The sequence below is a fragment of the Crocodylus siamensis genome, chromosome 3 (assembly GCF_052110815.1).
Source record: "Crocodylus siamensis isolate JL-2025a chromosome 3, ASM5211081v1, whole genome shotgun sequence".
NCBI classification, from domain to species: Eukaryota; Metazoa; Chordata; order Crocodylia; family Crocodylidae; genus Crocodylus; species Crocodylus siamensis.
In genome coordinates, this window is record NC_143397.1 from 220,195,585 (window position 1) to 220,267,673 (window position 72,089).

General features: G+C 43.0%; 1 protein-coding gene across 2 annotated transcripts; it reads left to right on the top strand.

Moving 5' to 3' along the window:
- Positions 1–17,591: 17,591 nt before the first annotated feature.
- On the top strand, positions 17,592–51,948 carry MTDH (metadherin). Of its 2 annotated transcripts, none has more exons than XM_090040399.1 (13): positions 17,592–18,310; positions 28,586–28,690; positions 33,221–33,302; positions 33,972–34,148; positions 35,651–35,719; positions 37,026–37,265; positions 38,276–38,362; positions 39,377–39,475; positions 45,229–45,356; positions 46,379–46,498; positions 47,526–47,645; positions 48,545–48,701; positions 49,033–51,948. In XM_090040399.1, exons 1-13 carry the CDS (start codon positions 17,933–17,935, stop codon positions 49,101–49,103), a joined length of 1,833 nt encoding a protein of 610 aa, XP_089896525.1. In that variant the 5' UTR covers positions 17,592–17,932; the 3' UTR covers positions 49,104–51,948. The 2 variants fall into 2 exon arrangements, with proteins under 2 accessions (XP_089896525.1, XP_089896524.1); XM_090040398.1 differs by having other exon boundaries at positions 17,600–18,310; positions 37,017–37,265.
- The last annotated feature ends 20,141 nt before the right edge of the window (positions 51,949–72,089 follow it).

The window sequence follows — 72,089 nt, forward strand, 5'->3', positions numbered from 1 at the left end:
TTGTAAATTCCCTAAGAGGATTAAAACAGGTTGGAGAGAGAGTGGTTTTCTTGTGATAAATGTGCTTGGTTTTCTTGTGAGAAGTCAGGTAATTGGGTCTTTTTGTCTTTTATAGATTTCCGGTGTGTGTTCATTCTGGTATCCTGTTGTTGTTTAGTTTCTCCTACATATTTTCCATCAGGGCATTTGGTGCACTTGATGAGATATATTACATTTCTGGAGGGGCAGCCATAATATCCAGAAATGTTGACAGTTTCTGTTGTGGGGTGTAGTAATTGTGGGGGTGGTGGAGATATATTGATAGGTTTTTCATTTCTTTTCATGACATGGTCTGGATCGATTCAGTGTACTTTGGGCTGTAGGAAGTTTGCTTTTCGTGATGAGGATAGCGAGGTTCTGGGAAGATCTCTTCAAGAATGGCGTCTCCTTCTGTCTTAGAAAAACATGTGTGCTGCCAACACAGGAGTGGAGAATTCTGCAAGCTAATAAAAGCATGTGCTGTGGAGACAGGCCTGGCAGGTCCCCTTTTCATGACCTGAAGGCCTGTCAGTCAAGTGTGACCTACTTTTAGAGAAGCGCAGGCTCAGTTGTAACAGAGAGCTTGTTGCTATGCATGCCCAGCATATGAGAAAAATGAGGTAATCTCTCTGGAAACTTCGGTCTTCCTAGCAATTTAATTGGCTATGAGAGTTGCTATAAAAGGTCTGACGACCCCTCCCTCGGGGGGAGAGACCCGTGGGACTGGAGAGGGAGCCAGGTCTTTTCAAGGACTGTCTTCCAGCTAGGCCCTTAGGCTTTTCAGTCTCCTCCTTCGTCTCGTGTTCCATATACAAAGCTTAGTATATTATATTTCATAGACATCATAGACATCAGGGCTGGAAGGGACCTCGGGAGATCATCGAGTCCAGCCCCCTGCCCAAAGGGGTTATAGGATCCCAGCTGGGGTTATAGAATCCCAGCAAGATAAGCATCCAATTTACTATTGAAGGTGTTCAATGTAGGTGCTTGAACCACCTCCGATGGCAGGCTGTTCCAGACCTTGGGGGCTCAGACAGTAAAGAAATTCTTCCTTATGTTCAGCCTGAAATGGTCTTGCAGGAGTTGTGACCATTTGACCTAGTCATCCCTTGGGGCGCTCTGGTGAACAAATGTTCCCCCAGATCCTGGTGGTCACCCTTGATAAACTTATAGGTGGCCATTAGATCACCCCTGAGCCTGCGCTTTTCCAGGCTAAAGAGTCCCATGGCTCTCAGCCTGTCATCGTAAGATCTGTTTTCCTGACCTCTGATCATGCGCGTGGCTCTCCTCTGGACTCTCTCAAGCTTCTCCACATCCTTTTTGAATTGTGGAGCCCAAAACTGGACGCAGTACTCCAGCTGCGGCCTCACCAAGGTCGAGTACAAGGGGAGAATGACATCCCGGGATTTGCTCGAGAAACATCTATGGATGCAAGCCAGCGTTTTGGTCCCTTTACTAGCCGCAGCATCGCATTGCAGGCTCATGTTCATCTTGTGGTCAATCATGACCCCCAAGTCTCTTTCTTCTGTAGTGCTATCCAACGTAGCACTGCCGAGCCTATAAGGATGCTGCAGGTTTTTCCTCCCAAGGTGGAGAACCTTGCATTTTTCGGCGTTAAACACCACCAGGTTCTCGTCTGCCCGTTTGCTGAGCTTGTCCAGGTCAGCCTGGATCACCCGCCTATCTTCTGGCGTGGATGCTTTGCCCCAAAGTTTGGCGAAATTGGCCAGTCCACTCCTGACTCCAATGTCCAATATTGATCTATCGGCTTACGACCTACCTGGCATCGATCTCTAACCACGACTTCGGATCACCCCTTGGACTCTGACTACGGTTTCGACTACTTACCTGGTTCTGGACCTCGGCAATCATCTCGACCACCCAACCGTTCAGCTGTCAGTGGACACCAGCGAGTTACGGTTTTGTGTTGTCAGTGGTTCCTCCTTTATAAACTGTTGACCATCCCTGGGACTTATCCGACAGGCTTGTCTTGTTGGTGAACCCTGTGGGACAACAGGTCCCTCTGTTGTGAGTTAATAACTGTAACTGAAGACTCCGTACCTGCGCTCTTCCAAGCGTAAGTCAATAAATCCATTCTGTTAAAAGAACTCCCAGCTTCCGTGTCGCTCAGAACTCCACCGCTGCTAGACCCAGCCTGTTCGTTCGGTCCCACCGTGACACTTGGGACCCTTCCCTGGGGAAGGATTACCCAGCACCTTCTAGTATGGGTTGCAATTGTTTGAGGATTTTCTATGTAGGTTCCAGGTAGGGATATGTCATAACCAGTGGTGTGCAATTTCATGTGGTTTTTTCTTCTGTACTGCAGCAATTCTTCATGTGGTACCTGGGTGGCTCTTTCAAAAGTGCGATCTATCTCTCTGGAGGAGTATCCTTGTTGAGTGAAGGCCCTTTTGAGATTTGTGAGGTAACAATCACAGGTGTTCTCCTCAATGCACTACCAAGGTTTATATGCAACTATTATATTTACTCTAATCTAAGATAAGGTATTTTCTCCCCAGTCTGAATGGGGGAAAAAAAACCCTTGTGTTTGATTCACATACAAAGTGGAGGGGAACCAGGTGGCTGCTGTGGCTCTGACTGGCCCTAAGCCCAGGATGGAGCCAGTCAGACCCACAGCAGCCTCTCACCCCCTCTCCACTTGCCTTCTGTAGCAAGAGGAAAAGTGGAGGGCAGAGGGCAATCCCCCCCAGCCACCTGACCCCTCTTTCACCCACGACTTCTTTCCCTGCTGTAGCAGTGGGGGTTGGGGATGAATTTAAGACTTTAACCCTCCAATAATTAGATTAAATACCTGGAAAATTATAACAAGTGTATACATTTTCCATATATGGAATCTAATTATTAGGGGGTCATCTTAAATTCAGGATCAACTTAGAGTCATGTAAATACAATGGTTCTTGAGGAGCTTCAGGAGAAAACATTTTACATAAATAAAAACAAGTTAAATGATTACTCAGATTTCAGAGCCAAAGAGTATGCCTTGCTGCCAGTAGAACTTTGGCATATCAGATAATTGTAATCTTTATTTTACCACATTCCCTGGTCTTGTAAGGAACTTCTAATTGTCAGTTGCCTCCCAGTCTTCACACCCACAGCACCTATCCTATAATAGTGTGTATATATTGTGACAGAAGGCCACCTCTGTTTCTCCCCAAAAACTCTGCTCTGTGACAATTTAGTTAAGACAGGCCCCACAGAGGGTCCTCATCTTACCCTATCTCTTTAGGTAACCTGAGCTAGATACATTCCTGAGGGAAGGGAGAAACCTGTTCTCTCTGCCTATGTGACTGGCATCACATACCTGGGTGAGGGGCTTGGACTCCCTGGAGAGCTAGAAACTGACAGTCTGCCCAGCAACTAGTGAGGTATTTCAAATTAGTTGGCTGACAGCCAACAAGTGCTGGCCTCCATTGGACCAGGTAAATGAGGTCATAAGGGCTATATAAGTTAAGGACTGCCCAGGAGGAGGTGGCAGCAGCCATGAGGAAGACTCGGAGAGAGAGAAGAGCTGAACCATCTGAAACTTACTGTCTCTCAAAACTCGTGATCAAGGAACTGCCTGCTTCCAGAGGGAATCTCCACCTGCCTCTGGATGATACTTGTGAGTAAGCTACCTGAGATCTAATTAGATATATAGCTTGCAGTAACTCAGATGCATGGTCAAAGGCTACACAGCCATGCCAGTTTGCTCTATGAAATTACTTTGATATTGCTCTACCCTGTACCCTATTCCAACCCTACCTCTTGTAACCAATAAAGTTCTCCTTTGTACCTAGCGTGGGAGATTTATTGGGTGTAGGTCTAGATTATGCCTTGGGGTCCCCTTGGTTCAGCTAAGGGAGACCACTACTTGTGCTTCCGACTGAGAGAAGTGCTTGAAGTGAGTCAAGTACCCTCAAGGGCCACTAGGCCTGTGTTTCCCAGGATGCACACAGCCAGAATAAAGCCCAGCCCTGGGTGGTGGCAGTTTTTACACCAGGCTAGCGAGTGTATTCCAGGAAGGGGGTCAGCCAGATGTGAGGCACCCCCAGGGAGGCACTTGGAGCCTGGAAGGTGGTTGAATGCAGTGAGGTGAGTGGCTCAACAAAGGAGCACCCCCTACTGCCCGCCACATATATTATGGATGTTATCCTATAATAGTGTATATACACTATAATACAGTTCTTACAATCTGGTCATGATTCCCCAAATGCTATCTCCATCCATTTTGATGGAATTTAGAAAGGAAAATTTTAAACAGAAAACAGTGTGTGCATCTTGTAGATTTAGGTTGACTATTTTGTTCAGAAATGCCAAAATACTGCCAAACAAAAAATAAAAATGGCAGTTTGTATTTAAAGAGTAAACTAAATTTAAAAGAAAAAAAAGTTATATAAAAGAATTGACCCCAAAATGAAACAAAATATTTTGGACTGACCTGAAGTGAAATGTCTTGATTTTTCTGAACCACCAAAATAGTATATGATTATATAAAATTAAAAGCTCCATCATTCTACAATACACAGAAAGGAATAGGACCTTGAAATGAATAACTGTAGATCATCTGACTCTACAGTTTTAACCTAGATTTTTGTTATTAAATATATTAAAGTAAATGGTGTTAAAATGACATTAAGGTAGGAAGTCAATGAAGAAAATTTATTTCTAGTGTTACAACCTTAATTCAGCCCCCTTTTTATATGCATTTATAGTATAACTTAAATTATGTGAATACATATTATGTTTTTCTACAGGACTCCTGCCTCATTAGAGCACAGAAGGAATAGTGCACACTGAATGGGTGGCCAGCTGTTATTTATTATGATCCTCATCAACCATTATGTGGTTCCACATTTTATTTGCTGCATACTTCAAACACTGCAATGAATGCAGTATTACTAATTTCCTCCTGGACTTTTTATGGTTCTCCAACCGAAGTGTCTCACTGCTTTACACAAATGAATGAACTAATCTTCAGAACAACCATGTGAAATGAAGTGGTGCTATTGGTTCCAATGTTGCAGATTGGGACCAGAGGCGCAGAGACTGAGGCTAAATTTTCAAGTATTGGATAACTGTTGGTGTCAAATTCCATATGTGCCACGGTCTTTTCTTTTTCAGAACATTTAACACTTTATACCATTTATCTAGTCAGAAAGTGGCCCTCCTCCATCCAGGCTCTCAGATACCTCTCTTCCTCTGTACAAACCCACAAATCCTAGTGGTATGACAACCTTTCTGAGCTAATGGGCTAATTCTTTCTTTATATTCTAGCTTCTGCTTCTGACACAGACCTTAAGATCCCTCCTTTCCTTCTTGTCACTATTTAGGATTGTGTAGCCTATATCTGGCCCAGCTTGTCAGAAGCTGTGAAACAGTTTCACTCAAATGTCCAAATTGGCGATATCAGAATCCTACATAGAGTTGCTTCTTTTACCAAAGTTCTGGCTGAACAAAGGTAGGTTTTGATCAGAAGTCTATACAATTTCTGTTAAGTTGCTTATCCAGGTTTTCAGCCTCTCATCTTCCAAGGGCTACAAGCTGCCTTGAAGCCAAGATTCTTATTCTTGAGCAGATTTTCAAAATTTATGTTCCTAATCAAAACATAACCAGTTCTGAATTATCAAAATTGTGGAAAGGAATTATCTGTCTCTTCCCAGCTCTACCTTTGAGGACTTTCCTCCGCTCAATCATTTATGGATCCTCAAGCTAACAAGGTCCCTCAAGCTCCCTCCTCCATGCAAGTTTTTGGGTTTTTTTAAATCTTCATTGGCCTCTGGGGCCTTGTATCACAGCTAGAAGAGCTGGGTCCTGCAGCTGGTTCCTGAAACCCAAAGGGCTGCCGAAGGAAGAGGAGGCAGTGGCAGTTTCCAGAATGATAGCAGTCAGGGAAGAAGCCAATACACCCCAAAGGGTGCCACCGTTGGTGACATGTATGGGGTGCACACAGGTACACCCCTTGCAAAATCACACTGCCGGCACTGCCAGCAGCACCTGTGCGCGGTTGCCACTTGCCACACCTCCCCACCCCCACCAACACCACTGGCGACGTCTGTGGGCACTCCCCGATCGCCACTGGCTGCTGCCAATGCTGCTGGTGGCATCTGTGAATGGTTGACGACTGCTGGTCAGTGCTCACCACACTTTTCCACCCACTGCCAACAGCACTGTGGGATCTCACCGCTTGCCACCACCACGCTCCTGCTGCCAACAGCACTCCCACCACCTGCAGGAGCTCGCCGTGTCCCACCAGCCTCTGAGGGCACATGGTGCTCATGGGTACCAGGACACCTAAATAAAGCCCCAGAGAAAGCTGAACAGTAGGGCTATGCAAATTTTTGGCAGCTGTTCCATTTTGGAGATGTTTTGGCCTGTTTTGGCACCTGAAACACAGAATTCAAAATGAAACTATCTGAAATGTTTTGGAATGTTTTGGAGGCACCCCCAGAAAGAGTCCAGCACAGCCCTGCAGCCCTCCTTTTAAAGTGTTGGGAGGCTAGGGCTGTGTGGGAGATGGGGCGGAGTAGGGCAGCCACAGAAAAAAAAAAGCTCTGTGTTCACCAGCTGCAGCAGCAACGATCAGGGCCTCTGAGGGCTCATGGCAGAGCCCTCCTACACAGCACAGGGCAGCAGGGATCACCCCCCCACCTGCCCAAGAGAACCCAGGGATGCTAGACTAACTGCACTGCTGCCTCTTGGAACAGCAAGGCTGGGGGAGCATACAAGAAGCCCAGGCTGGGAGGTATGCCAGTACAAGGGGTAAAGGAAGGTTTTCCCTCTTAAAGGGGCAGAGGGCTTCTTTCTCTTTTGGTGTTTATGTTCAAATCCAGGGGCTTATGGTTTTAGTTAGTTTTACACCAGCGATTTGGGTTGAGATTGTAGGGGCAGTATATGGAGTCCCCATTAGTATCTGAGGGGCACATGATCACCTTGAGCCCTGTGGAGGCCAAGGAAGCCAAAGCCCAACAGAAGATCAGCGTTACAGTAAAATCCATGAGGGTTGGGGTGTGGTCAGGGCTGGATTAATGGATAGACAAACTAGGCACATGCCTAGGGCCCCCAGTCCTTCCCTTTGCAGTGGCATGAATGGCCCCGTCCACCTCTGCTTCCCTTCTCTTCCCCTTCCCTCTGCTGGCCTCGCTGCTATGGCAGCTGCTTCATAGAAGCAGCTCTGAGCCCCACTCCCCACAGGTAGCAGTGCTGGAGTGAAGAGGTGGGTCTTGACCAGCCCGGGTCCCATGAATTTGTTTGCCTAGGGTCCTAGGCAAAGGGTTAATCTGGCCCTGTATGTGGTGTAAGGGAGGCCTGGAGCCATGCAATTATCCCCTAAGGCTTTAGGTGCCCTGCAGGGCATAGTCAGCCACAGAGGCCCAGCAAGAGGCCTGGGGAACCTTAGTAGAAGTCCTAAAATTGATTTGTTATGTATGACTATGTAAGGAAACAGCAAAGGAAAAATAACAGAAGTTTTTAAATGTTTTGCTAACATTGAGTGCAAGCTCAAGTCAAAGGTCCTCCAGAGCCATCAGGTTAGTGTGGATAAGGGACACCATTTCCTGTAGTCAACAGCACACCAGACAGCAACGTAGTAGGCTGCATCATGTCAGGCTGCTTTTGACCCTCCAGCCCAAATGATTCCAGCTGGGTTAACTGGGGGTCATTTTTGGCATGAATCCAGAGTAGAGCTTGAAATCCCATATCTGATGCAAGACACCCTAATCACCTTGTTATCACACTGTCTCTTGAAAACTAACAGCAGCTGTTAAGAGGCAGCAGGGAGGTGGCTGATGCTGGGGCTGGGAGGCAGCTGGGGCTGGGGCCGGGAGGCAGCCTGCGCTGTGGCCAGGGCTGGGGCCGGGAGGCGGGAGGTGGCCGGGAGGTGGGAGGCAGCCAGGAAGAGGCTGGGAAGCGGCCGGGGCCGGGGCTGGGGCTGGGGCTGGGAGGCAGCTGGGGCTGGAGCCGGGAGGCAGCCTGCGCTGTGGCCAGGGCTGGAGGTGGGAGGCAGCCAGGAGGAGGCTGGGAGGCGGCCGGGGCGGGGCTGGGACCAGGAGGGGGCTGGGGCTGGGAGGCGGGCGGGAGGTGTCTGGGGCCAGGAGTCAGGCGGGAGGCAGCTGGGAGGTGGCCGGGGCTGGGACTGGGAGGCCCTTTCCCCTCAGACTTTTCAATGTTGGCGGTATGTGTGCATCCAGCTGCTCACCACAGCTGGCTTCTTTGGGGCAGGGGGCCCCAAAACCATTTCTTGCAGGGAACTCAAAAAATGGTGGTTCAGCCCTGTCTAAAAGTTAGGCACAGCAGCACCTAACTTACAGGCAGCTGGCTCTTACAGTGGAATCCAGAAGCCCATGTGAGGTACCTACACTCCCTATACAGTGCAGCAGGAAAATGAGGTGTCATAGAATGGCATCCTAAACACCCTGTGTGCAGAGCTGGGGGGGGAGGGGGAGGAGACAATGTCAAATGGACACAGTTCTGCCCCAAACAAGTCTAGAGAAGAATGCTGAGGATAAGGTGTGACTGAAATCCCACTCTTCCCTTGGTCTTAAGCATCTTACTCATGTCTGCAGGAAGATGCCTTGGGATCCATAGTCCAAAATCCTGTCATGAGGATTCCTTAAGAGAACTCACACAGGATCAAGCTTTTCTTTTAAAAAATGTGGTAACTGTGGGCCAAAGTTTTAAGTAAAAGCCGCGTAATTAGAGCATTTTTTGGGGAAGAGCTGTTCCTGTCAGTGTGTGTAAGGTCTGTTCTGAGAATGCTTACTGGATTAGGCCTCTGAGGAGACTTAGGCAGAGGACTGTTTAGCTTCTAGATCCTAATTAAACTTAATTATAAGATTGAGCAATTTAGCACCTGACTGGGGTCATGCTGAAATACAATTCTAGCTGCTTAGGAAATTTTATGGTCAAAATGTGAGATGTCTATACGGTTTGGCTGCATCCAGAATTAGGAGCTTTGTGGGGTTGGGTTCATGCCTTCACTTTGTAAAACACAAATGCAGATGTGACGCTACCATTAATTAACAACAAATGCGTTATAAGCCTTGTCTCCATTCTACAGCTAGAATCATTTATGTACTTTTAAAACAGAAGAATTAGGTTCAAGTCTCCGATTAGAGGTAATATTTTTGTGGTGCAGCAGATCTTCTCAGATCTTCACACAGATGAGTACATGGATTATGAGGTAACGTAGATCCTTGCAGCCCTCAAACTCTGGTGCTGTCTCTGCAAAACCAATCCTCTTGTATCAAGTTAGAGCAACTACCTGACTGGTGTTATTTATGTTGGTTACAGAAAGCATCAAAGGGTGAAAATTACAACAAAGTGTATGTGTAGATGTTCAGAAAGCAAGAAGACCCCATCTACATTATGTGGTTTACTTTGAGTGACCTAAGTTTAGGTTGGGAGCACACAATACACATAGTTACCCTTGCATGCAACCTGAGCTTAGTGGAGGTCCACAGGCAGGGGGTGCTGATGCACACATCCCAGCATGCCCTGCGGGCTTCTAGACAGCCGGTGGAAGTGGATCACCTTGGATACTTGAGATGCTGAACGGTGGATCCAGAGCTAGATGTGCTGGGCCACTTTCATGGACATAATTGCCCAGCTGACCCACAGGCAGCAGCAGCAGCAACCAACCCCTTCCCTCTGGTGAAACAAGTGGCCATTGCCATCTGGGAGCTGGCTACCCCCAACACCTACTGCTCTGCCACTGACCATTTTGATATGGGCAAGTCCATAGCTGGAACAGCTGCTGGGGGGTGGCCAACATTTCATCTGCCTCTGAACTTCCTGGCCAACTATTTCATCCCCTTCATCAACCTACAGGAGATGGCTGCTGACGTTTGCCACATGGGCTTTATTAAACTGCATTAGGGCCATGGACAGTATATACATCCTCTTCCTCTGCCCACCCCAAGACACCAAGAAATTCATCAGCTGGAAGAGCTTCTTCTATATCATCCTGCAGAACGTCGTTGACCACTAGGACCACTTCACCCCCAACTTTGCCAGCTGGGTGAATAGCACCCACATGCCTAGTCTTCTATAACTTGCCCCTTCCTCCCAACAGTGAACAGATGCTACAGTCACAGGATCTCCAGTATCTATGTCAATGATATCCTCATCCCACCCCTCATTATCGCAGACCTGGCCTAATCACTACTTCCCTGGCTTTTGAAGACCTACATGGGGCAGTTGGACCTTGGGAAGAAGCAATCAACTACTGCCTGAGCAAATATGTACTTTTGGCTGTCTCAAGGCATGTTAGTGGGCTCTGAGTAGACCCCTCGAGGTGGACATAGAGTACCTGCTGCATCTCATTGCACCTGCCTGTGTCCTCCATAACATCTGAGAGAACAAGGAGGAGGACTGGGTTCCTCTGGTCTGTATTCAAGGAGGGGAGGGGAAAAGGGAGTCTCCTGCCCGATGACGAATGAAAACTTTTGCCCAATTAGTAGCCTGGGCCCTGTGCTTTGAGCACTTGGGGTGGCAGTGTTTCATCATCCCCTACCTCCTTCTGTCCCTACACTGGGACTCCCCTTCTGGGTTGTTCCACCATGATGGCTTAGTAGCAGTCCCCGAGTGGAAGGGAATGGTATTAGGTCTGATTGGGTGCCTTCTGGAGACAGGCTTGCACAGGGGGCTTAGGGCTAGCAGGGCATCATCAGCCTGCTATCTCTCCACCCAGCTGGCCATAGCCATGGCCCACTTATGGCCCAGTTCATCACTGCTTCCCTCCAGGTGCTTTGCACTTCCCCTAGTGGCCGGGTCATGTTCACAGCCATGAGGTGTTGAGTAGAACTGTTCCTGCTAGGCATTGGGCTCTGGTCACTCGGTGACTCACTGCCACAATCATTGCCAGAACCATAACAGGACTGGATGCAGGTGCTGTGGGGCCTACTGTGCTGGAACCAGAGGAACTGACAGGCACTCTGGACATCTGTGAGGGGGCCACTAAAGAGGTGTCTGAGAAGCAGGTGTGGAATACTCCTGGTATGTGGCACACGTCATCAATGCAGGAAACATTGTCCCTGGTGCCATGTGTTCACCTGCAGCTAGTGAAGTTGAGTACCCAGGTGGGGAGTGATACTTATGGTGAGGGTGCCCACAAGGTGGAGGACATGGTGTCAGGGTCCTGGATTGTGATGAACATGCTATCAGAGCTGGCCCTGGGTCCCTCCGCAGTAGAATCCATGGATTCAATGACACCTGGGAAAAGGTTGAAGGACCTGAAGTCCAGTTCCAAGTACACCTTCAGCTCTGTTTCCTCCAATGTGCTGGAGACTTGCACCAGCACACCTTTTGCCCCAGCGTCCCTGGTCCTGGGTACCCAGCCCTCTATCTCTCCAGGGGCCTCCTGTACCACCATCTGTGGTGGGGCCCTGCCAGCGACTGCTCTTGTACCTCCCCAGTGGTGCCATAAGTGTGTGGGCTGGAGATAGTCTTATTGATGATGAAGAAGCAAGACAGCTCCTCATAGAAGGGCATGGTGTGGTTTTTGGCACTATATGTTTTGCTGACACATGTTTTTACTGCATCATTCACTTGGTCTTCACCCAGCACTGCACCTAGTCCCTGTTGTGGTCCTGCGCTTGTATCTGTTCAGCAAGCCACTCAAATGCTTCCCTGCTGAGGTACCCACTGCATAGCCGCTCCCAGATCTCCTGCTTGCCCTAGATGGAAAGGAAATCCTGCATCTTTGTCTGGGCCCAGTTGTGTGCCCAGGGCTGGACATTGGAGGAGGACAAGCTAGGCTTTGCCATGGTATATGACAGTGCTCATGGGGCCAATGAGTGAGGGTTAGGCTGCAAAGAGATAGATGTGTGCATATACATGGCTCTCCATATCATTCCAGTTTGAAATGGCCCCTGCTTCAGAGTAGCCAGTGGCCATGGCTCCTGCTTCACTGGGTCAGAGTGGCCTGCTTCACAGTGGCCCTTGACCTCAAATTTTCCAGGGGCTCCCACCTGATGGACCCAAGATGTGGAAATGCACGGGGGTTTCTGCTTGTTAAACCCAAGGTGGATTGACATGTCCTGTCTGCTCCTGAAGTTTCTAGAGACATTCACTTATCTATCTTGGCTTGGATACTTGCAGCTCCCCCCACAGGCATGAGTACTCCAGGAACATGCAGCTGCAGCCAAAACCACTGCTAGCACCCCAGATCAACACATGAATTCTGGCAGTGGCTGAGCCATGGAGATGACAGGGTTGCCTCCATGCCAGGCCAGGCCCAAGGTTCTGCCCCCACTACCCTAACCACGTATACCAGCTCCTGCTCAGGTAGGTGGGGCTTTGCTGTGGTCTGGGTCATGGTGTGCTTGGATCCATAGGGCTGTGCCCAAGTCCAGGGGTCCCTGGCTCAATGTGCAAGTGCCAGGGGTCTAGGGTATGCCAGTCTTGGGGTTCTCCTATCCTCAGTGTTCTCCTGGCCTCAGCAGACAGAATATGGTGATTACAGTAGGAAAACTGTTGATAAATAAGGATTCAGACTGAAACAACAGTATACCAAACTAATATCTGTCACAATGCCATTGACTTTAGGTGTGGGTTATAGCTGTGTTGGGTCACAGAAATAGGCAGAAAAGGTTCTTTGGGTAAATGTGCTATCTTATATTAGACCAATTAAATAGTTGGAAAAATTATTCTTTGCAAGCTTTCAGGCACAAACACTTCAGGCATAGGGAAAGTCTGCTGGTATTTGTATATTGTCCTAGGTAGAATACCAGGAATACCACCCGAGAGAGCACTCAAACATCAACAGATTCTCCCTATGTCTAAAGGCAGGTGTTTGTGTCTGAAAGCTTGCAAATAACAATTTTTCCAACCATTTAGTTGGTCTAATAAAAGATATCACATCTACCCAAAGAATCGTGGAAATGCCTGAAACTTTGTAATTTCTTGTCTGAAACAGATAAAAATTACAGGAAAGGTAGCCCCTTCTGAGGGCATGAAGCCTGCCAAGTTTCAAGCAGATAGGTGCAGAGGTTTCTGGGAAACCATGCATCAAACTGTTTAAAGCAAAACTCATGACATTCGTCACAGTGGCAGCCTCCTGTTTTCCAGCACACAGATCCAGGGGGCCACACCCCAGGAGGAGTCTAGCCGCACTGGGAGGGCAGGTTGATTTCTGTGGGGCTGGTGGAGCCGGTTGGAGCGCAGCCCTGGCCCTCCCCACCGCCAGGCTGCACTCCAACCAGCTCCACAGGTCCATGGAGCTCAGCCTGGCAGCAGGTGACAGAGCACAGCCCTGGTTCTCCCTGCTTTTCACCACTGGGGGGCACTCTGAGCAGCTCCCCAGCCCCATGGAGCACAGCTCGGCGGTGGGAGGTGGGGAGAGCCAGGGCTCTGCTCTTCCTCCCGCTGCCAGGCTGCTTCGAAACTTGAAACATTCCAAAACTTTCAAAACGTTTTGAGTGACCTCATTTTGTTTCAAAGCTGTTTCAAATCTTTTTGTTTCATTTCGATTTTGCTGTTTCAAGTTCAAAACACTTTGAAACAGCTTTGAAATGAAACACTTGGCAAAATTTCGGACAGCCCTATTAGTTACCTGAGGCAGCTAACATGATTTTAAAACCTCCCCTTTTTCCTACACAACACCTATATCCTTGAATTGTGCTGAAATCAATGATGCTACCACTTGGTGGTGCCACAGAGCTGCTTTTAGAGTGTTTAAGCTGCTCTTAAATTTAATAGATCCTTTTTTGGAATTCAGTCTTCACTAGGATTCTTGCAGCAATGCCTTCAATATGCTAGTTTATAATGCATAATAACAACTAGCTTGTAAATATCTTATGTTTTTAAAAACAATCCTAGTTGTTGCCAGAATGATATCCTCTGATGCAAGCAAAACATTTTGCTCTGATAATGTATTTTAATTAAAAATGTTATTGATTATGTTGGTTAATATTTGCTCATAAATTCCACCATTATTGATTGACTACTATAAAAAGCCCAGTTCTGCCACTGCTATAGAAAAAAACAGGATTTAAGCAACAGAACTACACACAGAGTCATGTGATATTCAGCATGTAAGGATGGCTGAATTAGATCCACAACTAACATTATGGTAAACAGTAAATTACACAGTAAGTTTTCAGTAAGTTTGTCTCAAGCATCAAAGGGTTATAGAACAGTAAGAATTGTCACTGTTTCAGCAATACCAGTATTACTTTTTAAAGCTCACTGAAATTAAAAAACCTTATTATTCTTCCTGAGATATCTCTCTCTGCAAGCTGCATTGTTTCAGTGGAAATCAATTACAGATAATGAAGCAGAATTTGGCTGCTAGTCAAGAGTTAGTAGCATGAAAAATTAAGGTTTGGATGTTGCCAAAAATTACTGCTAGAATTTTTACAGCAAATAAATACTTGCAAATGAAAGAGCTATTGTGTTTACAATAGAAAAGCAAATACACTGGTATTTGATAGTGGCTGAGATTATAGTTATGTTGTTAAAACAAATGAAAAGTTGATTTGTATTACAATATACCTTAAATTCATGACAAAAATATCCAATGCATTTTTAACAAAAACACTGTACATGAAAATAGATATTTTGTTAATAAATTAAGGAAGAGGACTGCAGAATATGGTGATTGCAGTAGGAAAATTGTTGACGAATAAGGATTCAAACTGAAATAATAATATACTAAATTAATATCTGGCACAATGTTGTTGACTTTAGAAGAATTTCACTCAAAATATGTCCCTTAAAAGCACTGGAAAGTAGGTGGCTTTGGATGGACAGCAAAATCAGTACTTAGGAATCCAAAGATTAAAATTTTGAAAGGACTCATAACGCTTTGGTAACCAGATATTTTAAGAGGCCAGCCCCATCAAATTTGGGACCAAGTTAGAGACAACTTCTGCTAAAGCACACAAATAAGGGAAATACTTCCCAAAGTGTTCAGTAACATGAAACTCCCACTGTGATACTTAACAGCTACATTTTTAAAAAACCTCATCATCTTCAACAAAAAACCCAGCACACTGAGCTCATTTAAAAATTTGGTCCTGACTGTGAATGCTAAGCCTTGCAGCTAAATTTAGCCTTTACTTCAGTGAGTCTCAAAATTTTTAGAATTAAGGCACCCCATCCACATTAGATTCAAAACACCCTTGAAAAATGCAGGTCTTAGCGTCTGGTTTTTTACTACAGAATAATAAAATGACAATTTTTCCAAAGAACTTAGACCACAAAATGTCAGGATGGTTTTGACACTATGGATTCCTGTTTGAAATCTCTGGGTTTATTTTGTGAATCATGTGTAGGTGTCTGCACACCTTATTTGCAACTCAGTGCTAAGTTTGAACAGTACCCTGCACCAGCCTTAAAATAATCTTCCAGCACCCCAGGGTACCTTGGCATCCTGGTTAAAAATCAGTGTTTTACTAACTGGTTTACCCAGTCACTAATTTCTTTTAGAAGACACTTACTGAAAGTACATAGTGTTGCTACACTTACACCATGAAATAACAAATACCACACAGGCCATATGCAGCAGAGAGAGTCCTCAGGCGATGCTGGTGGCAGCAGCATGTGGCCCCCTGGAATTCTGCCCCCCATACTACGCAGAAAGCACCGGCAGTGCACAACTCCTTCCTGGGTCCTCTGCAGCCATGGTTGCAGGTGCCTGAGGGCACATACCCTTCCCCCCCCCAATTTCTGTATGATGGTGGGTGCAGGGTTGCAGCCCAGCCAGAGCCTGGGCCCAACTAGTAGGTATTCTCGCAGCATGCCTAATAGATCAGGCTTGGCACAAAGTCGGCCAAGAGCTGATGATGATGACAGCTGTGCCACTGCTTTTACCCAATGGCTCAATGATTAGACTTCCTAACCAAAAAAATTAGATTAGAATTCCTGTGTTAAGTTTCTTCCTCTGTTGGAAGGGATACTAGCCTACATCTCCAATCTTTTAGGAATGCACCATATTCTTACTCCCTCCTTCCCTTCACATGGAATAATCAAAGTTGTATCAGGCAAGGATGACTTTGATTCTCTAGCTTACTAAACAGCTAACAAACAAAATAGCTGGAGCAGGGACTGAAACTGGGGTTACCCCTCTCCCAGATGAGAGCCCTAATCACTGCTTTCCCTCTCCAGCTCAATGATACAGAATGGAACAGGTTCAATAGGAGCAAGAGGGAGGTACCACCAACCACAGAAGGCTTGATGGCTTAATGAGGAGCCGTGCTGCACGCGAGGCCAAGGCGGTGTCCAGGGTCAAGCCTCCTTCCAAGGAGGTGGAAGAATCCTTTCCATGTCTTGCAGTTGATTAGAATCTCCTCAGGCCAAAGACGGGTTTGAACAGGCTGAATCCACATGTTAGGTGAGTGAATTGATGGTTCAACTATTGGACAAAGGGCAGATGCAAAAGCACTGCTGCTGCTGGTGTTTCAGAAGAAAGGACACGGACCTGCTCTTCTGGGGGCGGAAAGACCTTATGGACCCATACTCGGAAGACAAGCCAGTACTGTAAATCTGAAGAGGGAATTGTATCCCTGCAACCCAGAGTAAGACAGGATGCCAGAAGCATTCATCTTAGTAGCTTTCAATTGGGACTAGCTGGGGGGGGGGCTTCCTACTTATCAGGATATTGTGAATCCCCTATTCCAAAATGGCCTCGTTCTTCGTATATGTTATGTAGCAAGCTGGGCATTTGCAGCATCCACCTCTTCTGTGGATCAGTCCCACAGTTAATTTACACAGGGGCAAACTATGACAGAAGAGGCAGGAAAACATTAAGCCCCAAGTACAGAGCTTGCTTGGCCTGAGCTACAGGCTCGTGCATGAAGCAGGACTTGGCTGACTCATCTGTGAGCAGCAGACGGGGCAGAGAAGGCATATCTGAGGTGGCCACAGAGCACTGCCACCCCGGCGCAGCGCCGCCTCCACCCACAGGGACAAGAGCCCTGCTGCCCCCTCCCCCAGGATTGCCAGGTCTTAAATATGAAATAATCATATTGGATGCTCAAAATTATCATATTTGCTGAAAACCTATGGTACATGCACTGAAAAAATATGCAAGTGGGTATGCAAGTAAGTCTTATTTACTATATATTGTTGGCTGTGACTGAGAACTGGGTCAAAGCTGAAGCACTTATCTGGAGGCAAGCAGTCATCATCCTCAGAAAGTGCTGACAGCAAACCCAACCCTGGCTTAAGACTCCCTGAGAGGGACTTGGCTTTTACACAAGCCATCGTCAATGAGCTGCCTCAAAAACGATCCTACATTTTGTCAGGTATCCAGGTTGTAGCCCTATTGGTCTAGAGGAAAAAGCAATCACGACTCATAGTAGAGATGATCTCTTTTATTAGACCAACATGATTTTTGCAAAAAACAAAAATATTTTTTTCCAAAAGGAAAGGCTGACATTACAAATATTCTCATTATCGTGCACCTGGCAGTACCCTCCCGTCTCCCCACCCCACCCCACCCCCCTCGCGCAGGCGCAGAGGGAAGGAGGGGATAGCAACGTCACACGCGACCCTGGCCCAACACAACGGCCCGCCCCCCGAGCCGGGCTTCGCAGTGCCACGTCGAGGTTACTCGCCCCGCCCCCGGGCGGCTCGCAGGGTGGGGCTCCCCACGGTGTCACGTGACAGGGGTGGGGGAGGAGAGTGGCTGCTCACGCGCCCACCACCCGCCTCCTGCCGCGACACCCCCACGTCACCTCCCGCCCCGCGTGCGCCGCGACGCCGACGTGCGGGAGCGGTGACGTTGCGCTCGGCCCGGAGGAGGGGGTGCGCGGCGGAGCGGGCAGCGGCCCAGTGAGTCCTCCCCTCGGCGGCGGCGGCGGGGCCCGCCCGGCCCGGCTCAGCGGTAGCGGCGCGCGAGGGAGATGCGCTCGGCCTGAGCTCCCGCTCCGCGCGGCCTCTGTCCCGGTGCCGGTGCCGGCGGGGGAGCACGGCCATGGCGGCGAGCGCCTGGCAAGAGGCACTGGCCCAGCAGGCCGAGGCGGCGTCGGCCCGGGTGCGGGACGCGCTGTCGCTGGGCCTGGGCCTGCTGCGCACCGAGCTGGGCCTGGAGCTGGGCCTGGAGCCGCAGCGCCTGCCCACCTGGCTCGCCCTGCTCGTGCCGGCCGCGCTGGGACTGCTGCTGCTGACCGCGCTGCTCCGGGCTGCGGCCTCCCGCCGGAAGCAGCCGCGGGACCCGGCCGACAGGGACGAGGCGGCGGCGCTGGGCCCCGGCAAGGAGGCGCTGGCGGTGGCCGGAGGGGGCGCGGCGTTGCTCAAGGGCGACGAGCAGAAGAAGCGGAGCAAGAAGCGACCGGCGGAGAAGGCGGCGCGGGTGAGCGGGGCCGGGTGGGGGGACGCGCTGACAGGGCCGGGCACGGGCTTCACGTGGTGCCGAGAGGCGCTGCCAACGCCCCGGGCGGAGCTGTCTGGACTGGCCTCGGCGCGGCACAGCGGCCCTTGTTGGCTTGGGGAAGCCCTGAGGTCTCCAGGTTGAGGGGCTGCGGAGCAAAAGCCCCGGTGGGGCTGAGGTGGGTGGCTCTGGGGTCCACGGGCCGGTTGTAGTGTTGCCTGGGGTGGGGTAATGCAGCCAGCTCCTGCCAGGCACTGCAACAGGTTCCCAGTTGCACCTCCCTTGGAGGTGTTTCCTGTCATTGGAAAGATGCAGTGAAGTCCTTAATCATTAGAGGGACACTCCTCCTCAGGGCTGCTGCCATCTGATGGGCGTGGAGTCCAGTGAGGACCCCTCTGTCTGAAGCAGCCACTTATTATAAAGGTTTCTTTGCTTCCCCCCCCCCCCAAGAAAAATCTTTAGAAATTGCTTGTAGGGAACTATCTGTGTTGATAGTGCTTAGCCTGTTGTATGTGGGGCTAGAGAGCAAAATTTTAGCAGTCAAAGTACTGATACCTGAAAAACCAGAGCTGGTGAAATTACTGCATTGTAAAGAACTAAGAGCATGAAAGCTGAGCTCCTGGGAGGAAGGGGGATGGCTTTTAGTTTGACTTTCAAATTTTGTTTCATAACCTTTTTTAGAGAGCAGATATTTCGATTTAAACCTGCAGCATCTTGTTCCTTTATAAAGCAGCACACCGTAAACATCTGGGTACCTGGCAGTCCAAAAAAAGTCTGAAGATTATTATTCAGAAGAAAAATGAAAACATCAAAATAATAATAAAACTTTTTTTTAAGGCTTTTTCCATGAAAAGGCAAAAAGGGTATATGTGGGAGAGTAGTATATGCACATACAGAAGGCACAAAGTTTGCAGGTCACCTTTGTGGCATTCTTAAAACTACTTCAAAGGAGAGAGTAAAAATGATACTTTCAGGTTGACGTGGCCCCAAAATTGTGGAAAAAACCAAAAAGTTTACCAGTGGTTTCCTTCTACGTGTGGACTAAATGGTAACTTGCAGTGAAGTTTCTTGATTCATTAAATACTATACAACATTGTAAAATATACTAGAAAAAATGAAATGTACTATACAGAAAGTTTGTTAGCCAAGATGAGTAAAATCCAAAACCATGAACACTGAGCCTCTTTAGTGGATGTTTTGAAAAAATATTATTTTTACACCTGTTATGAACAAACATTCTTAAAATCAAAAAAGTACTGTATCCATATGTACATTTATTGATTTAAATCCAGTGGGCCTTTTTCTTTAGTCATCCAGTTAAGTGCCAGGGGACTCATTTCATTAAGGAAATGTCCCTGTAGCTTGTTCAGCTGTCCTTGTAATTTGGTTAAACAACTTTGTATTTTAGTGTTAGTTTTCAAATAGATCAAAGTGGTGATATAAGATGATACGGTGTAGTCAAGGTGATGTATTCTAATAAGGAACGAATTGACAGTGTGCATTTGAAAAATGAATATTAAAATTTTATTTTATTACTGAGCCTGCTGTGTAGCAGAAAATCTCAGCTTGTGCTACCATCGGCTAGCTTGAAAAGTTTCAATGATATTTTTACTGCTGCTGCTATGCCTGTTGCATTTAATGGAATTAAACAGTTGTGTGTTACTTAATCTAATGTTTTAATATACTTCCATGTTAGATTTATTCAAATAGTCATAAGTATTTACTGAACATATTGAACACACTTATGTCATTAATCTCTACAATACTTCTGCCAAAAGATGGAGGATTAAATTTACTAGCTCTAGCTGAATTTGTAAAATGTGGTACCAGGGTGTCTTACTTCCCAGAAATGCCCAGTTGAAGAGTGAATGCCTGCATTTTCTAGCTGCTTGGAATGGAGTGTACAGTGGGATCTTGTCCCTAGACCCTGACTGAAGGCTGGATAATTCTTATTTTCTTAGCTAGTTAGAGGTGCTTCCTGTCAGCGGCCGGAAAGTTTATTACACAAGTATTCTTTCTTCTTTTCTCTCCCATCTCAGCCTGAATTCAGAATAATATGGCTGAATGCTTTTTCTCTACAGTGATGGAGCTCTTTTCTCTGCAACACCTCTCAGCTTTATTGGTGCTGTGAAGGGAATGTTTGTATTGGTTTGCTGCAGTATTCGTTTTTTTAATCCTTTCCCCTGTGCCTGCCTCTGTTGCAGATCAGAGACTTTCTAAACTTGCAGCAAAACAAAATTGAAGATCCTTGCCAGTTTCCTAGGGAATGAGGAGGGGAAAAAGTACAAACAAGCTTTGGCCAGTTTTTTGGCCTACAGAAGGTTTGGAAGGCTCAGAGCAGCAGTGGCTCTAGAACCATCTGTTTGTGGACTTAAGATGATAACAGAACATTGGTTTAATCTCAGTCTTCTAAATACAGGTTTTTTTCAACCATGGGAACTAGGGAGAAACTTTTATATAAAAAGTAAGTTTACATTTTGTGCCAACATTTTCTACACATTTGGGAAAGTTTCCTATGTGGTCTAGGTGAATAGGTTTTTCAAGCCAAAACTTTACATATGTAGTGTGCTTGCTGAACTTTATGCTGTATATTTTTTTCTAACTTTGAAACTGGTGCCTACATACTTATGAACTGTTAAGTGAACATCATCTCACAATAGAGAGAGAGAAATTGGTGTGTGTTCTACAGATTAAAGTTCATCTCATTTTTTTAGAGCAGATCCTGCATAGGATGAATCAGTTTTGCCTTACCTGTACCTTGTATATATTATCCTCCCTCTCTTCCTCCAAAAAATAAAAATAAAATAGAGATTACTCTGGCAGCATTATTCCTGAGAAATAATGAAATGAAATGAAAATAAAAATGAAATGTGTCATATTTGTGCCATTTATTAAATTAACATTTTCAGAGTAAATTGAATATGTTTACATTGAGTTTCAGGCTGTAGCCATTTTGCCTGTAGTTGCATATTAAATGTAGAAGAATTTTTAAAATAATGGATAAGTTTTTTGTGCATCTCTTACATGAGGGAATTTTGACTGAATTTTTATAATTTCTTTGGGGGGAAAAATCAAAAATAACATTTACATCCTGTGCTGAAATTTTTGTGCAGTTGTGTGACCTAACTGCAACACATGCTGTGCTTCTTACTGTAATTACACATTTTGACCTGCATCGCTATTTCTTTATTTGTCTTGTATTCATATTTCTACATCTATATAATTTAGTCACTGTATATGCTGGGATATTTACATCTGGTAAAGTAAGAAATAGCTATGTAGATATGTATTGGCAGTTCTACAGCTCTGAATTTAGATTTATCCCTCTTTGGTGCACTGGGTTTTACAACACACTAGGTAGGTATGATTATTTGCACTATCATTTTTTTTTCTTTACGTAGCTAAGCTCCCTTACTCCTTTTTAAACCCCTTATGTGAATGCATGTTAAGGTGGATAAAAATTTAAAAAATTAAATGGATTTTTATTTAAATCAGATTTTTAAATGTATTTGATTCATATATGATTTTTTTTTAAAGATTTTTTTTTTTTTTTAAAATAGACCTATATAAAGATAGTTTTAATTTAAGTTATGTTGGAGCTCAAAGATACCATCATGGAATAGGGATTATAACTTCTAATTTTACTATTTGAAACAATATATTCATGTAACTTTTTTTTAGAAATGTTTTATAAATAGGTCACAACAGCTGATATTAGGGCCCCAGTCTTATGGGGGTCCCAGAGGCTCCTCTATAGATTGGTAAAGATTAAAGAAAATCACTCTACCCAATGAGACTGTACTCAGTCTAGAACAGGGGTGGGCAAAATACAGCCCATGGGCCAGATCTGGCTCACCAGGCACTTTCATCCAACTTGCCAACTTGCGCAGCCTCCCAGGAAATTGTGCCCTGCACAGCCTTTCTGCCCATGAAGGTGGGAGGCACCTCCACCTGCCTGTTATGCTTTGCCCCCTCCCTCATGGGCAGAAGAGCAGGTGTAGCTAGAATGGGGAGTGGCTGCTACTGCAGGCTTCCCTGGTATTTGGCTCCCTTCAGGCAGCAGGTTGGAAAGTGAGGGCTGGGGCTGGGGCTGGCTGCAGCACAGAGCCCTCACCCAGAGGGGTGGCAGCAGCGCAGAGCTTTTGGTGGGTGGAAGGGGGCATGGGGACTCCCCCACACTTCTGTCTCCCCCAGTGCAGCCCTGGCAGGCAGCAGGGGCTTGTACTCTGCTCTGTTCAGTGCTGGTGTCTGGCTCTGGCCAGCGTTGCAAGGAGCACAGCCCCCACTGGGCCAGTTGTTTCCCCAGGATTCCCACACACAGGGCACAGGAGCCAAGCATTAGTGCCCCCACCTGTTTTTGTACCATGGGGCGAGTGTGAGGGGGTGGGCCACACCCCTCCCACCCTTCCTCACACTGAACAAATCACATGCACAGACACGCACGCCGCTCCCCCAGTTGCCTGCATTGACTGCAGTAGAGTCCAGTGTGTTTCAGAGACCTGAAAGTTCCAAAGCCACATACCTACCCACCCACCCACCACAAATTCCACAACCCCCTGACATATCCTAAGTCCTCCCACATACACACAGCCATACACACACACACAATACACAAGACAAATGATTTCTTTTTTAGTTGTTGTGTGCTTACCCCTATAGACAGTACACCAACACAAATCATAACAAAAAAACAAGTATGTTAGAGTAGGTGTTTGACTTCTAGAAGGCTTTGTGTTTTTCTGGTTCTAAGATGGCAACCCCCTCACCCCTTCATGAAGGAGTATTTCCAGGGGGCAAGGAGAAGGACTTCTGGCGGCAAAGGTCAGGGCTTAGGTGTGGGACTTCTGGTTCCAAGTTGGCAGCCAGGGGGCAGGGCTACCCATGTGGCCCCTCAACAGCTCACCAAACCTCATTAAGCAGCCCACTGCCCAAAATAATTGCCTGCCCCTGGTCTAGAAGGTCCCATTAAGAGTCTCTGATGCTTAGTTTCAGTTTTCAAACTGGATTTGTGTCTGCAGACATAACATCCTTGTTAACATAAGTATATGGAGATGAGAAATAACAGACCTGATCACCTACCCATCAGCCCTCTTGTCTCTGCAAGTTTTTGTACACAGTCCGGCCCTTACTTAGGGGTGCACCAATCAAGATTTTTGAGGCCAATGCAGATAGCCGATTCTGAAGGAGGCATAGCGGCAGATACCAATCCAATTTCTGATGCACGGCCCAGTGGCTTGAAGAGCAGTGTCCAGCTGGTACATCTGTTGTGGTGGGAAGGGGGAAAGAAGAAGTATAGAGGGGGCGGGGAGCAGATTGAAGCCCCTGTGGTGAAGGAGGGAGAGGAGGCTGGGGCTGGCAAGGTGGGGTGCAGGATGGAGCCATGGCTCATGCGGGGGGGTGGGCGGCTCCCATCCTGCACGCACCCTAGGAGTGCAAGGGCGGGGTATGCCCCCAGATCTGTGCAAGGTGGGGTGGGTTGCCCCTGCAGGCTGGGGCCGGGGCTGTGCTGGGCTCTTCCTGGGGCACGGGCTGGGCCGGGCTGCACTCGAGGTGGGGCGGGCGGAGGTGTTTGGGGAGAGTGGTGGGGAAGCCTACAGCCACCCCAAAATTCACAGCTTCCTGCTACCAGTACTGCTGCCTGCCCTGCCCACAACACAGCCTGCAACAGCCCAAGTCCCAGCCTGCAGCAGCACCTCCCTCCCCACCCCCATGCCCTTCCAGGGTGTATGCAGGGTGGGAGCCACCCCCACCTCCCTCTGCCTGGGCAGCGCCTGCCCCAGCCCCTGCCCCAGTGTCTCCCTCACCACTGGGGCCTTGATCTGCTCCCCCATGCCCCTCCCCTCCCCTCCCCCCTTCCATCACAACAGACTTACCAGCTGGATGTAGCTCTCTACCCTGCTTGGCTGTGTTCCTCCTTGCCTATATGCTGTGTTGCAGCTGTACGCATGTATGGGACATTTATTGGCTGTGGCAGGCAAAAAAAAAAAAAAGCCAATTTCAGAAAGGCAATTTTCTTTCTATCAGTGCCGATCTGATATCACACTGGCATATTGGTGCATCTGTAGCCCTTAACTCTCTCTAAAAATGCAAAGTTTCTGGAATTTAATAGGGGATTGTTGGGGGTGGAATAGATCTGGACAAGGAGGAGGATTCTGGACATAAATGCAAAGAGGGAGGGGGAATAGAAACGGAAAAGAAATATTTTGAGCAGACTGTTCCAGAAGTCTTGAGGAATAAGATTCTGAGTATAGCCTGTCCATTCATTTGAGATGTAGTGAGAAAATAGTATGGTAGAAGGGAAAACCTGTCATGGCAGCTGGCTTGTCAGGCTGTAAAAGAGACCTTGTTTAGAAATATTTTAATGAAGGTTATATCAAACAACAAGAATGCACTTTTTGTAGAAAACAATGATTAAATTGAGGCTTTCTGACCAGTGATTTTAAATCATGACTTGGATCATGATTTGAATTGATTTGATTTAAATCAAATCCACCCTGGTATTGCATGTGTTCTGTTGCTTGTGTTTGATTTTAAATTGGTCTGACATACATTTTCTGATTTCCCTGCCTCCCCACCCCGCTTAAACAACAACTTTTTAAGATAAATCAAATTTCAATTTGAAATGATTTTTAATTAGCATTTTGAAGGACTTCTGGGAACTGGATGGTTAAGTTTAAATGAGGCAAAGTCAGCTTGTATTATAGTCAAGGCTCTATCTACAAATATGCGGTTGGGCTAGAGTAACGTTTAAAAGGATGAAAGTGAGCATTTGAAGTAAAATGAGTGTGTATCAGAATAGTTTTTTCCAAAACCTTAAATTAAGAAACCGACCCTTATTGTTGAACATTTTAGGTTAAGAATGACACAAATAGGACCAATTCTTTTCTACAACCTGATAATCTTAAACTGTAGATATTCGCCTGCGTTAGATGCTGGTTGATGTTCCCTCTGAGTGTGGGGGACTTCTGTTAGGAGATAGCTCAAAGAATATTATGGGGAATATTATTTACAAGAAATTTACTAACATCTTTAATGTTGCAGTTGGATTGTGGTTCTGGCAGATATCTGTGAGCAGGTTTTAAAGGGATGTAAAACAGTAATAATATTATAAGAAGGAAGAAAAATAGTCTTTCAGTCTGGTTTTGGCAAGGAGAGTAGGGAAGTGGTAACAATATATCTTGGGTGTAAAGTAATTTAGGTCTTACTGCTGAAGTCTTTTGGAAAGATATTCTGACTTTATCATTTTCTGACAGAAAATTTAGTTGCTTCAATACTAAGCTGTCATTTTAAGCTACGTGTTGACTGCTGCAGAGGATAGACTAGATGTTCTAATAGACAATGATTCTGTTTCTATTAATAGTTTTAGAAATTGCCGCGGTAGCTAAGGTAACTAAGGTAACACAAAGTAATGCCGAGTGTTCTGTAGTTAGGAAAATCATATCAGTGGTACACTATATCAAAATAAGCATAATGTAACATAGCAAGGTTTGCTCCTTGTACCATTAAATGAAGGATTGAGTGTAGGAGTTTATGGAAATCTTTAATAATTGAGCTCTGACATGGTCTTGTTTTAAGATAAATGGCTAATGAGGCTTGGAAAAAGTACAGGTTGGATTATTTTTGTGACCTAGGGCTTAGTTCAGAAGTTTGCTAAATAGGCTCTAACCAAAAAGAAAATAAAAATCTACTTGATTTATTCAGATGTCATGCAGAACTATAATTCTTTTTTTTAAGGTGACTTGAAGCTAAAATTGTACCTTTCAATTTGCTGTTAAGGTTCTAATCTCTAATCAAACTTCTTAATAAGGCTTTCTTAATCCTGGTTTTTCCTAAAATTGTTTTCTTGCTCTTCATCTATCTCCTGAAGGCAAGGTAGCATAGAACCTCATTCAGTGACAGTTGTGCAGCTTAACAGCCTTCCCTTAGTTCACTTCAGGGCCCACCTAAAAGATGCACTTCACCATGTCCTTGGTTGTACACTCTGTAAAGTTTAAAGTAATTCTAAGAGAGATTACTTGTATATTTTTAGTTTTGAAAAGTCTAAATACATCCAGAGGTTACACAGTGTTCAGATTTTATCCATTGTCAAGTAATTTGGAATAGTTACAGAGGCGCTAGCTAAGCTCCATCCCCTCCCCAAGTGCAATTCTGATCCGCTTCTCCTCCTCCCTGATCTGCTGTACTTTCTGCCCCCTCCCCAGTCTGCTGCTGTGCTAAATACAACAGCTGCCTGTGCCACTCTTTGGCACGCGTGTCACAGGTTGGCCACCCCTGATGTAGGTTATTGACTGTAATATGCCTATAGGTTTAAAAAAGTAAGAGAGTAGGAATGGCCTGTTGCTGCTCTGTATTAGTACAGCATTTAGGAGTTGAACAAACCAGAACACTTAAGAATGGAGCAGAGTGTTTGAAGTAGAAGTGTAGAGACTTTTCTTGAGGGGTTGCTTTTAAAAATCGTTCTTTTAATAGCTTGGATCCAAGTATATTTGTATGAAATCAGTAACCCAACAGCTGATAGTTTTAAAGACTTCGTATCTGATGGGATGATCTGAAAAGTCATTCCTAAATTTGGATGGGGGATGTTCAGTTTTTAATCCCTCATTCCATATGCTTGGCAAAAAATTGTGACTGGTCTTCCAGGACTTCAACAGAGATGGAGTTTGTACTCATACAATCAGTAATACTGTAAGAATTCTATATAAAATGGTTGTGTTACAATAATATGTTGTAGAGCAGGGACTCTCCATTCTTTTTATCCTACAGCCCACCTCTCCCAAGCCCATGTACATCACCACAGCTTGCATCCCTTGTGGTCCTTTAACTAGCATGCTAGAGGGATGCCCACATGGTGCTGCATCCCCTTAGCCTAGATCTGTTTTGTGACACTTGAGAAATGTTGCTATAGAACAGTGGCTCTCAACCTTTTTTGTACCAGAACCCATTTATAAACATTGGCCGGTCCTGACCCAATGCCCCTCACTCCTGACCCATTGCCCACAGGCCCCAGCCCCTCCCCCCCTCCCCCAGTGTGTGGGGCAGGAGGTATGTGTGGGGTATGGAGGGGCCCCAGACAGCCCCTTGCAGGCTGGAGCTCTGCCAACCTGGCAGGGAAAAGCCAAGGTTCCTTACCTTTTTCTCCTTTAAAGGATAATCCATTTTTAAAGTTTGTTCATGACTTTCACATATTCTTGTGACCCAGTTTTGGGTTGTGACCCACAGGTTGAGAAACAGTGCTATAGAAGACTGGGCGCTAAAGTTCTTTCATATTTGTACAGTTTTTAATGTAGGTTATATAATACATGCTTGCTTTCATGTGCATGCCTGTAAAGAAATAACATGCATAATCCTATTTATATGTAAGTTCAGTGGCAGTTTCATATGTTCATTTGTAAAACCCAACTAGCAAAGTTCTTAAATATTGTTACATTTAGCAAAACCTAGCTGGAATCCAAGATGCATGTAATTAAATTACAGCACACTAAGATTCCTGGAAGTTTGGCAGGTTCAAATTTTGTTAGTAAGAAATTAAACACATAAGACTTTTAGGCAGAAGATTGTTCAAATGCTACCAGTGCCGTTCATCTTATGTAAAAATAGTCAAGTTGTATAGGATGCCATGGAGTACTTGGTTATTACAAGGAAAAGATTGCTCTCAATCTTGGTTTTCCTTCCTTTGGATGCCTTTCTTAATATGCTTGTGTATGGCATGCAAGACGGTGGCTATTCAGGGTATTGCCTATATAGACTACTAGTCTGTTGTCAAATTGCTCTTAGAATGATATTTACTTCTTGGTATACTTGTTTCTAGACTACATACAGTAAACAAAGCCAACTGATTCTCTCCTGAAAGCATGCATTTAATTTTTGCAAATGTTTTATGTCAAAAATTTAATTTGGTTTTATGTTAGAAGATGATTAATCAGCTGGCACTTGGGTTTTTTCCCCACATAATATACAAGACCAGTAGCTGGCAACATTTTAAGGCTGTGGGCTGGATCTCATTTGTGTCAGGGTGGGCACTAGGACCCAGCCACAACTACTGCTTTTCCCTGTGATGGCATGGGGAAATTTCCTGCCACTTGAATCCCTTTGTCTACAGGCTAGATCTAATGGCTCCATGGGTTGTAGGTTGCCAGCCCCTTTCCAGAGAACAGTTGGCCTTCAACTCGCTTGCTGTACTTATGATTATAACTTAAGCTTTTCTTCATCTGACTTTTTCCAGATTTAATCTGACTCTAATTTTTGTTACATATATAGCCTAATGGACGGTCTCTCCTTGAAGTGTCTGAGGATGAAATAACTCAGAGTGCTCGTAAAGAGAATCTGAAGCAGCCACTGGATGCAGAAAAGAAGAATGAGAAGGTCAGTTCCTGATTTGAAACCGCAGTAAATTTTATTTTTTCATATTTCTACGTTTGCAATACCTGAAGACCCTAACCAGGATTGTATATAAGCAGACAGAAGGTTCTCCATGCTATAGAGGTCTGATTCAATTTACTTTAAAAAAAAAATCCAGCTGTCGGTTAGAGATATCTAAAATACTCAGAACCCACTTGATTTATGGAATATTTGCACTTTTTATGAAATTTTAAAATGGTGAACAATTACTTCTCTACATAAAAATGTAATATATCTGCAGCAATTTTCATTTTTGTACATGGCTTCCATACATCCTGGGGCAGTGATGTTAAAGATAAGGCCCACAAGCCCGTTATGGCCCATGGAGCTATGTAATTTGGCCCCCTTGGTGTTGTCTGTTGGTCTCGATGTGACCCGCAGGAAGTGTGTCAGGTGTACCAGTTGGCCCTGCCTGCAGTGCCTGTTTCCACTTGCATCCCAGAGTGGCTGCCATGTGTAGCACAGCTGCATGAGGCTCTGGGCCATGCATTGGCCAGATGAGTTTGACACCCCTACCCTGCAGCTTGAATGGGAGTCAGGGGCTTAAGGCTTACAAGATCTGGCCTTTAGATGGTCTTTTTATCCTTAATTTCTGAAGACACATGCATCGTTTTGAAGTCTAATATTGGCAAATAAAGAATATATAACTTTCAACTTGTTATCCAATTAATTACATGAATATTTTACTACTGACTTAACCAAATGTAAATTTGGTTCTTTTAAAGAATTGATGTGTATTTTTTAATATAATGCTTTGTTGCATTTAAAATTGTTCCTACAATGGAATAGGGAGTACTGTTTTCTTTCTTCCAGTTTTAAAGAGTCTTGTATAGTCACCAAACAAATGGTCAGTTCACCAACCCATATGCACAATCTTGTTGGTGAACTGACCATTTGTTTGGTGACTGTACAAGACTTTAAAACTGGAAGAAAGAAAATAGTACTCCCTATTCTATTGTAGGAACAACAATTTTAAATAGGCATATGGTCAAAACAGGTTTCTGTCTTGGTTCTTTTTGGTCCAGACTGCACCAAATTTCCCGTGGGGTTGTACAACTTAAAATATATGTAAATATCTCCTGGCTTCACTTCTCATGTCAAATAGACTGACATAATGTTCTGATTTATAGAAGATTGGAAAATATTGGTTCTGGCTACAAGTACATTTTTGCTTTTAAGGGGTTTTTTTTTTCTTTGCTATCAGTCTAATTAAACTGAAACTGTTTAGAATGCAAATTCATGGTATATATTAAAAATATTTTGTAAATAGGATAAAAGACCATTGTATATCTTTGCCAATTCCTAACTGTTCATGTTTTTCTGGTTTGAGTCTTTAAGTTAGTGAAAATTACTGTAGCAGTAAATTCTGTAGTAATATGTTGCATAATAAGAAATGTTCTATTAAGGATTCTAAAAGATGCCGAAGACCTTTGTGTTTAAAGACATTTGGTATGAAATAGTTTTTTTTTTTTTTTTTTATCTCTCTCGTTCCTTTTTTCCCACAAAATCTATCAGTCTGACTTTGCCCTGCCATGAACAGAGCACAATGGAGCACTTACTCCTAACCTGTGGTAGGCAACCCCTGGCCTGGTGTGGCACACAGTTATTTTGCTTAGCACTCAGGACTGAGGCTGCACTGCCACAACAAGGATCAGCCCCTTCGTGGCTCCCCTAGTATGCCAGCATCTTACACAAGTTGAGGTTGCAGGTGTTTTTGGCATTCTGCCCAGAAATATTGCCAACCTCTGATCTAACCAGTTAGCAAAACTACATAGTCAACCCTGATACAGTGGTAGTCACATCCTAACCTGCCAACTTGGTGCTGCTGCAAAGGTTGTTAAAATAACACTTGAGATTCAAGTAAGAGGGCCATGCCCCCTACTACAGAAGAAGACCGCTCCCCCGCCCCCCATACCAAACTGACCATGGTGTAAAATTTCTTCTTGACCCCAGATAGGGTGATTGGTGTGAACCTGAGCTGGGGGGTGGGGAAGCCAGGAACCTCAGCTTTACTCCTAGCAGGAGCATTGGGACACCACAGTCAAAATCCCCAGCCTTGGCTGCAGCCAATATCCAGTGGTTCTGAGGAAGATTTTTTTGTGGGGGGGAAACCCTAACACATACAGAAGCAAGAGAGGAAAAAATTCTTTCCTGGCCCCATGTGGCAACCAGAAAAGCACACCCATGTGGGAAATGCCCATAGTAGAACATAGGCACAGCTACTTCAAGATCTTCCCTGACCAGTGCCTGTCCAACCTTCTTGAACACCTCCAGTGATAGAGATGCCACAACTTCCCTAGGCAGTCTGTTTCACTGTTCTCACAGTAAAGAAGCTTTTCCTGATATCCCAATTAAAACCTACTTTGCAACTTCAAGCCATTGGTCTGCATCCTGCTTTCCACAGTAAGAGGAAAAGGTGTTTTTCCTCATCTTCATAGCAGCCCTACAGATATTGGAAGATGGCTATCGCATCTTAAGTGCCTTTCCAGCCAACTGAATATACCTAGCTCCTCAGTCTCTCCCTTTATGACTCAACTTCCAAGCCCTTTATCAGTTTTGTCACCTGCCTCTAGATCCTTTGTAGCCTCTCCATGTTCTTGTTAAATGTGGAGCCCAAAACTGTGCACAATACTGTAGATGAGGTCTAACCTGCAACAAATGAAGAAGCACTGTCACTTCCCATGCCTTTCACCTGCTGCATCCCAAAACTGTATTTGTCTTTTGTGCCATTGCATCATGCAGCACAAAAGACAAATACAGTATTCAATATGTGATCTACGAAGACACCCAGATCCTTCTCCAGTGTGCTGCTATCCAGCCAGGTATTGCACATTTTTGATTGGTTTTCCTGAGGTGTAGCACCTTGCATTTATCAACATTGAACTTAATCTAACTAGTTCCAGCCCAGCTTTCCAGTGTATTGAGATCCTTCTGAATTGTGCTCTCTCTTCCAACATGTTCACAATCCTTTCCAGTTTTTTTTCATTTTCAAACTTACTCAAGAAGCTTTCTATGCCAGTGTCCAAATCATTAATAAATATGTTGAACAGCACTGGTTCCAGGATGAATTCCTGTGGGTCTGTGCACAAATTATTAAAAGGAAAGTATAGCTAGAGAGTGTAGAGTTCAGGTATGTGCTGGTACTTTTCAGAACCCTGGACTCTCTTTAAGCTTTTGTGTAGATAATTAGGTAGACAGCCATGTTTGTCACCTGGAGAAATCACCCTCTTTTCATACATGGCATGTACCATTAATAGCTTGTATCTACTGAGTAAAATATTGAAAGCCTTGTCAGAGTGATGTTTCTTTGTGGTTTAGGACAGCAAGTAGCTGTCTTGGAATTAAGTGGTTATTTCATATATAAAAACTGCATGTAAACTGAAAGCTGAGACTTCTGCACCTCAGAATGTATTGTTTTTGCAAAATTTTTATATCTTGTGTGTGGGTAGGAGGATAGGTCTGGGGGTTTTTTCACTTTTATCTGTGGAGAGGCCAGTGCATCTGACAGACTTTAGGCTTTTGGTAGGTCTGCCAAGTTCTTGACATTTTGTGCAGCTGGTGGCAGAACCAAGATTGGCAGCCGTATGTGCTGCAGAAGGTGATCACTTAAAATGAATAGAGAGCCCTTTGTGAAAGAGCTGACTTCTGTTTTGTATATTCATCTTGTATGTCCTGGCTGTTTTTCAGTTAGTGATGTCATTATGATAGTAACTATTGCAAACACAGACAGTTTGGCAGGTGGTAAGGAAGACCATTGAATCCTGGTAAAGGGTGATAGTAAAGCAAACTTATAATTTTTGAAGTATTGCTTTTTCATAATCCTTGTTTTTGGCAGCAGATAATCCCTTTTTTCAAGGCTTTATTGAATGATAAATATTAGTGTCCAGGACTTCTTCAATAATGTTAAAAAAACAAAAAAGGATACTGTCTCTATGCAAGTTATATATATATGTGTATATTTAGGCCTTATTTTGCTATTTATATTTGTCATTTGACAGACTTCATTCAGTAATTTGTAGATTACCTTTAGCATATTCCTTCTTTGCTTTTGATAATGTATAGAAACTGAAAGGTTTGGGCATGCAGAAGGATAACAGAGAAGTACAATAGGTTTTGTTCTGAATTGGTTTTGGTTCTTGGCCTTCCTCTCTCCCCTTCTTCCCTCCCCCACTTGTCCATTACATCTCCCAAGTTCTTTTTAGTCATTGCGTTCCCAGATGTTGTCCCCCAGTAAGAGTGGCCTGTGTTTTTCATTGCAAGATGTACACCATGCTGTATTCATTCTTTTCTTTAAGGATTTAGTTTTACCAGTCAGTTCACATAGCTGTGAGGCCTGTCCTTGTAATTAATTTCAAACATAGATTAAACTGTCATTTCCAGTCTATAAATATCTAATTCTTAAACTTTTGCTGACATACATTTTGTAAGTTTCAGGTTAGAATTATTTGATTTCTTTGAAATGAAACTGAGTTCTTGTGTTGTTTTTTTTCCTAGTCCAAGAAGAAAAAGAAATCAAAGGGAGATTCTAAAACAGTTCAGGACCTGTTGCGTGTAGATGGAAAGGAAGTCGATGAAGGTACCAAGAGCAAAAAAATGCAGTTGAACTATATGTTGGTCTGTGTGCTATTTATGACTTACATATTTGGGTAAAAATGTAGCTACTTTCTTACTAAATCTACTGTGTCTCTATGGGTATTTTCTAGCAAATTAAGTATTTAAAGATAAAGCTATTGCATGTTGTATATGAAAATCAAGGATGTCTGAGAGAGAAATTTAAGATGAGAGCTTTACAGCTGTGGTACTGCAGTTTGATCGGGAATGTTTAAATAGGGCATTTTTTGAAAAATATAACTTGATATATTTTAGTAGTTTAGCCTTTATCTTATCCTCCCTGAAGTGTTGTGACTTGTATAGGGTGCAAGATTGTTTAAAAAAAGACAAAAAAAAAAGACATCCTGCTACGGTTATCATGTGCAGAAAAGGACATGTTAAAATCCGAATTGCACCATTTACCTACTACTTGCAAAGTTTAGTTCTATGCTGCTCTTCTCACCTTTTTCTCGCCTATTGGTTTTGAGTCTACCATATCTGTAGCCTATAAGCAAATTCAACTAGAACTCAGATTTAATCTTAATTAGTTTAGGTCCAGATTTATGGGAGGGTGGCATATAAACGATTAATATTTAGCACTTCTTTACTGTATCTTGCTATCTAATGATGTTTTTACTTATGGCACTGTTTATAGGAGCCTGGGAAACTAAAATCAGTAACAGAGAGAAACGGCAGCAGCGTAAACGCGATAAAGTATTGACCGACACTGGTTCAGTAGAATCAAATCTCCCTGGGTTGGATGCAGTTACCATATCCCCTGAACAGCTAATACCTACACCATCTCTTCCAGTTGGTCTCAGAAAAAATAAAGGTATGAGAATGAAAATGGGAAGAGGGAAGAAAAACTGAAAACCAAGCAGTGTTTTAGAAATGCAAAAGTTAAGAACTACTTTTAGAAATAGGTGAAAAACAAGACTTATTGTGGGTGATATCTTTTATCATAATGGCATCAGCATCACTTCAGTTCTCGCAAGTGAAATATGAAGGCATTTGGAATTGATCCTTACCAATGACGGACCTTGGTGAGCAATTGGAGCAAGTGGTGTTACCGTCTCCACCAGGCCATTAAAGTCCACAACAGGAATTGGCTTCAACAGCTTGAAGAGAAAAGTCTGCATGAAGCAAGCAGCTCCCAAACCACCCAATCATGATGCATACACTTGCAACCATTGCCACAGATCATGTAAATCTTGATTTGGACTATTCGGTCACATGAGACACTGCAAGCCATCTACACAATAGGCTGCAATATCCACAGTCTCTTGCAGACAAAAGGATGCCAATCATATTTGGGAGCCAAAATCCTTAGTGTTGTTAAACAATTGTTTCCCAAAAGGTACATGGCCTATTATAAGATCCCTGTTGTTGGGTCAATGTTTTTAGGCAGAGAGCAGATGAGAACGTTTACAGTTCAGTACCTCTGGTACTAACTTGTGTGTGGTACCTAGCCTGAATGTCCTGCCCCCTCTGTTTTCTGACTCCACCTGTGGAAGTTTCTTCACTTCTCTATGTAGTAATTTCACATCTGTATTAAAGTAAAAACAAAACCTTTTTTGCTCCTAGTGCTACATCATTTCTTTTTTAGCTAGCACTGTTAGCTCAAGAAGAGGGGAAAAACTCATTGCCTTATTCACTGCTAGATGAATAACTTCTCTAAGTAGACACTGTGATACCTCAAGATGCCAGCTTGCTTCTAAGCTACTCTGCCTTAGCTGGGAACCAATCATGTGGCTAATTAGGCAGAAGAATTTGTTGAGTGATTTGATAAAGTAGCAGAAAGCTTCAGTTTAGCTTTTCTTAGGTGCTGTGCTGTAGCAAATTCATATTCAGACTTTGACACCTTGGTGCCTTGAATCACTGCTGGCTTCCATCCTGACTGACTATACCATCATTGCCCTTGACTATTGAGTCAGTCATTCTGTTTGTCTCTGTAGGGATGTGGGAAAGAAAGCAACCAAACATTTCAAGAAAAGTCAAGCTGTTAGCTGGGTTATGTACTTAACTGCCATTCATGACCACGTGCCCTATGTTGGTTCAGACCTAGACATCCTATATTGCGCCACACTATTTCAGATGTTGCCCTAATCTAGGTTAATTTCAAAGGCGTACAGGTGTATTGGTATTTAAAATCTATGTAAAATAAAAAGAAATACCTAGTTTTAATTTTGCTTCTACAACTTAAGATATTTATATGCTTTGCATATTGTTAAAAGGATAATCCTTTGAAATATATTGCAGACAAAGATGTTTTTATATCAGCAGTGAATAGTGACACATACAATAGTTTGTAAAGGGTTTCTCTCCTTGAATTAGGTGATACACTTCTGAATGTTCAAGTTAGCAGCTGTAAACCTGCGAGAGGAGATTCAGCAATTCAACAAGGTAAGAGTTAGACTGCTTGGCATCCTAACTTATTAATTAATTCTGTAACAAAACAGAATTCTATGTTGTCAGAATGTAGGATTCTGAGCTGTACCTTTTGTTTTCAGTGCGTGTTAGGGCTTGGCGTCTTCTCAGAAAGAAGATATTCACCCAAGAAAACTAGAAACTTTAGTTTGGCATTGTCAGGCCTAGACAATTACTTCTTAAGCCTTGTGGTATAACTGACCTAAATTTATGAAAAGTAGTAATTTACCTAATGGGTGTATGTTGAGTTATTAGAAGTGTCATGGCCAACAGAAGTCTCAGTCATTGCTTCACGTTGCTTAAAAGCAGTGTTCCTGTGCAACATTGCTTAAGAAAAAGAAAATGCATGAGAAGGATAATGGAATATGATGATAAAAGTAAGATGATCATATTGTGCTTTAGGAGTCTAGCTTTTAGGGATCAAAAAGCATTTTTTCCCCACAGCATATAATTTTGCTGCTTCGGTTTTTTTTGTGCTTTTTTCTGAATCATTATGTTCTCCAGCTGGCTATAAGATACTAAATAGGCATAATAGGGGCCAGTGCTCTAAAGTGATATAGTCCTTATCGGTGCCTGGTTGGTTCAGGCTGATACTGATTCTCAACTCCAAAGCTAATCAGAATTCTTTCATAAGTCATATTGGTGAGGACCTTGGGAGCCAGGGGAATAATGAGAAGAATATTAATCTCCCTCTGTGGCATGGAGCATGAATTGCATCCTGGAATCTTCTGAAGATATCTCACCTATTGGTTCTGTGCCGTGTGTGGAACCTGGCATTGGTACTAGTTGACTAAAACAGCCTTAATTTGATGTCAGATGAAAGTATTTAGTCATTTCCAGTAGGAAGGAAGTGAAGAAAGCATACAGTAAAGATGAAAGTAGATAAGACAGCCCTTACAACCCTGAGGAGAGCTGGTGAAGGAAAAACAAAACTTGTTCTTTATCAATGGTCATAGGAAGGAGAATTTTGGAATTTTTTGTTACCTTCCCAAGAATGTAATAAAGTGAGAGATCTAGACGTGTACATTTTTTTACATAAGTGGTTCTGTAAATCTTACTCAAAACAATTCATTTTTCCACCACTGGCTTAAAAAAACCTTTAAAAAGGGTTATAGGAGGTAATGGAAATTGTCTTGCAATAGATGATTCTTGCATTAACAGCTCATCTAACAGGTGGTGATACCTCTCATTTTCTTGCTACTAACTGAATAACAAACATATGAAAATTGTGTTTAAGCACTTCATCCAGTTACTTTATTTGTGATGTTTTAAGCTTCTTCAGGATTGAGTGAAAGCCCTACTGTAAATGGAGGAAGCTGGAATGAGAAGTCTGTAAAAATCTCCCAGATCAGTGCAGGTGACGAGAAATGGGCATCTGTTTCATCAGCTACAACTGGGAAGAGGAAGACTGAGACATCTGCGTGGGGTCAGGATTCTGGAGATGCTAATGGAAATGGAAAGGATTGGGGTGTGTCCCTAGTGGGCAGGACCTGGAGAGAGCGTCCTTTGTTCCACGGCATTAGTAAGTTGCTCTATGAGAATGTTCTTGGGTCTCTTGAATGTAAAAATGTAACCACGCTTGGCTGTGAGCCTTTTAAGTAGTTTCAGTGCATTTAAACTATTAGAAATTCAAGGCATCTTCTGTTTGATAATAAAGAAAACTATTTTTATTGCCTTAATGAAAAGTTGTGGAAAGAAGTATTTAAGTGTGGCTCGTCTGAGGTGTTTGAGGCTTGAGGTAAGACATTTTCTGTGAAAGAAACTAACTTACGCTTCTTAAAAGCCTTTCCCTGTCAATATTAATCTAGAAAATAGTTTTCTACTGAATTTTTTCTCTTTATTTCAATTTTTTTATACACACACATATTATAATGTGTATGTTAGTATGGTGGTTTTGCTTTAGTTTCTTGTTGGTGTTCAACAGCAGCCAGTCCATTATTCGCAAATCTACAACATTTGAGAGGTGTAAAAGTGGCCCTTGCAAATCTGGCTCAATTCTGCCAACTGTAACTGAGGGGGGTGCAAATTTTAGAGCCTCTCTGCACTGGCTGTCCCTTTGAAACACTCAATGGGTGAAAAAACACTGTAGGTCAGTGGTCACCAACTGGCTGATCCCGATTAACCAGTCGATCAGGGAGCCCCTGACAGTCCATCTCTGACGCAGATAAACTGTGTCAGAGGCTCCGCAACTGGGAGCAGCAGGATGTATGAGTGGCCAGCCAGGGCCCCCCTCACCCCTGCCCTCACTCCCTCCCTCATGGTGGGGGCTTTGATCTGTGTCCCCCCACACACACACACACACACACGCACACTGACTGGCTGGGGGGGGCAGTAGATCCTGGATTGCCCTTTTACTTCAAAAAGTGATCTTTACCTTAAAAAGGTTGGAGACCACTGCTCTAGGTAATGATAGACTGTATATAGTTGGAATTTCTTTACTGATTCTCTTTTTACATCTCTAGGTAACTAGCCAGTGGCCTGCAACATTGCAATATGGAAAAATGAAAGTTTTTATTATACTTTTTCTTCTAGCTGCCTGGAACGTGGATGGAAGGATCAATACCTCTGAACAAAATTCTGCTTCTTTCAGTTCCTTGGGACTAGCTCCTGCAGTTTCTGGTATGTTTAACTTCCCAAATTTAGGGGAAAAAACTTTAAAAAAGGAATTTGAACTAGACATACTTTTGCAATGCAGCAGTGTTCTATATACAAATTGTAGCTATCAAGACTAAGTTGTGGAAAATAATTTCTCAATCATATTGTCAGCTTGCAATTAGTTTTGATATAGTAAACATTCTGGCTATATCCACACAAGCACGGATGTCTGGTTCCCCAGGAACAAGAAGCGGCAGTGCACCTTGCACCACTGCTATTTGTCCTGGGGAAAGCCTGTGCCACACGTGCTTTGGCGTGCAGCAGATTACCCCAGATGAGGTAGGGGAGTGCAGGGCCAGCACTAAGGGCCTCCCAGGGCTGCAGCAGGAGCAATTCTGCCACACAGACCCTGGCCAGCACCCTCTGAGTCCAAGTTACCTTTTCAGATGGATAAAAAAGGTAAATAAGAGGTGGTAAATTTGTCTTTTTCAGTCCTCCTTTTCTTCTTGGTATTCAGGAAGAGTGACCTTCATGGGGAAGAACATTCAGTCATTTCTTTATCTCAGGCTGCACATATGAGGCTTGCTGTCCAGGGAAGGATAGTCACTCTTTAAATTTTTGGCACCTGACCAAGGAACATTAAAATACAATTGCCTAAAAATGCTATATATGAAAAATTCCAAATGCTGTGTCTTTAGTTTTTTGAGTGAGCCTGGGAAAGTATTAAAACCATTGAAACTTTAACCCTAAATAAAATGAGGTTAAAATTGCAGCGATTTAGCTAACTTGTATGTTTGCAGGAACATGCAGATACAAGTTACTGTTACAGCATAACAGCTGATGTGTGTTCCCAGGTGATAAACAGGATTCCTGTACCAATAAACCCCTTGGAAACATGGGTCTTGGTCTTCTTTCTTTTTACCCCACACTTTTATTTGTATTTTTAAATGAGAGAACTCAGCAACACAATACCAAAGTTTAAAAAAAAGTTTCATGTTTTTATGTATAAAAAAAAATGCATGATTTCTTGCCCTTTAGGATCCAGCAGTGAACCAGTTTCTCAGCCTGGTACTTCTGACTTCCAGTGGGATTTAAGCCACAGCCAACCCCCTATTGATGATGAATGGTCCGGGTTAAGTATGTTCCTAATTTTTTTTTGAGAGTGGGGAGGGGTAACTTTTTTTTTATAGTTACTCAGCATAGCTGTGGATTAGCTTGTTTTCTGGTTTTATGTGATCATTTTTGCTTTAGATATCTAATTTTTTTAAGTTCTGGGACATTTGTATACCTAAAGGTGATGTTTGATACTAGGAAATAATACGTCTAGAACTCTTACTTTAAAGAATTATATAATATATTTTTTTAGGATTTTTAAAGATAACTACTGATGGGAATTTACCTAGTTCAGATATGGTATTTAAGGGGGAAAATAATAAAGCCCCTGCCCATCTACAAATGTCCAATTTCATGTGGCTTCTGGTAGAAAGTCTTGCTCACTCCTATAATCTGAATAGTTTTTAATTTACGGAGCATTTATATTCCAGTATATGAAATGTATGACAAGCCTTTCTATTCCAATTGTTTGTATTCATACCACACTGCAAACTTTAAGTATAGGAAGACAATTGTAGTCAGCCTAGTTTGTTAAATGCCTAACATAGTGATTGTGAGACATGTTTAAACGCTAGGAGTGCACCAGTAAAATTTTCTAGGCCCCTGCCAATAAGTGATGATTGACCAGCCAGCTTGCTGCAAGGGCAACATTGGACCCCTGCTAAACCAGATGGGACAACTGACAACAGACGCCCAGGAAAACGCCAAGCTATTAAATGGGTACTTTGTGCCAGTCTTTCATCAGTCCCACGGGACACCCATGCCCATTACAGGGCAGGAAGGCCCAGGTGAGGGAAATTCCCTGCCCTCCATCAATGCTGACCTTGTGAAGGAACACCCTGAGAGGCTGGACACCATCAAGTCAGCTGGCCCTTACAATCTACACCCCAGGGTACTCAAGGAGCTGGCTAGTATCATAGCCCAGCCCCTGGCATGGATCTTCGAGAACTCCTGGCACTCTGGTGAAGTTCCTGAAGATTGGAAGATGGCCAGTGTGGTGCCTATCTTCAAGAAAGGGAGGAAAGTGGATCTGGCAAACTACAGGCCCATCAGCCTGACCTCTGTCCTGGGCAAAGTCTTGGAAAAGATTATCAGAGAGGCCATCCTTAACAGACTAGCTGAAGGCAATATCCTGAGGGATACCCAGCATGGGTTTGTTGTGGGTAGGTCTTCCTTGAGACCAATATCAATTCCTTCTACGATCAGGTAACCTGTCACTTGGACAAGGGAAAGGAGATTGGTGTCATATATCTTGACTTCAAAAAAAGCCTTTGATCTGGTATCCCATGATCACCTCTTGGTGAAACTGGCCAACTGCAGTCTTGGGTCTACCACGATCTGCTGGCTGGGGAATTGGCCCCGTGGTTGGACCTGAAAGGTGGTGGTTGATGGAAGTCAGTCTTCATGGTGCCCTGTGACCAGTGGGGTCCCTCAAGGCTCTGTCGTTGGACCCACATTATTCAACATCTTCATTAATGATGTGGATGTTGGAGTCAGAAGCAGACTGGCCAAGTTTTTCGATGACACCGAACTTTGGGGCAAAGCATCCACACCCGAGGACAGGAGGGCAATCCAGGCTGACCTTGATAGGCTCAGCAAATGCGCAGATGAGAACCTGATGGTGTTTAACACTGAAAAATGCAAGGTTCTCCACCTTGGGAAGAAAAACCTGCAGTATGCTTATAGCCTTGGCAGTGCTACATTGGATAACACTACGAATTAAAAGGACTTGGGGTTGTCATTGACCACAAGATGAACATGAGCCTTCAATGTGATGCTGCAGCTAGTAAAACGAGCAAAACACTGGCTTGCATCCATAGTTGCATCTCAAGTAAATCCCAGGACGTCGTTCTCCCATTGTACTCGGCCTCAGTGGGGCTGCAGCTGGGGTACTGTGTCCAGTTTTGGGCTCCATAATTCAGAAAGGATGTCGAGAAGCTTGAGTCCAGAGGAGAGCCACACGCATGATCAGAGGTCAGGAAAACAGACCTTATAATGACCGACTGAGAGCCATGAGGCTCTTTAGCCTGGAAAGCACAGGCTCAGGGGTGATCTGATGGCCACCTATAAGTTTATCAGGGGCGACCACCAGAGCTCCCCAAGGGATGACAAGGTCAAACAGTTATAAACTCCAGCAAGACCATTTCAGGCGGGACATAAGGAAGAATTTCTTTACTGTCCGAGCTCCCAAGGTCTGGAATAGCCTGCCATTGGAGGTGGTTCAGGCACTCACATTGAACTCCTTCAAGAGAAATTTGGATGCTTATCTTGCTGGGCTCCCATGACCCCAGCTGACTTCCTGCCCCTGGGGCAGGGAGCTAGACTCGATCTTCCGAGGTCCCTTCCAGCCCTAATGTCTGTGAATGCCAATCTGATAACTGATATTTAGTAATAGTGCAAGGCACTTTAAACTACTGGCATAGACCTTTTTTGTTTGCTTTTTTTTTTTTTTTTTTGCATTCTTTTAATACGTGCGCACACCCCTCCTGTCTGCTCCAGCCCATGCACATTGCCACCTCAACTACAGCTCCTACCCACTTCCTGTGCAGCCCATGCTGGTGTCCTGGGAGGGTGGGGACAACCCTCACATCAACTGGATGCATTTGGAGCCCCAGAACACACCTCTGTCTCAAACACTGGTGGGCCCTGCGCAGCTGAACTCCTGCGGCTGCCAGGGAGAAACCACTGTTGCAAAGGCACCTGGTGCCCTGTGGAACAGTGTCCCTCATGCCGCCCTCCCCTGCCAACATGCAGCCCTGGTGCTCTGGCCCCTGGTGTGCATGTGGTGTTGCTGTGGTGGCCACAGGAGCCAGCAGTGGTCCCTGTGTTGCTGAACACAGCACCCTGTGTCAGCTCCCTGGTACCCTTCCCCCTCCCACTGCTCACCAGGACCTGTAGTCTGCCCTGGGCTCCGGCCAGCAAGAGGGCATGGGGACTGGCCTACACCTGCCTGGGTGCTCTGGGCACACAGCTGTAATTATCAACTACAACAAACAAAAAAAAGGCTATAACTGATAATGTAATTTCTCCTTTTATCAGTGCTGATCCGATAGCCAACCGATTATATCAGTGTACCCCTACTAAAGGCAAACAAAGTACAGACCTTGAAATTTACTTTCAAGCTGATTGCCTTTTTCTTTTGAGCTTTTCTTGTAGATTTAAAGCACAGTTAGCACAGATTGGAATTAGTCTATTAATACATACACATTTTTGTTTTAGCCCCCTGCTATTGCACATGTGCTTGTGAAGCAAACTTACCAGGTACTTTAAATTTTTAAAAACATTTAGGAGTGTTCTAAAAGTTTCCTACTAGTTTTTAGTCCTTATGCTGTGTGACCAAGCATCTATCCGTCTACTCTCACTGTTCATATCACCTTTGCCTACTGTGGTATCTCTTTTCTATGTGACCTTTCTTGCCGACTCCAGAAATCCACCCCATTATCCTCACCTCTGTCACTTTCCATGGACAGCCACTGCTCCTCCATTGCACAGCACTCTGATCTGTACAACACTGGCCTCGTTAGTGTTTTGTAGAGTTTTCTCTATTACAGATTCACGTATTTCCAGTTTTTCTTAATAAATGCTTACAATTCTTTTTTTTTACTGCCGTGATCAAATTGAAATAAATACCATATTCATTAGAATATAAAGTGACCCTGGATACTATAAGACAACCTCCCAGTTAATTAGATTCTATATATGGAAACTGTATAGATTTGTTATAATTTTCCAGGTATAAAGTCTAATTAATGGAGGTTTGCTTTGAATTTCTCTCCTTCCCAATGCTGCAGCAGGAAAAATCCAGGGATTCAGGTAATGCCTCTGCCCCCCCGCCATTTCTTTCTCCTGCAGGCTCTCCCTGCCCCCTTACTGTATTTTCTGCTTTCCCTGAGCAAATGGAAGGGAGGGGGCAAATTTGAAAACACTTGAAGTAAACATTTTATTGTAATTTGTGCATAGGCAGTTTACTACAGGTACCCATGGATGTAGTTCATCCCGAATTGATGCATTTGACTTTTTTTAGGTATTCCTTAAACACACTTTTAAGCAGCACTTTTATATCTACTTACGTATAGTACAAACACCACGTATTAATCCAAAGCCAAAGGTTCATGATTTACCATATAGTTCATTGGGCTGGGCCCCACCAGAGTCAATAGAATTTCAAGGCATGGCTTAGAACTGCTCGGTAGGGGTGTGCACTCCAGATACCACCCCCCTATATCCATGAAGGAACCATGTATTAATTGGTCCCCCCCACTCAGGACTGGAACTGGGAGTTCTTGTTTGTGAGTCCAAAAATGTATGTTTAGATGAGGTGCAGGGCAGTGTGTTCCAGCTCTACCTCATAGAGTCACGCTAATTGTATGCAACATACTGAAAGAGGGGGTAACAGAGAAGGATTCTGAGCGAACTGTTTGGGGCCCCTGTTTGTCAGACTTTTTTAAGGCTAGTAAAGAAACGGATCATTGGAAATAGGAAAGAGGTGCAACTCAGCTGTGGGAATGAAGAGGAAGTCAAAATGTAGTTGATGCAGTAGCTGGCAATAACTTGAAAAAGCATTGGTGCTGTGGGGAGCTAAGAGCAGTACTATGTATATTATGTGGGCTGCAGTAACCTATTCTTGTGGTGGGTTCCCATCAGTATTTTTGCCCAATATGGGCCACATGTTGTATAGTTATGCTTACCGTTTAATCAGCTTTATAGCTGGTTTCCGTTACTGAGCACATGCTGCTTTGGCAGCAGTTTAGTGATCAATAGTGTATTTAATGAAGTTTACCTTTTATGAATATAAGAGAAATATGGTAGCTCTCACTATCAACATAGTGCATGTTATTAGCTCATTCGCCTAAAAAGTGATTACATTGTGCTGCTGCCCAGAAAATGTTATCCTGTTAACTGTGTTGCTATAAGCTTAACAAGGTCATATTGTCTCAAATGTCAAGCAACAAAAGCACAGTGGTGATAGAAGCAAGAGTTCAGTCTGTGGGTTGTAGACACTTATATTCTCTAATTCAGGTTAGATGAAAATAGGGGAGTTTGTTGCATACCCAAAAATGAGCTTTAATAATAGAAAAGAATGTATAGGTTTTTTCTGGGGACCTGCAAGTGAAAAGCCAGTATTTTTGGTAAAGATTTTTTTTTTAGTTTCGTCAGTCAGCAATTGGACCACAGATCAGTTATAAGCCAACTTATTGCCTGTGGTAGGAAGGAGATTAGTCTTGAGGGTACATAATACTGGTATAGTTGGATATATAGAGGAAAAGACTGTATACTTTGTGTAAACTTTCTCCTAATCATTAGTCTGTCACTTACCTGAGTTCAGTATATTCATCTTTTTTTTTTTTTTTAATTAGGTGAAAGGTAGATAGGAACTTTTTAATTTATTTTAAACCTTGCCATAGTTGATTCTTCAGAAGATGTTTACATCTCTTTGCTCTATGCTGGGTATACTGAGAATAAGAGCATCTTTGTCTTGTTCATTACCTGGCATAAGGTGTTTTAAAATTGAATTGCTGCCAGTATTTAGTAACGGTAGGCTATAGACTTCTTTCATACTGTTTGCCAATAACTTTACACTCAATGTAATGATAATAGACCATCATCATAAATTTGTGGAGTTGTTGCTGAAATAAACCAATGGCAAAATGGAACAAAGGCCTGCATGTTTTGGATAAAAATAGTGTGCAAGAATATCAGTAAATTAATTTTGGGATGGAAACCAGATCAGTAAAACAAGCACCTCTGCTTAAAACCTGTGTCTCTAATCTTTGTAGATGGACTGTCATCTGCTGATCCCAGCTCTGACTGGAATGCACCAGCAGAAGAATGGGGAAATTGGGTAGATGAAGAAAAGGCTGCTTCTGTTGCACAACCTGAAGAATTATCATCTGATGTTCAGAAGGTAGATGGCAACCTAAGTTGCCTACAAAATGCCCTAACTTAGACTTTACCAACTTTTTGCATTTTTGTAGTGTCCATCCTATGTACTATTCCGGTCTCCTTTCTTTGTCCAGTTTGCAGCTAAGCTTTCTACTTCCTGACTGCTGCTTCCTACCTGATTTCCTGCTTTGCCTTCTGCTTCCTGCCCTATCTGTTCCTGTGCTGCCTGTCCCCACTCCCCACCCCTCAAATCTGTTGCATGCCACACAGAGAGGCTGCCCTTGCCATTTGTGCCATAGGTTGGCCATGCTGGGTATAGTGCATGTGGCAGTAATAGTCTAATTCCCAAGTTGTGTGTACCTGTCAGTTATTAAATATAACTGATATTATTAATGGCAAAAATGTAATCAAGAAGGAAGACATTAAGTATTTTCAGTAATTGATTAGATTCCACTCTTCATCTGTTTAGTTTTATAGCAAACAGTTATGGTGTCACAGTGCATGAAGTGTGTTCACTTTTGAAACCAGCTCACTATTGCTCTCTATTGGATGCAAATCTCTCTTTGTAATACCCTCTTGCCAATATTTTACTCTGTATAGCCCATGATTTGTATGGTCAAGGAACTGCTGATCCCATGTGCTCTGTTTTTACATGTAGCTTCTGCAAGCCCTACCCCATACAGCTGTAAACCCTGAAAAAAAATTTACAAAGGAGAAGGGTATTCAGGAAAAACACACAAAATAACTTATGCTAATACCAAGAGCTGTCATCATAGTGCTTACCATGTCTTTGTTGTTAATCGCATAAAGCAAATGTACGAGCATGGTCATTTTACTATACATATTACTGTCAGAATGACTTACCAGAGCCTGTAAAGAATGGCTTTCTTTTCAAAATGGCCTTAATTTTACTAGTTCAATTTAATCTGTCCACGTGTATCATTAAATACAATTTATACAAAAGATGTACTTGCTCACAATCTGTGTCAATGAAAAGTAGTGAAATGCTTACTATAGACTCGGTCTCTTGCTTTAAATATTAAGGCTTCAGATGATGAGAGAGAAAAAGCAGAGCCAACTCTTCAGAGTTCTACCAGTGGCAAATCCAAGAAAAAGAAGAAGAAAAAGAAGAAGCAAGGTGAAGAAGCTTGTTCTCCTGCACAGGTAAAATGAAAAGGGATATATATTTTTTGTAATACTGACTCATAGGGCAAAATTCTTGGAAATTATGAAAGATGCACTGTTTCTCAGCGTTCAAATCTTAACAACCAACAATAAAATAAATAACGATTCTTAAAATGATTGATTATGTCATAAATTGTAATGCTAGCTACATACAGTTGCATGACTATTTTACGGTCAACATGATTCAATTCTCTTGAATAGTCCCTCATTTTAAGTGCATGATAATTGATGGGCAGAATTCATGAAACATAAGGAAAATATAGGTGGTGGTCTCAAACTCAGTTTCATTTAATCTGAACTAATATACCCTTCTTTCAAATAAATTGGATTCCTTATTTCCCTTAAGGATGCCATTTAGCAATCACTGGTTTCCTTTGCAAAAGAAGCCCACTCACTCCTATATTTTGGAAGATCATCTTCATGATGGACAATTTTAATAGCTAAAGAAATAAGAGATGGAAGGTCTTTTGGCAGGTCTGCAGCAGAATATTGTGAAAGGCTGTTTTAACTTTATTGAAGGTATAGAAGTAGTTTAGTGTATGTAAAATCTTAAGTGGCCATGACTTGGAGCCAGCTAGGAGAATCTAAGAAGTTAGTTGCTATCTGGCAGGAATAGAAGTTCTAGAGGTCACCTTTGTAGCTAACCGTTTGAGAAGTCTTGAGGAAAATCTGTTTTATTGCAGAGATTGAACTATATTGTCTACAGTAAATTTGCCTAAGATACTGCCTTCACTATTGAACTATTTCAGTAGTTGATTAGTTCACTACTGAATCTTATTTCAGTAGTTGTGCTGCATTCTAGAAGCTGTATATAATGCTGGCATACAGTGGATGTCCACCTGAATTATATTAATATTTTCTTTAAACTTTTGGGAATGTTTATTTGTTTCCTTTAGCTTAATGTCATGAAAGTTAGTCTGGTTAATATTTTAAGAAAACTGAGTTACAGGTACAAAAGCATGGGACTCCCTTTACAGTGCTTGGCTCACCCCTGTCGTCTTTGTAGGATGCTGAAGAACTGGATAGAGAAGTTGGAGATGAATTTCAGGAGGATACCTCAAAAACTCAACCCCAACAGGAAATAGCTTTTTCTTTGAAGACCATGAGCACTAGTGAACCAGCTGAGGTAGGGAACAAAAAGAATCAAGATAACGTTGTAAGTCCTGTTTTGACATAACAAAAGTGAAGAATATGGAAACATAATTGATACCAAAAAATACATTATAGTAATGTGGAATGCACGGGTCAATATAGATTTTCAGTACTGCTCAAGTTATTAGGCATTTCTTTAAAAAAAAAATTAAAAAAGGTTATAATAAAAGATTTCTTGTAATCTTTCCATGTTCTCAGGTCCTATATGCTTAAAATAGTCTTTGATTATCTGATTGGAGTTTTTATTATTTCTCATCATAATGATAGAACCTAATAATCTTGCTAGATTACTTTCAGCAGATTCTTTTTCTTGCTTTAAATTTTAAGGCTATGGTTCTCAACCTCAGTAGCCTTGAGGCACCCTTCATTAAACTTGAACCACCCCTTAGAAAATGCTAGCAAGGTCTTTGTTTTCACTTGTTTTTTGATATGGAAAAGTAACACATCAGCCTTTCTTCTGTTAAAAGCTCAAAGGCCACAAAATGTCAGTTTGGGTTTTTTGTTTTATTTTGTTTTAACACTATAGATTTGTATTTGAAATCTCTGGGTATTTTGTGAATGATGTTTGCACACCTAACAGTGTGTTAATATTGCACGGCACTCCAAAGCACTCTTGAAAAGATGTCAAGGTACCCCAAGGTGCCATGGCAATGTGGTTGAGAATTGCTTTTAAACAGTCCAATCTTTTTAAACAGATTGGATTTGATTTGAATTTGAAGTCAGTTTTGTCACTAGAGGGCAGTCTTAGTCCTACAGTTCTGGTAAAAGATTTTTCAACAGACTAAGTGTACAACAAGATTGCATAAAAATCTTTGTTGTGAAAAAGATACTTTCTTAGTTTAATATGAAAAAAATGTTTGCCTTTTAAAATAGCCTGGGGAGGCTCCCTCACTTGCTGTTTCTACTGAGCCATCTGTAATTGTATCAGAGAGTGATTCTGAGAAGATCGCTACCCAAGTGCCACAGATGCTACAAGAGACAGATGTTTCCAGTTCTAATATTAAGCAAAACAGTGTGCCTCCTCTACAGAGTAAGTATTTCTCAGTATGGGAAGTTGGGTTTTGTAGCTACTAAAAAAAAAAAATGCATCTTGGTTAACTTTCTAACATGATGGGCTTCAGTACTGTATATTAATTTGGGTTATTCAATATTTAATTTAGCAGAGGAGGAGTTAAGTCTCCTTGTAACAGATAGCCAAGTATAACTTTAAAAGGCTGTTATTTTAAAAACATGATTTATTTTATATTCCTGTATAATACCTTGCAATAATATAGAATGTATTGATCAATATTTAAGCAATTTGTGCTCAAATTATTTACTACAAAGCTTAAGGAACATTTTTTTTACTGCACTTTTTTTAGCCAAGTCTGAAGAAAGCTGGGAGTCCCCCAAACAAGTTAAAAAGAAGAAAAAAGCGAGAAGGGAAACGTGAATTTCCTGAGATGGACATATGTTGCTGAAATACTGTCATGAAGATAATGCTGTTTATGCAATAATTTGTGAACATGTACAGAATTTTATATAAATTTCAACTGATTTTTAAAACAGAACTGCTGTGAACACAACCATCTTTAAAAAGGAATCCAAGGAAAGTAACTTTGTGATTATAGAAAACAGCAGAACATGCTACATGCTGGAGAGACGCTTTGAAGAGTCTGTTTTTCCAACTTATGGTGAAAGATGTTAACTTAAAAAAAACAAAACAAACTGGTTTTACAACACAGTGCCCTGTTTACAATAGATTATGTCCTATCTCATCTGCAGTTGGGAATAAAGGATTGATTTTAAGGAAGGGTTTTCTGTAAAATAGTTATCTGTATAATAGTGGATGTTTCTTGCCCCTCTTTTGAGTGGTATATAGAAACACAGAATGTCTACCATTTGGATCTGTTTCATGCCTAAATCAAAGTGCTTTGATTAAATACGTAATCTGCCATATCTTTACAATATGTTGGTTAGCAAAGCGGCTAACCATTAAAGGAATCACAAGTGCAAATAAAATCATTAAAATCATTTGTACAGTTAAACCTTTATGGTTTATTATACAAAGTTAACATAATAAAATGGCTTTTGGTTAAAAGTTTGAGAATGCGATTAAGCTTGAGTGGTTCATGAAGTTATTTTTGATAGTCTCTTACATTACTTGAATTGTTCAAAGTAACAGTATATTTTTAAGAATGCAGCAATGTGCATAAAGTTAATTTCACTGTTTTCTGCTTCATCATATAGCTTTTTTTTATTTGGTTGGTGGGTTCTGATTCACAGCTAAAATTCTTTTCCTGGTTGATTTTTCTTTAATACTTAAAAATGAACTATAAATGCAAAATTTCCTTTTCCTTTAGCATTTACTAACTTACCGTACCTGTTTCTCTTCTCTTTTCTTGGTTAAAACAAAAAATAGCAAGGTAATCCGTTTTCATTCACAAATTATACACTAATTCAAGCATTTGGTGGCAAAATTGAAAAACGGCTTTGGATTACTTTTAATCAACATCGTCAAGATCACAGGTTATCAGGAGTACACTTTTTTCTTTTCTTTTTTTTTACTGCCTTAACCTATAGTTATAGAATGTGCATCTAGACTTCTTGAAGGGGATTAGTGTTTTTATAAGAAATTTCATGCGGTTATAGCAATTGTAAAATAAAGAACCTTTTCCCACTTTAAACTATTGATTTTTTTTAAAGCGGTGTTTTCAGATGTCATTATTTTCAGGCACTATGTAACTACATGGTATCAAATTAGCAAGTATATTTGTATCTATAAATGGTGCATGCTCAGCCATGTACACTGTAAATGTGCTCTACAAAACTTGTATGTTTGATAAGGACCATAATTAACATCACTTGATGAATTCTGTAAAAGAAAGGCCATGGTTTATTTGATGTGATTGGCTTTCATTTTTGTGGCAGAGAAATGAAACAGTAGCAGTTGTAACAAATGGCACTGATCAACCATCCAATATTGTCTTCTGCTTGCAAAGCAGAAATAATAGTTAAAGAAACAAGCCTGGTTTTAATTGTACTAAAGACATGCCTTATTGAGAGCTTTCCTAATAAATGAATACTAACTTATGCAGGTGCTAATACCTGCATCAAGAACATGGTAGTTTGTTTACATGTTCAGAAATTTCGTTCAATTATATTCTAAATTTGTTGTGAATGATAAATTGAGTAATTTGATAGCATCATTTTACTTATTGAGGAGAGAGTAATACAAAAGCTTTGCCTGTCAGTTCCATGTAAGCTAACTTCAGAACTGAAATATTTTCAACAGGAATTTCTAAGATGTTTAACATAATCATGTAATGTGCATTGGTGCTTGTAAATTAGATTTCCATTTTGCTTACTTCTCCGTGTGACAGAAGCAGGTCTTTAAATTCATATGTACAGTGAACTTCCAAAATTTTAATAGTAGTCCCACCCTGTACATTTTTGTTAGATTTGGCTTTCTGAAAAAGGTCTTAAAGACCTTTACAAAATAATGTATTGACTACAACTATATAAAAACTGATTTAGGCATTTACCTTTGGAAGGGTATTGACAGTTCAGGATTGCCAGAATAAGTCCTTGAATTGCTCAACATAGCAATTTATATGCATTGTACTTGCAGCAAGCTGCTGCTTCTAACTTGCACAGCAGTCTGAACCTTTCCAGCCTTCCTTTTCAAATATCATCCATTTAGTTGTTCATCTACTTGTGGCTTATTTTTTTTCATTTGTGTATGGATTGAGTGTCTTGGAAAGTTTATTTTTATTCAACAGATGCTCCAGAGGAAACAGTAATAATGGAAATTATCCATGAATAGAAACTGAGTTATCTATTTAGATTGTCGTTTTACTTTTACCCAAGGCAAGGAATGGCTAATTTTCATAATAATAAAAAATAAAATCTATTTCATGCATAGGTACCTTCAGCAGAAAGAGAAACCAATACTGTTTAAAGAAACTAAGTCTCATTTTCTTAGATGCATGAAATATTTTCATAATATGATGTTTTTGTAATTTTTCTGAAATGGTTTATATTGCACAACTGTATGGAAAGTGTGGTTGTGATGTGTAATTAGATAGTTACTGTATGCTCTCAGTTTTTGTTTTTCTTCTGGGAAAGTGTACAAGATTCATGTGCTTGTTACAAAGCTAGTAATCTGAGTTGACTTGAGATGAATGAAAACTTTTGGATAGCTCTTTTTATAAACCTAAAGAAAAAGTACAATAGACAAACATTTCTTAAATGTTTACTAAAAATGTATACATTAAAAACAAATTTTCAAAATGCTTCATAGGAATACCTTTAGTATTGATATGTTTGCAACTGAACTGATTTTCATTGGAAGCTACCATTTTGCTCCAGTTCCCAGCTAGAGGTCTGTTCTGATGACTAGGACCTAGGTGAACATTTGAATGTATATGACTAGCAGATCAAAGCTCATTAAAAATAGAGTGCTTTTCATTCAAGTGGTTTAACAAATCAGGCTTTGAGTTGAATAAGAGTTAGAAGATGAAGGGAGGAAAAACTTTTTTAAAGTCTCTTAACATATATTGTGCATCCATTTTTAAATAATCATACTGTTGGAATAGCAGATTTCTTACTTTAATTTATTCTCTTCACATAACTCAGTTTGCATAACAGACAAATGATGCAGGTAAGAAAACAAGACTTTTGTTCTTGGCATACAAGATGGACTGTTTCAATCAACTTCCTTTCTCCCTGCAAATGAATAATTTCCATCTCTGAGCTGCAGAGTTTGAGTTTTCAGTTTTTCAAATGTTCATTAGTTAAGGGGATCCCTTAACTTACCTCTGCTGTAGCCTATCACTTGTACTTCCTGTGCAGAGTCTCTTCTGCTGCTTTTGCTGTATTTGAAGGCAGGGGTTCCATATCTGCAAACTGAATTTCCAGTTTTAACTGGTGTAGACCAAAATCAAGAGGAAAAAAGGGAAAGAGAGCATGTGGCTTGTGGATCTTGCTAGAACCTTGTCAGCTGAAATGCGTTTTGAGGGGGGGAGTAAGGGGCACTCTGTCAGAAGCCCTTTGTACATTGGTGGAGTGTCTTGTATTGAGTCAATATTGACGATACAAACACAGAACCCCCAAATCAATGTCTGGCTGAATCTCAGTTCATTTTAAAACTATTCTAGTTTGATTGCTGATCTCAGCACCTCTATCTCTCTTGCTCTCTCTCTTTCTCTCTCATTGCATAATTTCCCCTCCTTCCAAAGATACATACCTATTGAAAACACATTTTTAAAGACTCACCTGTTGTACAAAGATGTGTATGTTTTCAGCTGACTGAAAAAAAAATGCTCTGGTCACTAATGAAAGCTGTTTTCTGGTCTGCTCAATAGTAGAGCACTCCATTATCAAAGTTGTTCCCCATGCCAGCATTTGGAGAACTTGATCAGTTTCTACTACTTTTCAGTAAGTAGATTGAGCTCTTTTTTCTAATTCTTTAGCCATCCTCATGGCTCTTCTCTGACTCCTACAAACTATGAACATTCTTCTTGATTTGCAGACACCAGGACTGAGCACAATACTCTAGTGGTGATGGCCTCAATTTCACTTACTGGCACTGGCAAAATATTTTGAGTACTAGCTGTATGAGGAAGTAAGGGCTTCTTTAAGTAGGAAATATGCAGTATGCTACAAATAATATACATTTATTTCCTGTGTTTTCATGCTGTGGCATGTTTGGAGGCCTAGTTTGGGGGGGGGGGAACTTGTATTATCCAATCCTTGCTTTAGTCTTGAAGTTTCTAAGCAAAATGTTTTTGCCGGTTGTTTATGTCCCAAGAGCCTTTTGTTCTCAGAAGGGCAAAATAATCTGAGTCCTAGGTAAGTGTTGACCCCAGTTCAGTAACTTCTCTGCCACATTCAAGCCAAGTTCCTATAGTTCTTTCCTACTGTAAGTTTTATCCTGAATTCTTTTGTGGTTTCTCTTTCAGTTGGTTTAAATATCAAAAAGATTTCTGGGCCCAAAAACAAAATTAGGGCAATTTCCCCTGGAAGAGATGAGCAGCTACAGGCCTGTCTCTATGATGGTCATCACTGAGTTGTCTAGTAATAAGACACTTTCTTTCACTTTCTTTGTATCTGCCTATTTTATCTTGGCTAAAGACTGTCTTTGGGTTTTTGCTTTTCATTTTGTTTATTTTGGGAGGGGGAGGTGTTTAGCTTTCTGGGCCAAACTGAATTTAAGCAAAGCATGAGATAGACATCCGTATATCAGGAATGCAAGCTTTGCCATGTCTGTACTCTGCAGTGCTCTCTGTATCGTGACAGTGAATACCTCTTATAAACAGCATGTTAATGTCACCCTAAAACACAGTGGGGCTGCTATCTGCTTCTGCCTGTGTGTTTGCTGTAAGGTAAGCTATATACCACAGCAGCTGCAGTCCCTGCTACACAACTTTTACATGTTGTAAATGGCCCCAGTACATTCTTTGGATATTTGCCAATCTGATGCTCACTGTAAACAACTACATGTGGCAATTCCACACACATTTATGAAAAGGGTAATTGTTAGCTCCAACACATTTAGATGGTGCAGGCTGCTGTGACCTAGGAACATTGCCAACACCCTTTATGGCTTCATGAGTTGTTTTTTAGACTTACCATATGCTACTTCAACTTTTTAACACGCACGAGTAGCTAAAAGAAACTACAATCCAGTTTTGGATTCTAACCTTTTACTTGAGAACTGATCTGTATTCTGCTGCATGTGGTTTGTGCTTGCTTTTTCTTTTATGGCTTTTAGTTTTCCCTCTTTGGCTTTCAAATGCAAGTCCAGCTATAGTATCTCATATCTGTAAAGAGAGCGTTTCCCAAAGCTTGCTCTTTCTCTATCTGGCTGTAGCTAGAAAGTCTTTTGGTTGACTTTCTTGACTGAACAAGAAAGCCTACCTGTAAAATGTAGCCCTTTCTCTCAAATACTAAAAATAGCTTAGGACATTTACACTTCCTTTGCAGTCTCTTATCATGCTACATTGCATTCAATCCTTCTGGTGCCCTGTGCAAATATCAAATCCTATTGAAGATCTGCTCTCCAAAGCTTTATAGCTCAAAATGATATTTTGAATTCTCAGGACTCATGTTACCCCAGTTGATAGGAGATGATTCTCTTCAAACAATAATGTGACGAAGACAGCTGTCTTAACCTTATTAGGTTAACCACAGACCTGCAAGGAAGAAATGATGCTTCCACAGAAGATGTTGGGTTTTGGGTGGGTTTTTTGTTTTTGTTTTTGCTTTGTTTGCGTCTTCATACTCCTTCCCAATGAATGGACTGCAGCTGGACAGTCCTATTGAGAGATGTTCTGGGCTAAGTGTTGGGAAAGTTTCCCCTACCTCTAGAGGTAACCTCTTTTTTTGTGGGTAGGATAATATTTCAGTGGCCCTGTGCATCCAGACTAGTATATTTTCCTCACTTGTGTATTGTCCTTACTCTTTTCTGACTTTGGTTTGTTCCTTGATCGTGTACCCCTTCAAAAGAAACAAACAACCCAGAAGAACACAAAACTATAGTGCATGTTGGCTCTTAGTACCTTTTGATTCAAGAGAAATGGTTTGTATTGCTTTTTTCCTAATCTTCCAAAGAGGGATCAGGCAGCCTTCCAGTTTCAGTGTTCTGGTCAGCAGGTTGCTAAAGATTGGGTGGCTGTTCTGAATCTAAGGTAACTCCATACATTCATTCAGAATTCTAATGCTAGACAATTTCTCCCTTAGTTTCACAAAATGAGTTTGCATTTCTATCCCAAGAATGGAGATTTATGTTTACCCTGCTTGAAGAAAGTGTTTTTATGTTTGCAGTGAATATAGCACATCTAGTACAGAGTTCTTCCATTCATGTTGCACATAATTGCCATACTGCATCAGACCATTTGTCTGCCTTGCCTCATATTCTGCCTTCTTGACTGGCAAAAATGGATGCCATAGAGGGAAAGCATCAAACCAGGTGGCTCTAGAGTGATCAATCCCCTATTCAATATCTTCCCCGGCAAGTCATGGCAACAGCCATGAGCATTTCTGAAGTGTCTAGCAGTTGCTGTCACATTTCTAAGTAGATCATTAGAGTTGACCCATACTGTAATTCCCCTCATGTTTGGAAACAATAAATTCTTTGGATATTTGTCAATATGCTCGCCAAACAAAAATCTCTGTGCATGCAGTCACAACAGGTAGAATTCATTCATGTACTTCTGAACTGTATCATAGCATCACCCAGATTTTTGAGCGCATAAACCAAATACAGTAACTGAAATGGTGTACTGTGACCACGTCTACATGGGCTATTCATCTAAATAAATACTGGTCGCCAGGACCACAGCACAGTGAGCAGGGTCAGAGAAGCCCCAGCTTGTAAGGTATCATGGAGGGTCAGCCTGCTAGCACTGCTCAGTGTGCCCTGACAAGGTGCAGGACTACCAGGGTGCGGGTGATCATACAATTAGCAAAGAGCTTGTGAGAGAACAGGTTAAAAGGCTGGCCATAAAGTCGGCTGGCCTGGATGGAATGCACCAAAGAGTGCTAAAAGAGTTGACTGACATCATAGCACGACCAATGATGAGGATATTTGAGAACTTGTGGCTTGTGAGAGAGATTCCTGAAGCTTGGAAGAGGATCAACATGGTGCCCATCTTCAAGGAAGGAAGATCCAGGGAACTACAGGCCAATCAGTTTGACCTCAGTCCCTGAAAAGGTCTTGGAAAAAATCATCAAACAAACTATCAACAACAGACTAATGGAAAGCAACATTCTGAGAGACAGCCAACATGGCTTCATTATGAGTAGGTCTTGCCTGACCAACCTCATTTCCTTCTATGACCAGGTGATGCATTGCCTGGACAAAGGAGAAGAGGTTGGTGTCATAGATTTAAAAAAAGCCTTTGACTTGGTCTCCCATGATGTCCTCATGGGTCCAATGGCTGGGGAGCTGGCTCTGTGGTCGGACCCAGAGAGTGATAGTTGATGGAGCTGAGTCAACATGGCACAAGGTGACCAGTGGTGTCCCCCAGGGCTCAGTACTTGGACCAGTACTCTTTAAAATATTCATAAATGATCTGGGTTTGGGTGTCAGAAGCAGGCTGGCTAAGTTCACAGATGACACTCAAATGATGAGGGAGTGTGGTCATGCTAGAGGATAAGCTTGCAATTCAGGCTGACCTGGACAGGCTTGCAAGGTGGGCAGATCAAAACCTGATGACATTCAAACTGGAGAAATGCAAAGTGCTCCACCTCGGGAGAAAAAACCCACACCATACTTGTAGGCTTGGCAGTGCTATACTCACTAGCATGATGACTGAAAGAGACTTGGGGGCCATGATTGGCCACAACATGACCATGAGCCACCACCACAATGCTGCAGCTAGCAAAGCAAAACTGGCTTGCATCTACCGATGCATCTCAAACAAGACCCAAGAAGTCATCCACCCACTTTACTTGGCCTTGGTGAGGGTGCAGCTGGAGTACTGCATCCAGTTCTGGGCTTCACACTTTAGAAAAGATGTGGAAAAGCTTGAGAGTCCAGAGGAGAGCCACATGCATGATTAGGGGTCAAGAGAACAGGCCTTATGAGGACAGTCTGAGGGACATGGGACTCTTCAGGCTGGAGAAGCGAAGGCGCAAGGGGGACTTGATGGCAACCTGTAAGTATATAAGGAACGTGCATCAAGTACTGTGAGAACACCTGTTCACAAGGGCACCCAAGGGAAGACAAGGTCTAATGGTCACAAACTGCTGGAAGACCATTTTAGACTGGACATAAGGAAAAACTTTTTAACTGTCCGAGTCTCCAGAATCTGGAATATACTGTCCACAGAAGTGGTGCAAGGACTTAGTCTGGATACCTTTAAGAAATGCTTAAATGCTTATCTTGCTGGGGTGCTCTGACCTCAGCTGGCTGACTTCCCCTTGGGCAGGGGACTGGATCCCATGAGGTCCCTTCCAGTCCTAACGTCTATGAAATCTATTAAATCTATGTGCTGTGGAGCGGCTGGTTTGGGCACGAATTTAATACAGTGTGGGGCTGGCCAGCTCCAGTCTCCCAGTTCCAGTTGGAGAAAGCACTTAAAAAATGCAGAGGCTGTCAGCAAGGCAGTACTTTGTTTCATAGTTGGTAGGGTCAGAAGTGACCTGAGCAGATCATCACTTACCGACATCTGCTCTACTACAGGAGTACTGTGGGACACTGGAGGACTCATGGGTCCCTGCCCTGCTCTGTAGAGAATACGTACATAATAAAACACTTCTAAATCATGCCTCATTATCGCACATGCTCTTTTGAAGTTCTTTGAATATTCTTGAGGCACTTCAGAGGGTAAGTCATTCAGACACACACACACACACACACACACCCCTTGCAAATTTGAATGTGACCTTTGTCTGCAGTCTTTGTCTCCTGTTAATGCTGATCCATTCTTCACAGACTTCCTTTTGGGGTCATTTATTAAAGTGTGAGAGTGTTTCCAGCCATTGGGATAGGGTACTTTTCTGACAGGTGACAGGACCTAGGTTTAAATCTGTAATTTAAAGCAAAGATTTGAACCAGTGCATCTCACTTGACTGTTCTAATCCTTAATCTAAATCACTCTATTTCTTTCTAGGGACTGCCACCCCCCCACCCCCAGATGTGCAAGTGAAGGCGCAATAGGATCTACTGCATCAATGCACACCCGCAACTGGGACACTACCTCAGTTTACAGTTGCTCAGCCACAGGAGTGCAGGGGCCCCTGGAAACCTTGTCAGGTGGTGGGGCTCCCAGGCATGGGTAACTGGGAGCCAGCATCAGCTGGGAGCTCCCAAGCTGGGGAAGGAGGGGTTGCACATGGGGACCCCCAGCTGGGAGCTCCAATCAGCTGACATGGCTCCCAGCCAAAGGGATCCCTGGCCACACAATGAACGGCATGAGGGAAGCAGCAAAAAAGTTATTGCACATTTTGTGGAATAACTATAGCTTATTCTTCTTTATATCGTACCATTAATTGATGAGAGGGTGACCACCTAAGATGCGATTAACTAGTTAATTATGCCTGAAATGTAATGTGTAGATGGGACCAATGAGTAGTCTGTGAAAAGTGGAACAGTATGTCCAGAACAACCTGTCCCAGGACACCTAATAACAACCTCCTGGGATGTTAGAGATGTGTGTTTAAGTCCCCTCAGGCATGGGAGGACTTTAAACAAGTGTCATTACATTAATAAAAAGGGAAAATCACTGCCACACCATTTTTCTCCTGCTTTGGTAAATCCATTTCCTTAGCTGTCTTTGCAACCAGGCAAAAAAGGAGACTTTTTTGTTAAATGAAATGCCTCATTTGACCCCAAGTGACCTCATTTGTTTGTCTGTTTGTTTCTTTGCTTGTCTTTCTCTGGCAACAAGAGTACTTTTAAAAAATGATTTCTTGTCATTCTCACTCAACTGTTTTCTTTTCAGTGGGATTACCTAACCAAACCTTCAGTTACCTGCCTAGTTCCATCCTTAAGCAGTGAACAGGAACAGCAAACAGCAGTTTGCGAATCAGTTCACAGGTCAGTCTGCTGCCCCCGCTCTTTAATACTGCCTGGAAACTCAGCTTCCTTCGCTAAGTTTGATGAAAGGAAGCAGGGAAAAGGGAATCTTTCATGACCAAGGAACAACAAACAGGCCAGCTTACAAGGAGAGTCTGCTAGGGAAGGTTTGCTTGGAAAGAAAGCAGGAAGAGACGTGGTGGATTAAAAGACCCAGAGAAATGGCTGGAGGATGTTGCGATGCCAGAGCCACTTCCATTGTCAGCTCTTCCTCTGCTTGCCCCTGTGAGGTGTCTGCCCAAGAAGAACCGCTCACTACTGAGGCTTCCACCCAGGTCTGGTTTGGTGCTGTGTAGACTGCGGCTTGCAGGTTTCTTTCAGGGACAGCCAGGTGGAGGAGTGCCTGCAACGTAAGCGGTGCTTCCTAGTGGCGTCCCCCAGGGAGCAGGCAAGAGAACTACAGGAGGAGGCTCTGAACCACCCTCCACCATGATGAATTCATCGATTCAATGCTGGAGGAGACTTCTAGGACTGTGGAGGAAGGCCTACCAAAGGCAGTGCTAGAGAAGGAGGTGGACTCCCAGGAAAGTGGAAGCTGGAAACTTGTGACCTCTGGCAGCAAGCAGAAGTCTTCATCCCTACCCGCAGCAGTTTACCTGAAGAACAGATATGGAGCACTAACAACAGAGGAGGGGAAGACTCCCTACTGCAAGGGACAGAGGTATCCACCTGCCACCCTGACCTGTTGTATCAGGAGATCTGCTGCTTGCCCAGAGCCCAGGTCCAAGATGTTACAGAAGGTTTACTGAGACTCATCCAGTTCTCTGGCCCATGCTGCTCATCCATGTGGGCACCAGTGATACTGTCAGGGGTAACCCTGAGCAGATCAAAAATGACTGCAGGGTTCTGGGTGCAAGGTCACCACATTGATGACTCACGTTCATCTTGGTGTCAGCAATGATTCTGAGATCCCTTTCCACTGCTGTGCTGCTAAGAAGGTCCTCCCCCAGCATGTAAATGTGTTGGCGATTCCTTCTGCCTAGGTGCAGCATCTTGCATTTGTACTTACTGAGCTGCATCCTACTCTGTTTTGCCCATTTTTCCAACCTGTCCAGATCCACTTGGATTCATTCCATTCCCTCTAGTGTGTTAATTTTACCCCATAATTTGGTATGGTGCAAATTTGGACAGAGTGCTTTCCACACTCTCATCCAAGTCACTAATGAAGACATTGAACAGTACTAGTCCAAGGACCAAGCCCTGGGGCTACAAGTTCACCCCTCAGCCATCTCTAATCATGGGATGTGGGGGTCCAGCAGCGTGTCTGGGCATACACTGAGGCTTGAACTTACAATTCTTTGGGTCTGAAGTCAGCACATGCACCCATAGGCCACACAAGCAACAGTTGATACCTATCCATCCACCACCACTCTCTGGGTGCAACCCCTAAGGCAAACTGCCACCCATCTGACCACACAATCATCTACATCACAGCCACTCAGCTTATCTGTGAGAACAGAATGAGATATCATATCAATGGCCTTCTTAAAATCCAAGTATATGACATCTACCTCAATTCCAACATCTAAACACTTTGTAACCTGGTCATAAAAAGAAACAAGGTTAGTCAGGCAGGATCTACCTGCTATGAATCTGTGCTGGGTGCCCTTTAGCATTGCTTTCCCTGCTGGACCCCCACAAATGTGATCTTTAACAATTTTTTCATGGGTTTTCCCAAGGATAGAGGTGTGACTAACTGGTCTACAGTTCCCCAGATCCTCTTTCCTCTGCTGCTTGAAAATAGGGACCACATTGGCCCTTTTCCAGTCCTCTGGGACCTGACGAGAGCACCATGAGTACTTGAACAGCTGTGCCAGCACCTCTGTTATGACACTGGCTGGTTCCTTCAGCATCCTTGGATGAAGATCATCCAGGCCTGCTGATTTGAACACATCCAACCCATCCAAATGTCCCTTCACTAAGTTGGTGCTAACATTTGGTGGGCTGGTTTCCCTTTTGTGCCTATCTATGATCCAATTGAGAGATTTGTCCTATCTGAGTTCAGCAATACAGAAGCAAAAAACTCATTGAAGAGCTCAGCTTTGTCCCCCTTCTCTGTCACTAGCTGCCCTAGTTTGTCCTGTAGGGGGCCTATACTACCCTGTGACTTTTTTTTTGCTCTCTATATACCTGAAAAAGGACTTGCTGTAGTCTTTAATTTTTGTTGCCAGCCTAAGTTCCAATTCTGCTTTGGCCTTTCTGACTGCCTCCCTTCAAGTGCAGCCGAGTAGGTATACTCTGCCTTGGTAGCTACCCCTGCTTCCACAGCCTATGTGCCTCTTTTTTTGCCCCTAGGCTTTCCTGGATTTCCCTGTTCAGCCAAGAGGGTGTCTCAGCCCCTTTGCCCCCTTTCTTGTGCAGTGGGATTCCTTCTGCGCCTGTAGGATTGCTCCCTTTAGGAACGACCACCCTTCCTGGACTCCCATCTCACCAATTCTCCTGTTCAGTGCCTCTTGAAAAGAGCTATATGATTGCTCAGAGCTCCAGTATGAAACTGCAGATAGGCCTGTTGAAAGTCTCTGGGTTAGGGTCAATGGAGAGAGCAATGAGGGTGATGTCAAGGTCCGTGTCTGCTATAGACCACCAGACCAGAAGGACGAGGTGGATGAAGCTTTCTTCAAACAGCTAACAATAGTTTTCCGATCACAGGCCCTGGTTTTCACAAGGGACTTGAATCACCATAATATTTGCTAGTAGAGCAATACAGCATTGCATAGGCAATCCAGAAATTTTTTGAAGAGTGTTGGAAATGACTTCTTGATGCAAGCGTTGGAGAGGTCAACTAGCAGCCATGTTTTTCTTGACCCACTGCTCACAACCAGGGAAGAATTGGTGGAGAATGTAGTAGTGGATGGCAACTTGGGCAGCAGTGACCATGAGATGATTGAGTTCATGTTCCTGAGGAAAGGAAGGAAGGAGAGCAAACAGCAGAGTAAGGACCCTTGACTTCAGAAAAGCAGACCTTGACTCACTTAGGGAATTGATGGGCAGGATCCCCTGGGAGCCCAGTCTGAGGAGAAAAGGAGTCCAGGATTACTGGATGTATTTTAACGAAACCTTACTGAGGTTGCAGGAATGGACCATCCTGAAGCTCAGGTAGATTAGCAAGTAGGTCAGAAAACCAGCTTGTCTTAGCAGGGAATTCCTCAGTGAGCTAAAACACAAAAATGAAGCTTACAAAAAATGGAAGCTTGGACAAACAACTAGGAAGGAGTATAAGAGTATTGCTTGGGCATACAGGAATTAAATCTGGAAGGCCGAAGTGCAATTGCAGTTGCAGCTAGCAAGGAACAGGAAGGGTAACAAGAAGGGTTTCTACAAGTATGTCAGCAACAATACCAGGGATAAAAACAGTATCAGGAAAAGTGTGGGTCCTTTACTAAATGGGAGAAGCAACCTAGTGGCAGAGGATACAGAAAAGTCTGAAGTCAATGCCTTTTTCACTTCATTTTTCACAGGCAAGATCAGCTCCCAGACTACAGCACCTGGCAGCACAGTTTGGAGAAGAAGTGAGCAGGCAAGAGTGGCAAAAGAACAGGTTAGGGACTATTTAGAAAAGCTGGACATGAGGCAGCTCCAGCCTCATGGGCCCATGCAGAGCGGCCGGATCCATGGGGCTGGACTTGATGTACCCAAGGGTGCTGAGGGAGTTGGCTGATGTGATTATAGAGCGGCTGGCCATTAGGGCTGTGCAAGGCCTCAGATCTGGAGAAGCTCTGGACACTTCAGCATCTGAAGCAGCACTTCTGGATCAAAGTAATGGCTTCATTAGGCTTTCTGAAGCAGTTCAGAGCTTCTGAAGTACTTTGGAAAAGCTTTGGAGCTGCTTCAAAGATCTGGCCATAGGGTATAATGGGGAAACAATGAAATATCTATAACTTCATTGTTTTTTGTCTGATTGGGATAAAATTTTCAGAGACTGTAGCCTCTACTAAGAGCGTGAAGTCTGTTAAGTCTCAAGAGGATCAGTGCAGGGGTTCAGGGGAAAATGAACCCCAAATTCTTGAAAGCAAAACTGATGTTACGTGTATGTGTTACATCATGGAGGGGGAACCTTCAGGGATAGTATCCCCTGGTGAGTCCACCAAATCTGCCAAGTTTCAAGAAGATCAGTGCAGGGGTTTTGTGGAAACTGTACCTCAAATTCTTGAAAGCAAAACTCATGTCACATGTATGTGTTACACCACGGGGGGGGGGGGGGTAAATACTGCAGGGGTGGTAGCTCCTGGTGAGGCCACAAAGCCTGCCAAGTTTCAAGAGGAGCAGTGTAGGGGTTTGAGGGGAGCTGTGGACAAGCAAAATTCATGACATGGGTGACACTGTGTGTGTTAAGGCGCAGCAGGATGAAAACTGCAGGGATGATGGCCCCTGCTGCAGGCACGAAGCCTGTCAGCTGTCGAGGAGATCGGTGCAGGGCTTCTGGGTTCTGGGGCCCTGCACCCCTAGCTGCTGAAAGGCAAAACTCGTGACATGGGTGCTCGTGGGACTGACCATCTCTGTCTTGGACCATGGGAGACACTACTGCAGGGCTGGCTGCTAAGCTACTGTGTTACCAGTTACCAATCAATCTTGATTCACAGGGGGACCAGCTCAATACACAGTAGCTAGCTAATGTAACAAGTTAATTACCATCAATTAACATCTACAAAAGCAGAAACTAAAGAGAGGAAATAATCAATACTGACAATCAACTGCCCCAAGACACAGACAGAAACAGTTAGTTGCACAAGCACCCATGTCACAAGTTTTGTCTGTCAGCAGCTCGGGGTGCAGGGCCCCAGAACCCACCTGCACTGATCTCCTCCACAGCTGGCAGGCATCACAGCAGGGGCCACCTGCAGCTTTCACCCTGCTGTGCCTTAACACACACGGTGTCACCCATGCCACAAGTTTTGCTTGTCTGCAGCTTGAGGTGCGGTTCCCCCCAAACCCCTGCACCAATCTTCTTGAATCTTGGCAGGCTTTGTAGCTTCACCAGGGGCTACCAGCCCGGGGGAGGGGGCAGGTAGTAGATACACAGGAGGGTAGAATTAAGATCTAGAGACCTTGAGAAATTGGAGAATTGGACTAAAAAAAATCTCTTGAGGTTCAATATGGACAAGTGCAAAATCCTATACTTAGGACATTGAACAATCCCATGCACCGGTACAGACTGGGGACTGACTGACTGAGCAGAAGCTCTGCAGAGAAGGACCTGGGGTTACAGTGGACAATAAGCTGAATATCAGCCCTTCTTGCAAAGAAGGCTAATGGCATACTGGGCTGCATTAGTAGGAACACTACCAGCAGATTGAGGGAAGTGATTCTTCCCTTCTATTCAGCACTGGTGAGGCCACATCTGGAGTACTGTGTCCAGTTTTGTGCCCCCCTCCTCCCTTTCCCCCGCAACCTACAGGAAGGATATGGACAAATTGGAGAGAGTTCAGTGGAAGGGAACAAAAATGGTGAGGGGGCTGGGGCACATGTCTTCTGAGGAGAGGCTTAGGGAACTGGCTTATTTAATCTGCAGAAGAGAAGACAGCGGAGGGGATTTAATAGAAGCCTTCAGCTCCCTGATGGATGGTTCCAAAGAGGATAGAGCTAGACTGTTCTCAGTTGCAGAACAAGGAGCAATGGTCTCAAGTTGCAGCAAGGGAAGTTTAGTTTAGATATTAGGAAAAACTCTCATGAGGAGGGTAGTAAAGCACTGGATCAGGCTACCCAGAGAGGTTGTGGTCAATCACTGGAACTAAAACAGGTCACATTTAAAAATGTTAGGCCTGAGGAAAAAATACAGAGATCATTTCTGTCACAGCTGCCAGAAGTATGTCCCATTTTTCAGATTTTTAAGTTGAATTATCTGAAAAAGGGAGAAATTGGCTTTATGCACCTTTTTGCTTCTTTTTGGTAAAGCCATGAATATGTTTTTAATTGTGCTTTTTTTTAAAACCTTAGCAATATTTGGAATATCAAATGTTTTCTTTCTTTCTTGCTGAACTGCTTCCTGCAGGAGCCAGAGGTGTAAGTTCCAGGTGCTCTCTTAGCTGAAGTGATAACAGTAATAAAGGGTAAGAAAATTAAATACCTAATACAACAGAACTGTTCTTCCAATTGTTCTCTAGGTTTGCTTGAGTTTAAGCACCATTAATTATAAACTGCTGATCACCTCTAAGTAAATGTGCAGTTTCCAGAGTAACTGTAATTTGACTGCCCTGGCAGCAATTGGCCCTGAAGTTTCACATCACCAGAGTTAGCTATTTCTTTGGATTTGAGGCAAGTCTGTAGGTGGTATCAGGCCAGGGAGAAAAATTTAACCAGCTGTAACTGGTAGGGGATGGGTTAGCGGGGAAAGCCAGTCTTGATGCACTCTCCCTTCTAATCTTTGGGAGGTTTGCCTTGCCCAGCTCTGTTGCTTCTTAGTAACAGAAGCAGAAGCTTCGTCTTGGTGCTATGTGCCATGAAAAAGTGACAGGTAAAGAGAGGTGTCTGTACTGTTGGGTGGGACTAAGCAAACAAGCAAAAATAGAATTACTTAACCCTTGTTGAAGGAAAAGAGTATTCAGGAAATTAGGGAGCCAGATGGTTCGTACTTGACAAATAAGAGGGAAGAGAACAGGCCAGGAACTGTACTGATTACAGGTGTAGGAGTGAATTGGAGGAGGAAGAAACGGCAGACAAACTTGCTCTGCTCCCAGTGGTCAGTGCCTAATTTTGTGGTGGCATACCAAATCCCAAGACTCCAGAGCACTAAGGCACAAAAGTATCGTAACCAGAATGTTCTATTTATATTTAGCTTTTTAAATTCTGCCTTTAGCAAAACACTCAGTTGTGATTTCTCACCTGTTTTCCCCAAGTGTACACAGAATTCTCCATTCTGCCCAATCCATGGAGAGGCCCTGTGAATCACATCATAGCAGACGGGACTAGAACCAGAGGCATTTGAGGTGATGTGCACATGAGTACAGGAACTGGTTGACATTTCTTCTTTTTTCTTCCTTCTTTCTTCCAAAAATCTTCAGAGGAGGTTTTGACAACCATCTTAACCATCTATCATGTGTGCAGAATGGAGGAACTACTAATGATTCATGTGTATGTTTCCTCTTCCTTTTGCAACCACAGATGATTGCTGCTTTAGAGACAGACCCTAATTTCAAACTTCCTATTTTCTAAAGGTCAGATCTACTGAAATACATCTGGCAGCTACATAGATTGTCACTGTGCCACTAGATGTGGGTTGTACTGCAGGCCAATACATACAGCAGGGAAGGAAGTGTGCTGTATAGAACCTCTGAAAATAGCATACATGCTCAGACCTGGTTGTCATTTGTAGGATGCTCCATCCCCTATCTCGACCACTGCCTCCTGCTCTTCCCCTTCCTGTTGGAACAGCAATCCCATGGTCTGAATTAAATAGGATGAAATGTAATAAGTGCAAGGTACTATGCTTAGGAAGGAATGATCAAATGTAAAAACACAAACTAGCAGAATGACTGACTAAGCTACAGAGCTGCAGAAAAGGATATGGAGGCTATTGTGCAGGGGTGGCCAGCCTGTGGCTCTGGAGCCACATGCAGCTCTTCAGAAGCTAATGAGTCTCCCTGAATCTTTGCACAAGCACACGGTGACTGGCTTCCATTGGTCACAAGCTGGACCAGCATCATGTGGATCACAGTGGCTAGCTTCCCACCCCTGCACCATTTGGAAGCTGGTCACTGGGGGCTTGTGCAAAGATTCATGGAGATGCATATTAACTTCTGAAGAGCCACATGTAGCTCTGGAGCTGCAAGTTAGCCACCCCTGCTATGGTGGATTTCAAAGGGACTCTACATCAGCAATGTAATGCTCAAAAAAGAAGCTCATAGCAAACTGGAATGTATTAACATAGACCCATCAGCCTGACTTCTATCCCGGGGAAGATCTTAGAAAAGTTTATTAAAGAGGCCATCTTTAATGGACTGGCCAATGCCAACATCCTGAGGGATAGCCAGCACAGGTTTGTTGTGGGTAGGTCTTGCTTGACCAATCTCATTTCCTTCTATGTCCAGATGATAGGTCACCTGGGCAAGGGAGAAGAGATTGATGTCATATATCTCAACTTCAAAAAAGCCTTCAATCTGGTATCCCATGATCACCTCTTGGTGAAACTGGCCAATTGTGGCCTTAGGTCCACCACGATCCGCTGGCTGGGAAATTGGCTCTGTGGTCGGACCCAGAGGGTAGTAATTGATGGAAGTCAATCATCATGCCCTGTGACCAGTGGGGTCCCCCAAGGCTCTGTTGTTGGACCCATATTGTTCAACATCTTCATTAATGATGTGGACATTGGAGTCGGAAGTGGACTGGCCAAGTTTGTCGATGATACCAAACTTTGGGGCAAAGCATCCACACCTGAAGACAGGCAGGTGAACCAGGCTGACCTGGACAGGCTCAGCAAATGGGCGGACGAGAACCTTATGGTGTTTAACACTGAAAAATGCAAGATTCTCCACCTTGGGAGGAAAAATATGCAGCATCCTTATAGGCTCAGCAGAGCTACACTGACTAGCACTATGGAAGAAAGAGACTTGGGGGTCGTGATTGACCACAAGATGAACATGAGCCTGCAATGCAATGCTGCGGCTAGTAAAGCGACCAAAACACTGGCTTGCATCCATAGATGCTTCTCAAGCAAATCCCAGGACATAATTCTCCCCTTGTACTTGGCCTTGGTGAGGCCGCAGCTGGAGTACTGTGTCCAGTTTTGGGCTCCGCAATTCAAAAAGGATGTGGAGAAGCTTGAGAGAGTCCAAAGAAGATCCACACGCATGATCAGAGGTCAGGAAAACAGACCTTACGGCGACAGGCTGAGAGCCATGAGGCTCTTCAGCTTGGAAAAACGCAGGCTCAGGGGTGATCTGATGGCCACCTATAAGTTTATCAGGGGTGACCACCAGGATCTGGGGGAACGTTTGTTCACCAGAGCGCCCCAAGGGATGATGAGGTCGAACGGTCACAAACTCCTGCAAGACCATTTCAGGCTGGACATAAGGAAGAATTTCTTTATTGTCTGAGCCCCCAAGGTCTGGAACAGTCTGCCATCGGAGGTGGTTCAAGCACCTACATTGAACACTTTCAAGAGTAAATTGGATGCTTATCTTGCTGGGATCCCATGACCCCAGCTGACTTCCTGCCCTTCACGCAGGGGGCTGGACTCGATGATCTCCCGAGGTCCCTTCCAGCCCTAATGTCTATGAAATCTATGAAACAGGAGTGTCATATGCAAATTTTAGGAAGCAAGTTCTTTTCAGCATTGATGAGGCCTTATCTAGAGTACTGTATACAGCTTTGGACACTTCATCTTTCTGTGGGCAAATTGGAAAGAGTACAGAGGGAGATAACAAAAAAGATAAAAGGTCTAGAAAAAAGTTTCAGTAAAGGAAAAGTTGGAAGAATGAGTTGTTATCAGATATCCCCTCAGCCACCTTTTCTGTAGATTAATGATCTTCAAATACTGACAGGACAGAGATCAATTGTTTCCTAGGCCCATATGGGACAGACAGGAAATAACAGGGTCTAATTGCAACAAGGCACGCTTAGGTTAATATTAGGCAGAACTCTCTCAACTTGAGAGTGGTTAAGTACCAGAACAGATTACAGGTTATAAAATCACTTTCACTAGATGTTTTAAGTGCAGGTTACACACAAGCATTCGGCTGCGTGGTTTAAGCAGGGATGATTCAGCACTTAGCAGGGGGTTGACCATTGTGGCCCTTCCGGCCTTAAAATTCCATAAAGTTAAAAAATTGTAATAATTGTTAATAAAATAGTATTTAATAACATAATTATCTGATTTCAGTTCTGCAAAGCAGTTAAGCACACACTTCAGTTACGTAAGCAGACCCACTGGGTGCTATTTTTGTGGCACTTCATAGAACTTGAAGTCCGGGGGGAAGAAGGAGCAAGACCTTGTCACCATCCTTCTCCTTAAATGTAGAAGCTCCTGACATAGCTTAGACTTGCCCAAAGGACCTTCTGAATTATGGCATCTTCCTCTAATTGATTTATGAACTACAGCATTATCCAAAACTTCTACACTGTTAAGGCCCTGTCCTCATCTGTCCTCTTATCAGCTCTTGCAAGAGGGGCTTTGGGAATTAAGCTTACCACTGTCAATTACAGTTATAATTGAGTATTCTCTCCACAGGGAAAATACTTCCCAGGTAAAATTGAGGCATTTAAGGCCCCAAAGCTAAATGCAGTTCTAGTCCTTTTATGTGCTATAAAGGGGCATGACAGTGAGGATCTTGCCAATTGATTTTAATATATCCACTTGCTTGAAATTAAATGCATGCTTTCTTGAAATTAAACACATGCTTAAGTGCTTTTTTGGAATTGGGTCAGATGGCTTGGCATCTTGCAAAACTGAGCTAAAAATCAATTTTATGGTATTTTACACTTTTGTTCTTAATTGACTGTTAACTGGGTATCTTGGAAGATCCCTTCAACTTGACCATAACTGTGAATTTCCATACTTTAAAAAAAAAATCTACCAGTAGTAGTTATTAAAAATCTAAGTTGTAAAGTTGTTGTTTTTGTTAGTTTCTCAGAAAATTCAGTTTGCACAAACTATAGTATCATAAGCCATGAAAGAGATGTGTCAATCAAAAATTTCCAGAGTAATAAGGTAGGAAGTTTTATTTACAGAAAATGAATAAGAAAGAAAACAGGGAATTGGTTGGAAGTGATCTGTGTCTCAAGTCAGCAGTCTTCGGGAATTCAGGTGTTCTCTTTTGTGTAATGACTTTCAATGCTAAAAACTTGAGATTGTCATGGATTTATCTTTCTATGCTTGTATGGTTCAGTGTTGATGGGGAGCAACTTCATAGAGCAAGATTTGTTCCGTTACGCACTGCAACACAATGTAACACTAACATCTCTAGAGACTGACATATGATACCTTTTTTTTCATAAGGAATTATTAAACATCTGCTTCATGTTTCCACTCAGCACATGATAAACGTGGTTTGAGCTGTTAATCCAAAACTGAGAGCATTAAGTAGTATTGACCTGAAAATCTATTTTAAAGCCAGCAATAGGCCTAATGCAAAGTTACTATTCTGAATATTTTTTAAATCACCATTATTATGTTCTGCTGCTAAACTAGCAGCATTTTTAAGGAAAGCAAATACCTTCATCAGCCCATTTCCTGTAGAGGTTTGCATATGTTCATATGTTCTTATAGACTACCTTCTAACATTGTGAATTTTGACAAGTTTCCTGCTACAAGGCATTGTTATAATGTTGATGTTTAAGCATTCATTTCCTCATTACCTTAAGTGCTATTCTCTTTCCCTACTGTAAGACTTCAGCAGATAGAATTCTGGTTTTAATCAGAGTTGTTCTGAGTTTTGACTGTTACTAAGAAAATTCCTGGAGGATGAGAAGTATTTTGAGGGAAGAATGACAAAAATTAGCATAGGACAAGGTCCTATTGTTCTCCTCTTGCGTTCCCCACCACTGAACATTTCTTCTCTGATCTAATAGTACAAACATTGACCTCTTTTCCCTAAAACAGTCTGTGATTTCTTTCATATGCCTCTCTGTAATGCCCCTTCGGAAAGTTCATTATTTGTCTGGTGATCCATTACTTCGGTCTTGTGTGAGTCAGATCTCAAAATGTCATGATTCCCAAGGTTATTTGACAACATTATCAAACTTCCTTCAGGATATCAAAAAGAAATGTTATGTCCAGGACTAGGTGAACCTTACTTCCAAAATGTTTAATGTTGGAAATTTAATAATATGCTTTCTAAATTATATGACTTGAGAGTCAAAACTCTGTTAATAAAGCAATGCATGGTTATAAATGTTACTTCCTTAATGTATAATGGATTTCAAGATCAGCTGCCAAATAAAATGTGATGTCAGTAGGGTTCTAACAGAATTTATAGTTTGCTATAGTGGAACAGTGCAATGGATGAAAAATGAGACACCCTATTTAAATTATCAATCTTTTTTTCTGGCAGAAAGGGATCCTAGAAGGCAGCCTTGGAGGTAATCAGGCTTTGGTGGAGAGAAGCCAAAACTTCCTTCTCTTCCCATAAGCAGAAAAATAGCATTAGTGGCTCAATCAATCTCTTCTCAGAAGGGGAGAAAGAGTACAATGATACAAAATAATTGAAGGTGTCAATCTCTTCTTTCAGAATGGGAAGCTCCAGCACTGGTACCTTTTAATCTTATATGCCTGTCTACATTTCCTGATGTGACACTGGGAATTTTAAGGATTAAGCAAACTTTGTCTAATTAAACTTTGTCTTCAGTCAGCATCAGTAATTAATACTTTGTTATCATTTTGATCTAAGTAAAGAATTCATGAGAGATGCTCAGTAAAGGAGAAATCATGACCTGTAATGGTACACATTCATGCACCTGTTGAGTTACTCCTGTATGGGCTAGGTATGCTGCAAGGTACAAGACAGAGAACCATTAGCTAGAAGTCGTTATCATCTGATCCACCAATCAGCTACCAAAGATCCTATCTCTAGAGAAAGGTAATAGAAAGTTACAGGGGTCTACACAATACGTACCTTGCAGTATGAAGAAAACAGGTACCAAGGGACAGGTTATTCAGCCATCCTAACACAGTAAGTAATCAATGGCAATTATGTATCAAGCAGTTCACAAAAACCAAATCAGCAAAGAACACAAGGACTGTCTGCTGCCTCTGTGGAGTGAAAACACAAAATGTAGCTGTAGATTAAGTAAGATTATCAAGAATTTGTGGCAACTCTTCACTGGTAATGACAGGGCATCATGTGATGATTACAAAAATTACAGAAGATTCTGGGGATCTTGGAAGAGAGCTGAAAAGGAAAGTCCAGATGATTGTTTCAGACC

Excerpts from the sequence above, each read along its gene's own strand:
- MTDH (XM_090040398.1), top strand. The coding sequence starts at position 17,933 with ATGGCGGCGAGCGCCTGGCAAGAGGCACTGGCCCAGCAGGCCGAGGCG. Across the intron at positions 18,311-28,585 it reads CGGCGGAGAAGGCGGCGCGG|CCTAATGGACGGTCTCTCCT; the intron begins GTGAGCGGGGCC and ends TTACATATATAG. Across the intron at positions 48,702-49,032 it reads CAGTGTGCCTCCTCTACAGA|CCAAGTCTGAAGAAAGCTGG; the intron begins GTAAGTATTTCT and ends CACTTTTTTTAG.